This window comes from Acipenser ruthenus, chromosome 3 (genome assembly GCF_902713425.1).
Source record: "Acipenser ruthenus chromosome 3, fAciRut3.2 maternal haplotype, whole genome shotgun sequence".
Lineage (NCBI taxonomy): Eukaryota > Metazoa > Chordata > Actinopteri > Acipenseriformes > Acipenseridae > Acipenser > Acipenser ruthenus.
In genome coordinates this window covers 60,602,406-60,657,222 of record NC_081191.1, presented here as the reverse complement: position 1 = coordinate 60,657,222, position 54,817 = coordinate 60,602,406, and the positions used below count along the sequence as shown (strand labels likewise).

At 40.3% G+C, this 54,817-nt stretch overlaps 1 protein-coding gene across 1 annotated transcript; it reads left to right on the top strand.

The window, feature by feature from the left end:
- The first annotated feature begins 37,940 nt into the window (after positions 1-37,940).
- On the top strand, positions 37,941-42,646 carry LOC117435747 (C-C chemokine receptor type 9-like). Its single transcript, XM_034059159.3, has 3 exons — positions 37,941-38,036; positions 39,699-39,780; positions 40,863-42,646. The coding sequence occupies exons 2-3, from the start codon at positions 39,769-39,771 to the stop codon at positions 41,922-41,924; spliced, it is 1,074 nt and encodes a 357-aa protein (XP_033915050.1). The 5' UTR covers positions 37,941-38,036; positions 39,699-39,768; the 3' UTR covers positions 41,925-42,646.
- Positions 42,647-54,817: the final 12,171 nt, after the last annotated feature.

The window sequence follows — 54,817 nt, the reverse complement described above, 5'->3', positions numbered from 1 at the left end:
TTCTTACATGATGTAATGGTGTTCTATATATTGTGACATCATTTTTACTTCTATATTTGAATCTGTATTAATTCTAATTAATATTACTTTACATAAACTTATATTTTTATTATATCATGCAATGCTGGCTCTGAGGATCAGTCTTGATTTGGCCCCCCCAGCGCATCAGCATGCACAACTTTTGAATGAATTTAGTTTATTTATTTAAATGTTATATATTTATTGAAGTTAATTAGTTCATTCTTTTCTGTTGAGTCCCGCTGGCATAATCGTGTTCAGTCTATTTATCCATTTACTTTCTTTTATTCTTCTATATGCCGCATTGTCTAACTTTAGCTGTTCTAATACTACAAACTTTACATCATTTATGTCATGTCCTTGTCTTGTGAAGTGCTGCACTATTGGTTCATTCATTTTTTTATTTCTAATTAATGAAAGGTGGTTAATAGGGCCTCTTCAGTGAGTTACAGGAAAATAATTCCATCTCGGGTTTCTGTGACAGTTTATAAATTACTTGACCTTCAGTCTCGTAAATTATGATGTCACAGAAACCCTAGATGAAATTATTTTCCTGCAACTCACTGAAGTCCATCTATTATTATTCTCTCTCTCTCTCTCTCTCTCTCTCTCTCTCTCTCTCTCTCTCTCTCTCTCTCTCTCTCTCTCTCTCTCTCTCTCTCTCTCTCTCTCTCTCTCTCTCTCTCTCTCTCTCTCTCTCTCTCTCTCTCTCTCTCTCTCTCGTGGAGGATTGTGGGATCGCTGGAGCCTGTGAGGGGTTTGAGGAAGCATAGGGTAGGAGTGTCATTTGGTTTTGCGTTTTTTTTTGCTTTTTGTTTTACTTTAGTTTAACTTTAACGTTTGGTTGTTTAAATTAATTTGTTGTGTGAGCGTGAGTGAGTGTGTGCGTGCGTATGTGTGAGAGTGAGTGCGTGTGTGCTGGGGTTTGTGCTGACACCTAGTCAGCTGAGCCCCAGCGATGAGCTCTCATTCCCAGGGAATGAGAGATTTGACCCGCCGGCACGGCTGTCGCTGTGTCCCTGACAGCGCGGTGTCGGTGGAAGATTGCTTGCTTGCAGTATGCAAGGTAGTTGAGGGGGACAGGATCGTCTCTGCGTCCCGGATGAATGAAGGGCTTGTAATCTTTTTTAAAGATACGCAGGATGTGGATAAACTTGTGCAGGAAGGTTTTGTAGTGCAAGGGAGTTTAGTGCACGTATCGCCCCTTGCAACACCCTTTGCAAAAGTGATTTTATCAAATGTCCCCCCATTTTTAAAGAATGAATTGCTGGAAAGCGAGCTGAGTAGGTATGGGAAAATCTGCTCCCCAATAAAGTCTATTCCCCTGGGGTGTAAAAATTCACAATTAAATCATATCATGTCTTTTAGGAGACAAGTGTATATTTTATTAAACAACCCCGGTTTTGAAAAATGTTGCCTGGACTTTCACAGTAGAAGGAACAGCTGTGTGGTTTTTGCAAGCACTGACACCATGCGCTGCTTCAAGTGCGGAGTCTAGGGGCATCAGAGGAAAAATTGCCCGATGAGAGAAGGTGTGACAGGGCAGGAGAAACAGAGTGAGGCTGACATGGGTCAGGGAGCACAGGAGGAAGAGCCACAGCAGGAAAGGGAGAACAATGAGCCTGGAGCCCCGGTAAATGAGGAAGACAGTGAAGATAATGAGTTCACTGTGGTAAATAGGGGGAAAAGGAAAAAGAAAGAAATGGAAACAAAGAGGAAAAAAAGAGACATAGAGCTCCAGATCACAGGCTCTCTCTGCCCGCCCGCCCTGAATGAGCGAGTGGTGCTGAGATTAAGGCTGCTGGAGAACTGGGGTCTGGGAGTGGGGGCTGTAGTACAACGGGGGAGAAGTCCCCTGCTGCAGAAGCTCCCAACTCGGACTCTGGGGGGAGAGACTCCGACTCTGGGTCTCAGCCTGGAGCGGCGGTCCCCCTCTTCTCGGAGGAGGTGGAGCACAGCGCCGAGTCGCAGCTCGACGCTGTTGCGATACCCTCTCCCCCAGACTCACAAGAAAACGCTGCAGAGGAGCTGGGTGTAGCGGTGGAGAAAATAAAAAAAACGTCAAAATAAATGTGAAAGTGAGGAAGAGAATGAGATGGATGACTCCTCGTGCTTTCCGAGATCCTTGACAGTCATACCCCAAAGGAAAAACTATATTCTGTAGAAGAAATAAATAGCTTTTTAAACACGACCAAGGGAAAACGTAATGTTGATATAAAGCAATTCTTTCCCAGTCTTAAACTGTTTCTGTACTCTGCTAGTGTGGCTTTTAGAAAAGCCACTTTAAGAGAAATCGACCAGCCAAAGCGGTACAGACTCAAAAAATATGTACAAGTAGTCAGGAAAATGATCAATACAACAACTAAGAAGGTTTAAAATGGCCCAGTTTTACTGCAATTTTATACTTTTTGTTGTCGGGTTTGTAATAGTTTTAAATAATTTTACCATTATGAAGAGGTTCAATTTTATCTCTCAGACAGGGTTTTAAAAGAGCGCAGGTCTTTGAGTTTTTAGAACAGAAGAGGGCGGGGATCGGGGATCGTTTTTTTACAAGAAACACATACAGATAAAGGGAATGCTGCTGAATGGGAGGTGAAATGGGGAGGGCAGTGTGTGATGAGCCATGCCTCTAATAACAGCGCTGGGGTGGCTGTGCTTTTTAGATCGGGGTTAGGAGCAGCTATTTTAGAAGTAAGAGAGATTATTAAAGGAAGGCTTTTAATAGTAAGAGCTAAGGTGAGGGAGGCTACTTTTAACTTAATAAATGTTTATTCCCCTAATATAGGGAGAGATAGGATGGTGTTTTTAAACATTTTAAAACAGACTTAACAGTTAATGATGAAGACTTTTTATTAGTGGGGGTGATTTTAATTGCACAGTGAATTTTAATATAGACAGAAACAGTATAGAACCGCATCCTCCTTCTGCGATGGAATTAGCTGCAATTTTAAAGTTCAGTGGCTTGGTTGACATTTGGAGGCGTTTGCATCCCACCACTCGCCAGTACACATGGTCAAATCAGATTTCACAGTACATAGTTAGAGCACAATTAGACAGGATCTATACATTTAAACATCAACTTAATATATTCACAAAAGCCAGTATAATACCAACCAGCCTGTCAGACCATCACTGTGTGCAGAATACTGTTACACTACCTAAGGAAACACATACCGCACCATTTTGGCATTTTAGTACTAAACTATTACAAGATTTCACATTTGTGCAACAATTTAGAGATTTCTGGAAAATTTGGAGAACACAAAAAGTTCAGTACAGAGATCTGAGGCAGTGGTGGGATATTGGTAAGGTACAAATCAAAGTTTTTTGTCAAAAGTATACCTCTGGTGCAACCAAGTCACTGAACGCAGCTGTGAGAGAGCTGGAGAGAGAGATTCTTAAAATTAAAAGCCAGGCTGAACAGAGCACAGTGGCACAGGAGACCTTGCGGGAGCAGAGACAAGCCTTGGGCAGCTTGCTGGAGGAGAAGGTGCGGGGGGCACAGGTGCGATCAAGATTTATCGAGCTAAGGGACATGGATGCCCCCACCAGCTTCTTCTTCAGCCTGGAGAAGAAGAAAGCAAGCAGCAATCAGATGCACTGTGTCCAGCTGCCCTATGGGAGAGAGCTGCTGGAGCAGGAGCAGATCAAAGAGGCGGCGGTGCAGTTTTATACTGGACTGTTTTCCAGTGAGCCATGCAGTCAAAATGACAGGGACTCAATGCTGCAGGGCTTGCCACCCTGAGCGAGGAGGAGAAGGGGAGTCTGGAAGGCAATATCACTCTCCAGGAACTGACCACGGCAGTTAAGCAGATGGCCAGCAGGAAGGCCCCAGGGATTGATGGTCTACAAGCGGAGTTTTTCCAATACTTTTGGAAGGAACTGGGACCAGATCTGCTGCTGGTGCTGCAGGAGAGTTTGAGAGATGGAGAGCTGCTGCTTAGCTGCCGCAGAGCTGTACTGACTATGCTGCCTAAGAAAGGAGACCTGTGCCAACTAAAAAACTGAAGACCAGTGTGACAGTCTGGCTCGCAGTGGTGTGGTGGATGACGTCACGGACCAGGAAGTAACTGACTCCAAAACAGTGGATGGGCGGGTGAAACCGAGTGCACAAGCACTAAGCGTATTTAATAATAAACAAACAAAAGATTTAAACAAAATACAAACAAAAGGGCACGAGGGCCAAACGAATAAATAAACAAACAAGTAAGTGCCGTGCTGGATAATCCAGCACGTATTAGCAATTGTTTTTTAAATGTTATTCCTTCTCTCCGCTCCCCGTACTCTCTACTCCAACACCCCAACCCCAAATGCAGAGAGCTGCAGGTTTATATACTCTGGCCGAGGGATTAACTAGTTGGTAATTATCTTATTATCCCCCGGCCAGAGTCTGCACGCGTTTGGTAAGGATGCATGACTGTCAGCTATTTAAATAATCAGTAGCTGATCAGCCATGCATCCTCACGGGGTTTTTAAATAATAATAAAAGACGCGGCGCTTTTACCCGCGCCGCAAACAAAAATACAAATAATAATAAATAGGGGCGGGACACTCCGCCACACATGCCCCCCCTTGTGCGCAGCACACATGGCCCCAACGGCCACCTCCCCCCTCAGTCTTAAAGTCCCGGAAGAGGGGGAAGCAAGTTACTTCTGGGGGGTGGCCATGGTGGAATCTCTGGCACCCCCCCATTCTTCGTGGCCGGCAGCTCCCTCTTCCGGGGCTCCCGCCACACTCTATCCTGCCGCGAAAGTGCGGCTGGGGGAGCTGGTCTCCTGACCTCTCCCCCCTTCTTCATGGCCGGCAGTTCCTCTCCGTGGGGCTCCGACCACATGATCTCCAGCCGCGAAAGTGCGGCTGGGGGAGCTGGTCTCCTGACCTCCCCCCCTTTCTTCATTTCTGGCAGCTCCCTTTCATGGAGCTCCGGCCATCGTGTAGCGACCCCAGGCGAAGCAGGATCCCTGGCGACCCCAGGTGAAGCCGGACCCTCGACGACCCCCGGCGAAGCAGGATCCCTGGCGACCCCAGGCAAAGCAGGATCCCCGGTGACCCTAGGTGAAGCCGGACCCTCGACGACCCCAGGCGAAGCAGGATCCCTGGCGACCCCAGGCGACGGCAGCAGCAGCGGACCCTCGGAAGGCGACGGCAGCAGCAGCGGACCCTCGGAAGGCGACGGCAGCAGCAGCGGACCCTCGGAAGGCGACGGCAGCGGACCCTCGGAAGGCGACGGCAGCAGCAGCGGACCCTCGGAAGGCGACGGCAGCAGCAGCGGACCCTCGGAAGGCGACGGCAGCAGCAGCGGACCCTCGGAAGGCGACGGCAGCAGCAGCGGACCCTCGGAAGGCGACGGCAGCAGCAGCGGACCCTCGGAAGGCGACGGCAGCAGCAGCGGACCCTCGGAAGGCGACGGCAGCCGCAGTGGACCCTCGGGAGGCGAACTCGGGAGGGGAGCCCCTGGCCATGGAGGCGGCAGCGGGAGCTCCACTTCTCCCTCGTACCCTGTGTCCTGTAGAGAACAAAAGGCAGCCCCAGGCGATGCAGAACAGCCATCCCCAGGCAATGGCAATGGTGGGAGGGGAAAGCAGTCCTCCCACAGCGGCTGAGACGGAACCAGCAGGTATTCACCCTCTGCTGGTGGAGCTGGGAGTGGCAAGCAGTCCTCCCACGGCGGCTGAGGCGGAACCAGCAGGTATTCACCCTCTGCTGGTGGAGGTGGGAGGGGCAAGCAGTCCTCCCACGACGGTTGAGGCAGAACCAGCAGGCATTCACCCTCTGCTGGTGGAGGTGGGAGGGGCAAGCAGTCCTCCCACGACGGTGGATGTGGAACCAGCAGGCATTCACCCTCTGCTGGTGGAGGTGGCGGAGGCAGAGGCAGCTCTTGCTGCTCTGCTCCTGGTGATGGTGGAGACAGAAGCAGCTCCTGCTGCTCTGCTCCTGGTGGTGGTGGAGACAGAGGCAGCTCCTGCTGCTCTGCTCCTGGTGGTGGTGGAGGCAGAGGCGATGGGGCGGATGCTGGCCACTCAGAGGGAGGCTGTGGCGGTGCTGGCTCCCTCTGCTGTGGCGGCTGGGCTGGTGTGTGCCGTGCTCCCTTCAGCAGCATAAATAGAGGCTGCTGGGGAACACCAGCATCCTGCCCTTCTCCCCCCCAGAAAAATTCAGGGGGTTGAGCCTGTAACTCCTCCCCTTCTGGCTCTTGGGACTGCAGCTTGGGTCCTAAGGCTGTGGAAGCGCAGACTTCCACCTCTTGGGCTATGGACGCACCGACTCCCCCCTCTTTGGGCTGTGGACGCACCGACTCCTCCCTCTTGGGCTGTGGACGCACCGACTCCTCCCTCTTGGGCTGTGGACGCACCGACTCCCCCCTCTCGGGCGTAGGACGTTCGGGCTCCCCCCCCTCGGGCGTAGGACGTTCGGGCTCCCCCCACTCGGGCGTAGGACGTTCGGGCTCCTCCCACTCGGGCGTAGGACGTTCGGGCTCCTCCCACTCGGGCGTAGGACGTTCGGGCTCCTCCCACTCAGGCGTAGGACGTTTGGGCTCCTCCTCCTCAGGCTGTGGAGGCGAAACCAGCAGGCATTCTCCCTCTGCTGGTGGAGACGGTAGCGATGGCTCCTCTCCCTCTGATGCTGGAGACGGTAGCGATGGCTCCTCTCCCTCTGCTGGTGGAGACGGTAGCGATGGCTCCTCTCCCTCTAATGCTGGAGACGGCAGCCATGGCTCCTCTCCCTCTGGCGCTGGAGACGGCAGCGATGGCTCCTCTCCCTCTGGCGCTGGAGACGGCAGCGATGGCTCCTCTCCCTCTGGCGCTGGAGACGGCAGCGATGGCTCCTCTCCCTCTGGCGCTGGAGACGGCAGCGATGGCTCCTCTCCCTCTGGCGCTGGAGACGGCAGCGATGGCTCCTCTCCCTCTGGCGCTGGAGACGGCAGCGATGGCTCCTCTCCCTCTGGCGCTGGAGACGGTAGCGATGGCTCCTCTCCCTCTGCTGGTGGAGACGGTAGCGATGGCTCCCCTCCCTCTGCTGGTGGAGACGGTAGCGATGGCTCCTCTCCCTTTGGTGCTGGAGATGGCAGCAGCAGGGTCTCTCCCATATCCGCAGCCAGGTAGTTGAGCACCATGGCTGCGATGTCTGGGAGGGATGCTGGGTGGTGTTGCTGTTCCCAGGCCTCCCAGCGCTCCCCATCTCTTGCCCACAGGAGGTTGATCACTGCAGGGAGGGCTTCCTCATAATCCCTCCCCGGCTCCACCAGCCAGTCCCAGACTCCCTCAGAGGAGAGTGCATTCGTCCTCTTTGGAGGATGCAGGTCCTCCCTCACTGGACACACTGGCTCCTCTTTCTCCTGCCATGGAGGGGGTTGGTCGGGTGCTATGTGACCCACCTCCCCAACAGCGAAGCACCACTCCTCACCTTTCAAGCAGGTGGGGCAGACGTCCAGCATGGTTGAGCTACAGTGGGACCTGCGACCGGCCCCACGCTGCTGTAGCTGCTGCTTCCTCCGTCCGCTTCTTCCCATATTTTCTTTTTTTTTTTTTTTCCCCCAAAAAAACACACAAAAAACACTTTGGAAAAAAAAACGAACAAAAAAAACGAGCTTTTCTTTCCTGGTCCGGCTATTGGAGGCGTTTGTTTTGTCCCACGCAGGACACCATATGTGACAGTCTGGCTCGCAGTGGTGTGGTGGATGACGTCACGGACCAGGAAGTAACTGACTCCAAAACAGTGGATGGGCGGGTGAAACTGAGTGCACAAGCACTCAGCGTATTTAATAATAAACAAACAAAAGATTTAAACAAAATACAAACAAAAGGGCACGAGGGCCAAACGAATAAATAAACAAACAAGTAAGTGCCGTGCTGGATAATCCAGCACGTATTAGCAATTGTTTTTTAAATGTTATTCCTTCTCTCCGCTCCCCGTACTCTCTACTCCAACACCCCAACCCCAAATGCAGAGAGCTGCAGGTTTATATACTCTGGCCGAGGGATTAACTAGTTGGTAATTATCTTATTATCCCCCGGCCAGAGTCTGCACGCGTTTGGTAAGGATGCATGACTGTCAGCTATTTAAATAATCAGTAGCTGATCAGCCATGCATCCTCACGGGGTTTTTAAATAATAATAAAAGACGCGGCGCTTTTACCCGCGCCGCAAACAAAAATACAAATAATAATAAATAGGGGCGGGACACTCCGCCACAACCAGTCTCAATTTTATGTGCCGATTTAAAAATATTTTCAAAATGTCTGGCGATAATACTGAGAGAAGTATTGAATAGTATAATACACCCGGACCAGACTTACTGTGTGCCAGGACGGTCAGTATTTGAAAATATATTTTTAATTAGAGATTTTTTAACTTGTACTCAGATGGGTGAATTTAATGTGGGACTGGTCTCCTTAGACCAGGAGAAAGCTTTCGATCGGGTTGACCACCATTACCTGTTTACAACACTGGAGGCCTTTGGGTTTGGCCCCAGGTTCATTAACTGTTAAAATTTTGTACAGTAATGTTTTTAGTATTTTAAAAATTAATGGGGGTCTGAGTCGGCCTTTCCCGGTGCGCAGGGGCATCAGACAGGGCTGCTCCCTGTCTGGCATGCTGTACTCCCTCTCCATTAAGCCCCTGCTGGCTCTGCTGAGGAGCAGGCTGTCGGGATGGGCGGTGCCTTGTTCTGCCCCTTCTGTGGTACTAAAGGTGTCCGCTTATGCTGATGACATTAATGTGTTTATTTGCAGCAACCAAGATGTCCAGCTATTACATCAGAGCCTAGAGACATTCCAAGGGGCTTCATCAGCAAAAATAGACTGGGCAAAGTGTGACACGTTCTTGTCAGGTAGCTGGAAGGAGGGGGGTCCACCTGTTCTGCCACAGACATTGAGGTGGGAGAGAACAGGACTAAAAATATTAGGTGTCTTTCTGAGAACTAAAACATACATGGATATGAACTGGGAAAGTCTTGTGGACAAGGTGAGAGGGCGGCTTCAGTGTTGGCGGGGGCTGCTCTCTCGGTTGTCCTTTAGGGGGAGGGTTCTTGTAATTAATAACCTGGCTGCCTCTATGTTTTGACATAGGCTTATGTGCCTGGACCCTCCCCAAGGCCTGATTAATGAAATCCAAAAGATATTTGTAGGGTTCTTCTGGGGTGGGAGGCACTGGCTGAAGCCAGCCATGTTGTACCTCCCTCGAGATGAGGGGGGGCAAGGGCTGGTCAGCATTGCCAGCAGGGTAGCGGCTTTCAGGCGATGACAGTTCAGAGGCTCCTGTATGCCGGGGAGGAGGCTCATTGGAGGAAAGTGGCCATTTTTTTCATCAATAAAGTGGGGGGCCTAGGGTTAGGGAAATATCTGTTTTTAACTGACCATGACATCCTGAACAGTTCTGGTCTGCCTGCTTTTTATCTTAATATTTTTAAAATGTGAAAGACTCTTAAAGTGAAAAGGGAAGAGGAGGATTTGAGAGGGCAGAAACTGAGGCAGGAACCTCTTTTCTTCAACTCTCTGTTCCCGGCACCATGTCTCAGGTCAGAGACATTGTGTGCCAGGTTTGCAAGGGCAGGGGTGACCAGACTGGCCCATTTAATGTTACCTGGGAATTTTTGCTGGCTCAGTGCTGCTGAACTGGGTGGCAGGCTGGGCTGGCGAAGAGAGAGACAGATTGAAAAGCTATTGGATAGTGTCAGGGGCTGTCTCTCTCCAGGGCTCAGAGAGGTCCTGGTGGAGGAGATGGCAAAAGGACAAGAGGAGGATCAGGACTCTGACTTCCCAGTGCTGCTTGTGTCTCCCCAAGTAGGTGAGGAAGAAGAGGAGGAACAGCAGGAGTATGGCAAGCTGTTAAAAATTGACAAAGTTATTAACAGAGTCTTCCACTGCCTAGAAAGCAAAGAGCTTTATTTTTTTAGTGTTAAAAATATTTTTTATAAAGAACTAAAAGGAATGGTGGACTCCAAGTGGAGGGACAGTCTCTCTGTGAAAGAGGAGACAGCCCCAGTGAGGAGAGTTCTGTATAAGCCGCCACTTGACAAGAGAACTGGGGACTTGCAGTGGAGGCTTCTCCACTGCATTTTAGCAACGGGGAGGTTCTTGCACAGAGCAGATCCGAATAACAGCTCTGTGTGCAGTTTCTGTGGGCAGGAGGAGACAGTGGTTCACACGTATAGTGAGTGTGAGAGACTGCGGCCGCTGTTTCAACTCCTCACAGAGCTGCTGCAGGGGCTAGGAGTCGCTTTTAGTAAACAGCTTTTTATTTTTGGAACTCCTTATAGTTTTAAAGAAAAGGAAAAGTTTGAATTAATTTTATTACAGGCCAGGCTAAACTGGCCATTTTCAAAATTAGGAAAAGTAGGCTGTCGGGAGCAGGGATAGCTGATGTAGTCAAGCTGTTCAGGGTGCTGGTGGTCAGCAGATTAAAGGTGGATTTCACCTATTTTAGCCTGGTTAATGATCTCTGGGGCTTTCAGAAGAGGTGGTGTGTGGGAGATATACTGTGCTCTGTAGATGAGGAGGGAGAGCTCGCTGTGCTGCTGTAAAACAATTTTTTGTTTTAACAAGAGTACAGTGTATTGTGTTTTTATGTTATTTATTTATTTTTAGATGCTGAGTTAGTTTTATCGAACCCACACTCGGCACAATTATACATTTATAAATTTGTACTTTTGTTTTTTTGTAATTATTACATAGAATAAAGGACTTTTAAAAGTCTCTCTCTCTCTCTCTCTCTCTCTCTCTCTCTCTCTCTCTCTCTCTCTCTCTCTCTCTCTCTCTCTCTCTCTCTCTCTCTCTCTCTCTCTCTCAATTCAATTCAATTCAATAAGCTTTATTGGCATGACAGGAATAAACAAGTTTTGCCAAAGCAAAATAAACATACAAACAGACAGGTACAGTGTATAAACAGACACAATAAAAAGACAATTTTCAGTGCAGGTTAATTTTTTTCTCTTAGACTGTGGCAGGCAGTCACATATTCTGCAGCTAGTGCACATGTTATCCCCACCTCTCCTAAAATATTTGTAATTTTTCAGTTTCTGTGAGGTGGGTGAAGTCACTTATGTGACTCATGAATTTGGGTATGAATGTGTCCCTGAGCAGCTTGTATTTGGGGCAGTGCAGTAGGAAGTGGAGCTCTGTCTCTATGTGGTCTAACTCACAGTGCGCACACAGTCTCCTCTCTCTGGGTCTCCACGTGGCTCTGTGTCGACCCTTTTCGATTGCTAAAGTGTGGTCGCTCAATCTGTATTTGGTCAGTAGTTGTTTTTGTTTTTGGTCTTTAACTGACCAAATATTCTGCCAGAGCGTATGGTCTGATTAAGCTCTGGTAGCATTCTAATTTATACTGTGATTTTACTTGTTGTTGTTGTTTTTATTATTATTACTACTGTTTTTTCTGATAATTGTAAATGTATACTCTCCAGAGGTTTTCTGATCTTGATATTCAAAGGTTAATGTCAGAAAATGACTGGGAGTTGATGTATTCACACTTGTACATGCTCATACACACACCTTATAGACACATTAGCTAGTCCATTGCTCACCCTTGTTGCAGCCTATGCTGTCAGTAATCTGGAGCAGATCATGTGTAGGAGTTGCTTGATGTCACTCAGTTCGGATGTCGTTGAGTCAGCTGGACCTGAAGCTGCTGCTGCGTAGCTCTTCTGGTGGCATCTGGGGGTGGCACTGGGACTGTTCCTGAGGACTGGAGGTGGGGGGGTCTGGGGGGCCGGGGGTGTGCTGCTCCTGGTGAATCCATGTGCAGACAGTGTGGGTTCTTGGGGGCCTCTCCTTCCAAGCTCTCTGTATCTCTTTGTGTGGCTGGCTGGCATTGGCTCTCTGCTGGTCCTGGCTGGGTCTCGGCCAAGGGTGACGTCCTTGATGGTTTTTGCAAAGATTTTCATCCCTTGTTGGTTGAGGTGGACTTCGTCATACAGGTGTCTGTGCTGGAGTGCGTGATGATGAGCTACGTGCACACTGGGGAGGCGAGCGCAGCTGTTTGAGATCTTCCTGTTAATCTCATGAATACTGTGTTCTGGCATATCTTTTCTCAGCAGCAATGTGGAGAGAATGATTTTGGCCGCGGGAAATTGCAGTGTGGCCAGTTTGACCAGTTGTTTCAGTGATTTGGGCAGATCGTCTGAATGTTGCGGCAGATCATTTGTCCCAGTGTGGATTATGATGTATTTTGGGGCTACAAACTGTGGCTTTGCTATAATCTGGAAGGCTCTCTCTGTATTGGGGCATCTGATTTTAGTGATTCGTTTTCCCGGAAATAGACGCCTTTCGTCAAGGTAGCGCCCGTTGGAGTCTATGAGAATCACCACGTCAGGCTGGGGGTGTTTGTTGCTGGTTTGGGAGTTTGAAGGTTGAGTCTGTTCTTCAGGGGATGGGGTTGGTGTCTCGTACTCTGCATTGTCTATGTCTGTGTTGGTGTTGGTTGTTGTGTTTCTTCTCTGTTGTTGTGAGGGGTTCACAGCGCTGTTGAGAACGCCCCCTTCTGAGGGCTGGAATTGCGACTTCCCCTTTTGTTTCTCTACAGCAGCCAATGCTGTCTCTGCTTTTTCAATCTGAGGCTGAATCTGATTCTCACTCCTGGTTGGCGCTGTCGTGCTGCGTGTGTCTGTTTGTGCCAGCTTTTCTTTCAGACTCTGCAGTTCTCTGTGGAGGCTCCTTGTCTCACTGAGCTGTGTCTTCTTCTGGAGCTCCTCTCTTACCTTCTTCATGTCGATCTTCAGACGATCGTTCTCTAACTGCAGCTCAGTTGCTTGTGCTTTCAGTTCAGCCACCACTACTTTATGTTCATTTTTTTAATTTATTGATTTCATCTTTTAGCTGTTCTATACTTTCCCCTTGTTATAGTTTGGCTGTGATGGATTCTCTGAATTTAGTAAACCCCCTCTCCATGTCTGACAGGCAGTCTTTGATGGCTTTCACATGGCTGAGTATCTTTGGTGACAGACTGGGGGTGAGCTGGGCAGTGTTCCTGGCAGGCTCTGTGCTGGGTGTGGCATCTGCAGCACTACAGTCCGCACCCTGTCTCAGGGCCGCCGTCAGGGGGGGACAACCCTGACAGTTGCCCCGGGGGAGATGGGGGGGGGACAGGCCCGGGATTTTTTTTTTTTAATTGTATTGCCAAAACACATTTTATTAAATCCTAGAAATATTGTACTAATTTGTATGCCAAGATGTTTTGCTTTTAAATAATACCATTAGATTTAAATATTGTTGTTGTCATCGTCGCCCCCCGCTTTTGAAAATAAGGTTTGCTTAAAACAGTTTAGCTCATGAGTGCGCAACAGCCATCACGTGCCATCATCACGCACACGTTATGCTCGTGCTCACTCAGTGCTTAACAATTACATTTGATTTAAACATGTACCACCATAAATCGGGCTCGCAAAAGAGAAAGAGAAAAAGGAGAAAGAAAAAAGAATCAGAGCTGAGAAGCAAGTACCCTATTTCAAAGTATTTCGTAAATAAAAAGGAAGGCAACAAGCTTTCAGAGGAAGGAGAACGTGAAGATGAGTCAGAGCCTGGGCCTAGTACCACCTACCACGCGGACATAAACACGTTGGAATCTGACACTGCTCAATCACCGCAAGAAAAAGAAAAATACTCACCCCCAGACAACAGCGACTGACCTGTTTTACACAGATAACCCATGTATGTGGCCAGAGAGAATAACTGATATTGAGAGGCAGTATATCATCAGGTGTTGTCAAACAAGCCAGGCTGACCTTATGGAATTAGCTAAATATATGCCATTAGTGGGGGCTCCCAGTTTAATTAGTGGCGCATCCAGTAAAGGCGCTCCACGTGAGTGCAGGATGCGCTCTATAGCCTGCAAGTCGCGAGTTCGAATCCAGGCTATTCCTTTGCCGATCGAGGACGAGAGCTTTCAAGGGGCGGCGCACAATTGGCCGAGCGTCGCCCGGGGGGAGGGAGGGTTAGGTCGGTCAGGGTGTTCTCGGCTCACCGCGCACCAGCGACCCCTGTAGTCTGGCCGGGCACCTGCGGGCTTGCCTGTAAGCTGCCCGAGAGCTGCGTTGTCCTCCGATGCTGTAGCTCTTGGGTGGCTGCATGGTGAGTCTGCAGTGTGAAAAAAAGTGGTCGGCTTGACGGCACACGCTTCGGAGGACAGCGTGTGTTCATCTGCTCCCTCCCGAGTCAGCGCAGGGGTGGTAGCGGTGAGCCAACCGTAATAAAATAATTGGCCATTCCAAAATTGGGAGAAAATAATAAAAAATAATTGGCAACGACTAAATTTAAATATATATATATATATATATATATATATATATATATATATATATATATATATATATATATGCCATTAGATTCTAATGGTCGGTCATTCCCCGAGTATCAAAATCGCCGAATGGCCGAGAGAAGGTAAAGAGAGATTGGTTAGCGTTGAGCAAGATTAAAGGAGCCGTTTTTTGCATCCCTTGTTTGCTGTTTTTAATGAGCTGGAACAAAAATTGTCTAGCGCACTGTGCAGAAAAAAAGGGTTCAATGCAGCAACTGGAAAGTGGCTCAAATTATACGACAAACTTCCCGAGCATGAGAGGAGTGGGCAGCACCAGCATTGTTACTGGAAATGGAGAAACTTGCAGCAGGCTTTGCAAGGTAGAGGGATCGATAGCCAGCTTCAGAAGAAAATACAATCACAAGTAGAAAAGAACAGAGCTTTACTAGAGAGATTTTTGGATGTAACGTTGTTTCTAGCATCTAGAAATTTGTCATTTCGAGGAAGCAGTTCCACAAGTAACGATGTTCACAATGGCAATTTCTTGAGTGTACTTGAACTAATGAACTAATATGACCCCGTTATGCATGATCACTTACATAAGGTAAAACAAAGTCAAGAAAAGGGAGAGAAAATGCAAGCTCATTATCTATCCTGGGAAAGTCAGAACGAATTGAGATCCTCCCAGTAGTACTCAAAGAAATGAAAGAAGTTATTTACAAACCGCTAACCAAGTCTCTTGACACAGGGGTTGTACCAATAGACTGGAGAATTGCAAATGTAATACCAATCCACAAAAAGGGAGACAAAACCGAACCAGGTAACTACAGACCAATAAGCCTGACTCCTATTATATGTAAACTTATGGAAACTATAATAAGATCCAAAAAAATTACGGTATGGTAACAGTATCCTGGGAGACAGTCAGCATGGTTTTAGGAAAGGGAGATGTCTAACTAACCTGCTTGATTTTTTTGAGGATGCAGCTTCGACAATGGATAATTGCTGCTGTACCCTTGAGCAAGGTACTTTACCTAGATTGTTCCACTAAAAACCCAACTGTATAAATGGGTAATTGTATGTAAAAAATAATGTGATGTCTTTTAACAATTGTAAGTCGCCCTGGATAAGGGCGTCTGCTAAAAAAATTAATAATAATAATAATAATAATAATAATAATAATAATAATAATAATAATAATAATAATAATAATAATAATAATAATACCCACAGCATACCGTGTAGTGGTGTTGAAGTTAGTGCACAATCAGTTATTTGGAGTACATCTGGGTAGTGAAAAAACTTTTTTGTTTGTTTATTTGGTTGGGGATTACCAAAACCGACCACAATTGAGAGCTCCCCTCAAATCCATGCCCATAATAGAGGTGCCTCTTGAAAGGGTGGCCATGGATTTGATGGGACCACTTAATAAATCGAGGACATGAATACGTCCTTGCTATACTTGATTATATCACTAGGTATACTGAAGTCATTCCCTTACGGCACACAGCTTCTAAAACCATTGCTAAGGAACTTATTCAGGTGTTTTCCAGGGTGGGGATCCCCAAGGAGATCCTGACAGACCAAGGGACTCCCTTTGTGAGCAAGTTAATGAAGGAACTGGAAAATAAAAAAATAAAAGCAATTAGAATGTCCATTTACCATCCACAGACGGACGGTTTAGTCGAACATTTTAATAAGACCTTGAAATCAATGTTTCAAGAAGTAATTTCTAAAGATGGCAAAGATTGGGATACCCTTTTGTCATATTTAATGTTTGCTGTTCGGGAAGTACCCCAATCTTCCACAGGGTTCTCCCTGTTCGAGTTACTATACAGATGTCAGCCGCAGGGAATTCTGGACATTGCCAGATAAACATGGGAGGAACAGGATAACTCCGGTAAGAACATAATAGATCACGTTATCCAAATGCAGGACAGAATAGATAAGGTCACCCCCATAGTTACCAATCACCTTAAACAAGCACAAGTACGTCAGGCCAGACAATGTAATAAATCAGCCAAATTATGACAGTTTAATCCAGGAGATCGGGTTATGGTGTTGCTGCCAACACCGGAAAGTAAACTTTTCACCCATTGGTAGGTGATTTATTTGCACTGTGCAGAACAATACTGTATTGGTATAAGAACAGTGTGTTTTTAAAAAAGTAATTTCAGCTTTTCAATCACTTAAAATATGCTGATGATAATGTAAACAACACCAATCTACAGACAGCGAGTCCCACGCTTTAAACGTGTTACTGTTTATAGATAAGAACTCAACTTTATTATGAATATTGTGTTACTATGTTTTAAGCAACATACTATGATAGTGTTCATTATGGTAATTGTTTGTTTATTAGTTTTAAAACGTGACCTATTGTTTGACCTCGTTAGTATAACTGGTCCCCTTTGCTAATTACATCTTTAGTCAGGGTCGTAACCAAGTATAAATCTCTACATTTTTGTAAAATGACTTTACGCTTACTTCTAAAGATGCAACGTGTTTCAGTAAATTAAAACGATAAACTTTGCATCCGGCCCAGAGGGAGAACACAAACATAAAACAACATTAAGTGGGGTTGGCATTGAAAGGGAGATGAACGGATATTTCACAGTTCCAATCGAGTGACAGTTTGAAGCATTATTTGTGAATGCTTATTCACCATTGCTACACCCCGTTAGAAAATTGACTTTGTTGCATTTTTTAAAATTATTCATCAATTTACAAGATTCAATACGCTACTATACCTCCTGGGCACTGCCAATAGGGTCACACGACTGTGATAAGTTAGTATCTCTGGGTTCTGAGGTTTTTTTTCTGGCAAGAGGGCATCATCTTCCTGTTTGCTGTGAAACAGTACTACATGAGTAAACAGCTTCATTGGCATACATTACATTTCTCTCATGACTATACTGGTATTCTGGATTTTTTTACAGTTTCTGTTGAACTGATAAACTGTGAAGTGCGCGGTACTATTTCAGCCATAAATATGTTCTAGTTCCTCATAAGATTTTGATTCAGTGTTTTGGGTGAGGTACAGCAAAACTGTGTGGTTTATCCAACCCCTGTTAACTATGTTAAAGATCAATACTGGAATTCAAACCTTTTTAAATATTGTTGACTCATGTCATCTAAATATAGTAAAAGTCTTGTTCTGCCTTGAAACGTTTTACTTCTCCACTCAAGCATCAAGAATGAGCCTCTTAAAAGGAAACGTGGTTGATCAAACAGATACAAAATCTGATAACAATCCAGTGAAATACCTATTTTACTACCAGCAAAGGGACTGAAAAGCTATACTGATGAGAACTGTACTAATGTAGTGTTCTATTGCAGTGTCCAAACAGAAGCAATAGTTATTTGACTATTGACTGCCAAAGTGATTATTGAGTAGGTTTTTGAGGGCAATAGCACACACTATTTAAGGTCATGTGTTGCTGTATTTACTAATAGGGCTGCAACAGTACAATATAGTAAACTACTGTGTTTTGAAAACTGCTATACTATTTTTTGATATGGGTGTACAATTGCGTTATATTTAATTTATTTTAGTACACTGTAGCATAATATTCAAACCCTACTCAATAAACCAAAAAGTATATTTAAATTACTTTGATGGAAAGTTAATTTCTTCAATTTATTTCAAATTGAATGGTGCTCATTGTTGTCTATTTTAGTGATTTCTTATTTAGCAACATTTTGAAATAGATTTTGTTTTTTAAAATTGAACTTTTGCTGTCTAATAAAAGAGGATGGTGTTCACTTGGCCCTCACTTATACATACTACCACATTGTTTTCTAGAATTCCTTGTTGGAACAAAGCCTGGCAGCAGCACACGCACAGTGTCGGGGTGGCTGAATTCCAAGCTCAAATCACAAGCCTGGAGTTAGCCATGGGCAGCAGTGTGGAGTAGTGGTCAGGGCTCTGGACTCATGACCGGAGGGTCTTGGGTTCAATCCCCAGTGGGGGCACTGCTGCTGTACCCTTGAGCAAGGTACTTTACCTAGATTGCTCCAGTAAAAACCCAACTGTATAAATGGGTAATTGTATGTAAAAATAATGTGATATCTTGTAACAATTGTAAGTTGCCCTGGATAAGGGCGTCTGCTAAGAAATAAATAATAATAATAATAAAAGTAGCAAAGGTGGACCTCCACAGACAGATCCTGTCCTACCAGGAGCTTCTTGATGTCAAATTGGCTCTCGATGGAGAGATATTCACATACAGGAAGCTGTTGGAAGGAGATGACTTGAAGTGAGTTCTTATTCTTTATAACATTTTTTTTACCATGGAAATAAATAATGCCAAACTGTATTTTGAGCGATTAGTACAGTTTAGCCATGGTACCATTCATTGTTCATAGTTTACCATATTTGTTACGGTAAACTGCACATGTAGTTATCCCAGCTTAGCGTGCTATGGGTGACAGCAATGATTTGCAGTGTAGTTATTGAAAAACATAAGTAAATATAATACATCATATGAGCATGTGTCTTCATTAGACTCAAATATTTTACCTAGAAAGAAAGCCTTTGAGAGAAATCATCCTTTACAATGATGAAGAACAACTTAAACACTATAGGATTATAGGAAGACAAACGTCTGTGCATGAGGGAATATCGATGCAAGTAGAAGTGGTATATTTGTTTTCAATTCATGACCATCCTTTATTTAGTACATTGAGATTTTCATCAATAAGCGGGAAAAGGTTGATGAGGAGAATACCGTTACGTGGCTGAATCGTTTTAAATTGACTTTGCAGTTGAATTTAATTCCAAGAGTTGATGCTGGTATTTCTTTTTTTAAGCAGGTGATGTCAACTGTAATAATAGAGAATAAATAATGGTAATTCATTATAGAATATGGTGCCATATCTAAATCAGTGTGCAACAGTATATTTCTTTCTAATAATCATTTTGCTACTTTCATCTGGTCAATACACTGGTTATTCCACTGGTCATTTTTCAGTTTTCATTAATATACTTAATGTCAAATATTTTATTCACAGATGTCCAGACAATTAAGTTTACTGGGGAAACTACAGTTTTTCAGGTAAGCACACCAAAACATTGAAAATGTTGAAAAAGACAACGTTCAGATCATGAGAAGTATATTTAATAGTCAGTTTTCCTCAAGTGAAGATAATTGCTGTTTTAATATTAATACAGTAATAACATAATGTTTCAGGCACTCTCGCTTGCAGTGTTATTTCGAGCATTTTGCCGTATTAAACAGCCTCATAGTGTACACTCCAATATTTTACACTGTAAAGCTTTCACATGTTGTTCAATATGAATGCACATTTTAGTAAGTTAGAAGTGTATGTAGGTGAAAGTAAATAAAAAATTACAAAGCTCAACACTCAGATTGAATTAATATATTCCAATCTTAAAATAGCCACCCTCAATTGAGGTGAGACTGACACTGTCAGAAGTCAACCAAGGCCTGGGGGATGGAACATTGACCTCCCAGGAAAGGAGATGCCCCTGCAAGGGAGGGGAGGAGAGAGAAAGAACTTCAAGACTTTTTGAGAGTAAGCATGCACTGTATTTAAGCAGTAGTTTAACAAATGATGGCATCGAAGCAAGATTGTAGTCTCGCCCATAGAATCACATACATTCAATGATGAAGCTTATTATTTCAATTCAAGTTTTGAGGCGTCCTTGTCATAGCCAGATATGGAATAAGTCTGGGCAGTAATAACCATAATAGCTAAACAAAATGTGTGTTGCTACTGTCTGTGTAGTGGCTGATGCCATTCTCTCGCAGTGAATTCATATTCAGATTAAGAGACTGAACCTGATTTGCTGTAAGCCTTGGGGACTTACTGGTGGAAAGTGCTCAGTCAGTGTGGTGCTCTTATGAAAGCTTTTCCCTCTCCCAGAATGGGATGCCCCTCACCTCTGCAACACTCACCAGCACTCCCCTGAAAAGACAAAATAAATACCAGCCAAGGCAAGTCATTATGAGTACTTACAGTATTTATGACAAAATAGACATTACTTTAAATAGCAACTTGGTATGGGTATGAAATGTCAGAGTTAACAAATGTATTCTTGTTGTTTAGATGCATTTTGTATCATTCTGTTTCAGTGACTACATTCTGCAGGCTTTTTGAAACTCAGAAATTTAAAGCAATCCTGTGGGAAAAGCTCTCAGAATCATGTCTAGTAACCATTAACACCCACACTCCTCAGTGGATGTAAGAACCACCACAATTTTCAATGTGGTATGTCTTACTGGTGTATTTCTTTCATCCACTAGAGGCAGAAGGTTACAGGGGGTTAATGGTTAAACTGCTGTTTAACCATTAATGACTTTCCCCTGCTTATTCGTACTCAAGTACTGTACAATATGTCTGGTCAATCCTATAAATATAATGTATTTTGTATTTGTTTGTTTTTTGTAGTAGCCACTGGTGGACTGCAAAAGAAAGACATTTCAATCACAGCAGGTAAAATACTTTCAACAGTCATTTTAAAATCAATATACCTTGGGTAATAATAATAAAAAAAACAAGCTCCTCTTTACTTTACAGATCTTAGACTCAAATGAAATTTATAAAGCGCATCAGGGTCCCTAAAAGACTAGTTAGTCTTTAAAACATAGTTTGATACACTCCTGTTGGATAGTGTAAGTATTTAAAATGAAGCATATTTGTGGTGGTGGGTTGTTTTCAAAGAAAAGACTGAATGCTGGTTGCAATTTTTCAAAAGTGGTAATAGTGAAATAGTGAAACCGGGCTCCCGAGTGGCGCATCCAGTAAAGGCGCTCCACACGGAGTGCAGTATGCGCCCTATAGCCTGGAGATCGCAGGTTCGAATCCAGGCTATGTCACAGCCGATCGTGATCGGGAGTTCCTAGGGGGCGGCGCACAATTGGCCGAGCGCTGCCCGGGTAGGGAGGGCTTAGGTCGGCAGGGGAATCCACGGCTCACCGCGCATCAGCGATCCCTGTGGCCGATAGGGCGCCTGTGGTTCTGCAGTGGAGCTGCCAGTTCTGTGTTGTCCTCCAGGACTATAGGTCTGGTCGCAGTGCGAAAAATGACGGCTTGGCAGGAACACGTTTCGGAGGACGCGTGCTCCAGCCTCCGTTTCCCGAGTCGGCGGGGGGGGGGTTGCGAGCGGTGGGCCAAGGATACAAATAATGATTGGGCACGCTAAATTGTGGAGAAAACTGGGGGTAAAAAATTGGCGACTACTAGATTTAAAAAAAAAAAAAAAAAAAAAAAAAAAAGCATAATGAAACCATGGCAAACAAAAGTCAAGAGAGGATTTGTAAAGCGTGATGTAAACTATGATAAATACATAGGATAAAAATGGAAAAAGTGCTAAATTACAGTGCAAATTATGCCACCATGGTAAGGTGGCATCCACTTTTGTAATCTGTTTTTTTTTTGCTTGGTTTTGTTTTTTTTTCTTGTTTTTAGAAGGCACGGAGACTTCTTCAATTCCTTAAAATCAACTAATCAAGCTTCCTCTTCACAATGCATTGACAGGTGCCTTGAGTCTGTCACGTTACAATGCCCTAAGACTTATGTATCCCTTAATAAAATACTCAGTCTTGCATTACAAAAGCCTGTGTCTTTGTCACTGTACTTTTTCATATTATCACCTGTGAATCAAAAGAAATGAACACCATAGCTGACTTATACTGCACATTGTAAGACAGCTCTGGTACCCTGAGTCATTAATGAACTGGAGACATTGCAATGAAAGTCATTTCATTACTACATCTGTCTTCCCAGATCTACTTTGGCATACAATTGAACATCATACTGCATATTTTTGTCAAAATAAAAGTCCCTATAAATGACTGATATTTTTGAGAGAGCATTTGTATTTTAAAGGGACTTTTGATTGAGGTGCATCTCATTATCATGTTGAGATGGGAAACAGAAATAGTAAGTAGTAATAAAGATGTTAACAGTACACTGGTACTTCAGATGTAAAGGTTGAAAACCACTGCTCTACTTTAAATAAGAAACTTCAAATTATACAAATTGCAATAATATATCAATCTTATTTTTTTTTTTTTTTAGAAAACTTTGCTAATCTGTTTTTATTACTATACTGTAACTGTACTATACTATACTGTATTATCAGAACAAGCACGGAGCACCCTTAATACTTTCGACATGCTACCCTAAACTTATCTTCCCTTAAAAATGGTCATCAGTGGAAAATCATTTGGCACAACAATGGTAATATGACAGTTCTGTACTGTGCAATAGTAGCTCAAGGACAGCTACAATTAAGACAATGTATTCATTGTTTGTCATACTAATTTTATGAACTATAATGGTAACCTACTGCAATATCTGGTCCACGTTGCAATATATGTTCCAAATGCATTGCTGATAGTCTGTTAGTGGTACTGCTAAAAGTTTTGATATAACAACTGTGTTGAGTGATGCACTGCCAAAATGATTGTCCATCACCTGTATATGACCTTTAAATCCCTTGTTTCTGGGTGTTTTTTTTAGAGATTCTATGAGAGATTTTTTTTTTTTTGTGATACAAGAATGATGCTTTTAATTTTGACATTTGTGGCCATTAGATTTAGTGCTGTGTGTTACATTTTAAGATGTGAAACTTCCAGAAGACAAGCTCAGCATGTGGCCACCTGGTATAAGACAAGCAGACCAAGAGCATGTGAAACCTGCTGAACACGGTCTATTTCTAGTATGGTTTCTCACTATGATTTGTGCTTTTTCTTCCTCCGTTATTCTGAACTTGTGGGAAGCTTTCTGATGCTGCAGAGGACACAGAGGAAATACTTGTTGAATGATATTTATTGTTTTTCTCATCTTAGTGTTTCAAAAAGCAGCTAAATAACGAATTGCCTGAATCTTGTTTGTTTTAATGTAAGTATGGGATTGCAGCAGATGCAAATATTTATTAAGCTGCATATGTTAAAATGTAGCATTTTTTTAAAGAGCTCACACAGCCCTAGCAACCAATTTTAGACTATGCTACAGTAGACTCTCACCAATCCTAACCAGTTGGTAATGAACCAGGTTCGTGTTTTGGTGACTTTTTAAAAACCCCTTGACCTCAGTAGAACACTCATGTCTGATCTCTAAGCACCACACCAGTGTATAAATAACTCTGCCCCCAGTGGATGGAAATAGTACATTTGTACTAAGGTTTTAAAATAATGATAAAGAACACATACCGGTAATAGTGTTGTCTAAAACAAACTGGTATAGCACCAGCATAGGGCAGCGTGGCTGACCACAAGTGTACCAGCTTGTATTTAGTAACCTATTGCCTCTATGAAGTGCATATAATGAAGTCAGTCATACGTCACAGTTCACATTTTTTGGCATTGACATTATTTTGGATAAGTTATTTAGAATATTAGATTCTGAAGATACAGGGAGGTGTCCATTCATCCACCTGTCTTTATTACATACTTAGATTTTGGTATATATTTAGAGAAAAGCTTATCCAACTGTCATGAAACTTGTAACTTAATATGAAATGTGTGACATGATTTGGTGTCTGTGAGGTAAAACTACTGTATATGAAAGTAGATTGCACACTGGTTTGTTAATATATAAATCAAAGGGTCAGTTAAGTCACATCTGTACGCTTTTGTTGTTCAGATGCTTTTCAATGTGTTCGACCACTTCTTATAGGGTAGTTCAAGTGGTTGTGGTACCTTTAATAGCTTCCAGAGGTTTTGTTTGGTTACTACACTAGCACCGTTTTTTGTTGTTCTTGGCCTGCACACTTGTTTTGGTTTGTTTGTCTGGTTGTGGTTATGTTGGCATTTCCTGTCTGGTCTCCCTCAAGGCTGCCCTAAGACAGGTTGCTGCAGATTCTGGCTCGATATGTTGTTGTTAGAAAGTACTTTTGTTTTAAGTTTCCTGCTAGTTAACCTTAAATAGTGCCACTTCTAAGCTTTTCTATGCAGTCAGTCATTTTAATATGCTGTTTCCCATGGAAATAAAAAATCTAAAGTACAAAAGTAAATTATGATACTGCAGGGAATGAACTTAAAATCAGAAATGCATATTCATGTATGAATTGCAGATACATCTTGAAAACACTGGCCCCAGTTATTATATTTGAATTTCTTTAATTGTTTACTGCATTAAGTGCTGTGGTTTATGTAAGGGTGTTATACACATTGTTTTTATTTAAATTGTGGTTAAATATCATAAAAAAACTTTTTATTTACCAGCATTTGAGTTTTTCTTTCTCTTTCCGGCACCTACATAGCCACCATAGATTACTGTGGGATTTTTTTTAGGAGTCTTTTTTTATGCAATTTTGATTTGCTTTGGTTCAGTTCAAGTTTGTGTTTAATACTTCCTATTATTATTAACAATGTGTCCAAATGTCACAATGACGTGGGAAAGTACTTATGTCATCTCAAAATGTACACTACTTTGCCTCAGACTGTAATCATAATCCAGTTAGTTCATTTTGGAGTATGGTTGGACCTAGTTTTTGAATGTGGCACATACAGAACAGAAACAAACTCTAAATACTGTAACTAGTGTCTTAAACAAAAAAATAATAATTACTTACAGGGACATTTGACACACTTTCCAGTTGTGTTAAAAAGTATTTAGGTTCTCAATGTATCACTTGATGGTTCTAAAATAGTACTTTACAATTACCACCAGGGGATTCGCCAGGGCCCTGTGATTTTTTTGTAACATTATTATTTGTTGTGTTCTTGTTGCATCCAGTAGTTTGCTTATAGATTTTAATCTGTGACTTTAAGCAACAATGAATACAAGAACCACACCTCCTATATTGCTGTAGTATAAATAATGACATGAAAAATGTGTACACGTGAACTCATTCTTCATTCAATTATATTCTTCCTTTCAAGCTATTCTGATTTTTATTAGACAGCTGATGGAATGTAAAAGAAACTGGAGTATTTTATCTGAAGCATACAGATGCCTGTTACATGTACAGTAAGTTACATGAGGTGAACTGTGAATCAGAGTCACAAGACATTTCTTAACAGCTCGAACCACTCAATGCCCCTATCTAGCATGCTGTGAAAGTCATATACTGTTAAGAAAAGCAAGGATAGTTTCTGTGATGTTTTATCACATTGATACTTGTGGTCAGCATACTCATGCAACTTTATACTTAATGTATGTCACAATACACAAGAAAAAGTAGTAGGTAAATATAGCAACAACCTAGGAAAAAAGGAAACTGCATAGATGTTTTGTTTCTCTTTCCTAAGCATGGTGTATCTGTTTTAATACTTCTGATAGCACCCCATTAACATCAATGTTGAGAAAACAAACACATTTAAAAATGTTCCTTGTAAAATATTTATGAATACATTTTTTACCACTGGCAGTTCTTCTGAGGATCACTTTCATGTGCTCTATCAAACTGTATTTTTTATAAAAACAGATTTTGAAAAAACATTCTTTAAATGAGTCACAGCTTGGTGAATAGAGTTCATGAATATATTGGCAGTATCTCTTTTGTCATTAAAAATGGTGCCCTGTTACCAACCCTTGATGATTGGATTTGTGTTGGATTTAAGCTGTCCTTGGTTTAGTAAAACATTACAGTATAATGTTGTGTATTGCTCTATACATGCACAAGCAGAATGTGTATTTGTCTTTAGTCCTGACCTGTGTGTCAGTTATAATCACTGTTACAGCAGAATTGTTTGCTGAAATTGCAATTAATTAGAATGCTATTTTGTTCAATTAGTTACAGTTGTGCTGCACTAATTGTAATTATATTACAATTATACTAAAATAACATAAATAGCTCCACACATTAACCTGTTTATTCTACCAAGCTGTAATCACAGGTACAAATATAGAAACCTACTAATGTTTTTTTCAAACAAATGGACTCACCTAAATTTGGTTGAAAATATGAGAAGAATGTTCAATGTAAAACACAAGGAACTGAATGAGTAAGCATGGAAAGGTGTGTAATTAATCAATTATATCGTAATTACAACTATGCAGGTGTGCCAAGGTTCAATTACAATTACATCGTAATTGCAATTAATTACAAACGACACAAATACAATTGGAATTGAGCCCAGGTCTGCGTTCGCCATTCTTCTAGATAAAGTTGCTCGAGAACGTGGTAGCAGGACAGGGGTTGTGTGCATGCAGTTTTAGGGATTTTGTGCTGAATCAATCCTATGCCTCAAAAGCAGACTGACCAAATACCAATTTTGAGGAAAGTTGTAAAAGATAATTCCTCATTCATCATTTTAATTCAGTTTTCTTAAAACGTTTAAATGTGCTATGTGTTATTTAGAAAATAATATTGTTTATTACTCTGGAGTATTGGTTCACATTGTTCAGAAACCATACTGCAAGCAGGTAACTACGCAACAGGCACAGCAACACAGTGCAGGTCCAGTAGTAAGAGTAAGATTTACATTGACAATTTACATTGACATTAACCATAACTTAAAAACTATAGTAATAATAATAATAATAATAATAATAATAATAATAATAATAATAATAATAATAATAAACTTTATTTTGTATAGCACCCTTAAAAGCAATCATCTCAGTACAGCAATAAATAAACAGATTATACATAAGAAAGCACAAGGAAATAAAACAATCATAAAAATCATAAAAACGCCTTTCTAAAAAAGTAAGTCTTTTAAAAATAGAGTTCCATAATTTGGTGGCATAGCAACAGACGGCCCTGTCGCCCATAGAGCGCAGGCGAGCAGGCGGGACACACAGCAGTCTGAGATCAGCAGAGCGGAGGTTGTGAGTGGGAGTGTAAAAAGATAAAAGATCTGACAGATAAGTCGGAGCTAGCCCATGAAGAGCATTATATGTCAGCATTAAAATTTTAAAATCAATTCTGAACCTGATAGGCAGCCAGTGCAAGGCCTCCAAGACAGGAGTGATGTTATCTCTTGAGCGGGACCAAGACAAAATTCTGGCTGCAGAGTTTTGAACAAATTGAATTTTAGTGAGGATGCGAGCAGGGCATTACAGTAATCGATCCTGGAGAAAACAAAGGCATGAACCAGTTTTTCAGCTGCAGGTATAGAAAGCATGGGACGCAGTCTGGTAATATTTCTAAGGTGAAAAAATGAAACCTTGACAGTATTCAGCACATGTGATTCAAAAGTTAACTCAGGATCGAAAATCACACCCAAATTTTAATCTTAGATTTGAACTCAAGCATGGTTCCATCAACAGACAGATTTAAAGCATTGGTTTTACCTAGCTGGTGGGGAGTACCTAACAGCATTACCTCAGTCTTGTCACAATTAAGGTGTAAAAAATTTTGTGACATCCAATTTTTTATATCAGAGATACAGGCAGTTAGGGCAGAGGCAGCAACATTGATATTAGGTTTAGAATTAATATAGATTTGAATGTCGTCTGCATAAAAATAAAAAAAAGGAAAAAGTGTATGCCATGAGACCTTAAAATGTGGCCGAGGGGAAACATATTAATACTAAATAACAGGGGACACCAGAAGTTACTGGCCCAACCTCAAAACCAAACCCACCCAGGGAGATAAATTGTTGAAGTTCTGTTAGATATGATCTAAACCAGTTCAGGGCAGTGCCAGAGATGCCAAATAAACAATCTATCAAGTAGGATCTCTTGATGTACAGTGTCAAATGCCGCACTAAGATCCAAGAGGATTAAAATTGATAATGCACCCGAGTCAGCAGCCATTAACAGATCATTAGTGACTTTGACCAGGGCAGTCTCAGTGCTATGAAGATGCTGAAAGGCAGATTGAAAGGGTTCAAAAAGATTGTTAGCAGTGAGATGCCAGTTTAATTGCCTAGTGACAGCTCGTTCTAGTAGTTTGGCTAGAAAGGGCAAATTTGAAATGGGGCGAAAATTCTTAAGATTTTCCAAGGCCATATGAGGTTTTTTAGGCACAGGCGTGACTGCAGAATTTGTTTATATATATATATATATATATATTGTAAGGCAGCAGGAATGTGAGACAGCAGGGAGGGGGTTAAAACCTCCCTGAAAAGAAAAAAAATGCACCTTTTTGTATTGTTCTTTTGTTTAATTGTTTAATTTAGCTGTTTTATTATTTAATTATCCCCTGCACCTGGGCAGTAATTAAGAATTGGGACCAGGTGCAGGGTATTTAAGAGGAGCAGTCAGTCTGCTCAAGGCTGCTGAGTAGAAGGAGGCAGAAGAGGTGCTCTGTCTCCGAGTAGCCAGAGTTAAAGAAGTAAGTGCTGTATCAAACCTGTGTTTTTGTAAGGACGGGGAAACAGCTTAGCTGTCCCATGGTAGACAGGGTGTTCCTGAAAGTTGAGTTAGTGCTTCAAAAGAGCTAGGTGTTTATTTTGTGTTTTGTTGTGTTTGTTTATTTTGTGTTTATTTAAAATAGCGCAACCGCGCAAGAAAATCCATTTCAGTGTCCTGGGTCGTGTTTTTAAAGGGGCAACGAACCCGTGTGAGCTACGGATCTTTCACTATATATATATATATATATATATAGTAATAAAATCGCACTCACTTCGGTTTGTTGCCCCTTTAAAAACACTGACCCAACACACGGAAATGGATTTTTTTAAAGCGCGGTTGCGCTATTTTTAATGAAACACAAAAATAAACAAAACAAACACCTAGCTCTTGAGCAATAACTAAAACAAAACAGGAACCTAAACTAAACAACAGGACAGCTAAGCTGTTTACCTGTACAAAAACAAAAGAAACAAAACAGCACACACACAAAAAGGCTTCACTCTACCTTTTTTTTTCCCAAATTACGGCTGTACCCACACACCAGCACAGTCGGGCTTCTACCCTCTTCAGCAGCCGCCCAGAGCAGACTGACTGCTCTCTTTTTAAACCCTGCACCTGGCTCCAATTTTCAATAGTAGCCAGGTGCAGGTAATGATTAATAAAACAATTAACAAAAACAATTAAACAATTAAACAAAACAATTAACAAACCAAAAGTGTGCCTTCCACACATGTTTTTTCAGCAGAGAGGTTTTAACCCCCTCCCTGCCATCTCACACATCCCCCCCATGTCTTTTCAAGACACCGGCCATACAACGGCCACCTCCCTCCACCCTTAAAAGACCACCCACCCTCAAGTCCACAAATGTCAATTTTCGCCCTCTTCCACGGGCGGGCTTGAGGGTGGGTTGGTCCCTCCGGCGTTTCCAGGGAGGGACCCAGGACCGGCGAGGAGGGACCCAGACGGCTTGTCCAGGGCGACCATAGCGCGGACCGGTGACCGGGAGCCAGGACTGACAGGCAGAGGCGTGCACCTGTGGACCTGCGCAGCGACCTCTGGAATTCCAGGTGGAGCGCAGCACGATGCAAGGGGAGCGGAGCAATCAGCAGGGGGAACGCTAGTGACCTCTGCCCCTTGCGTAGCGATGTCTGCCTCTTGCGCAGCGACGTCTGGGATTCCAGGGGGAGTGGAGTAAGGGACCAGGTAAGCGACTGTGCCTGGCAGTGCTGCGACCTGGGAGCAAGGTCCAGCGCAGGGAGGTCTGGGCATTCCGGCCAGGTGTCCACGATGACGGGACTGGGGACCTCCCTCGGCAAAACCGGACTCCCTTGCATGGATGATGGTTCTGGAAGAGGCGACTCCTCCTCTCTGGGCTCTGGTAAGAGCAGCTCCACCCCCTCTGGCTCTCGGGACGGTAGCTCCACCCCCTCTGGCTCTCGGGACGGCAGCTCTACCCCCTCTGGCTCTCGGGACGGCAACTCCACCCCCTCTGGCTCTCGGGACGGCAGCTCCACCCCCTCTGGCTCTCGGGATGGCAGCTCCACCCCCTCTGGCTCTCGGGACGGCAGCTCCACCCCCTCTGGCTCTCGGGACGGCAGCTCCACCCCCTCTGGCTCTCGGGACGGCAGCTCCACCCCCTCTGGCTCTCGGGACGGCAGCTCCACCCCCTCTGGCTCTCGGGACGGCAGCTCCCACCTTTGTAACAGCAGCTCCAGTTCGGTTGGCTCCCGCTCTGGTATTATCAACGGGGCCACGCCCAGCTCCTGTCTCTGCCTCTCCATCTTCCTTGTCTGCTCCTCCTGAGCAGCGGTGTTCTTATTAAACCTCTCAATCAAATCTTTAAAATCCATTTTTGGGTCTCCAGGGGCACCCACACTCGCTGCCACCATATGTGAAAGACTCACACTTCTCACGTTCGTTGCCCCTTTAAAAACACTGACCCAACACACGGAAATTGATTTTTTTAAAGCGCGGTTGCGCTATTTTTAATGAAACACAAAAACAAAAATAAACAAAACAAACACCTAGCTCTTCTTTGAGCAATAACTAAAACAAAACAGGAACCTAAACTAAACAACAGGACAGCTAAGCTGTTTACCTGTACAAAAACAAAAGAAACAAAACAGCACACACACAAAAAGGCTTCACTCTACCTTTTTTTTCCCCCCAAATTACGGCTGTACCCACACACCAGCACAGTCAGGCTTCTACCCTCTTCAGCAGCCGCCCAGAGCAGACTGACTGCTCTCTTTTTAAACCCTGCACCTGGCTCCAATTTTCAATAGTAGCCAGGTGCAGGTAATGATTAATAAAACAGTTAACAAAAACAATTAAACAATTAAACAAAACAATTAACAAACCAAAAGTGTGCCTTCCGCACATGTTTTTTCAGCAGAGAGGTTTTAACCCCCTCCCTGCCATCTCACAATATATAAATTACAGATGCTATATCATGTGTTAGAAAGGTTTAGAACTGTAAACTGTAATAAGTTGCCGCCTTTCTGGTAATGTTGGAATTTGTTTAGCAAAAGTAACAACAATAACCAACAACAGCAGAAGCTAATCTTAAAATATAAACCCACTTTGAGGCTACAGATTACATGGAAATGGGTGTCAGAGATACAAATAAAGAGTAAACAAACCGTTGCATGCCGCAGCCCCCTATTGAAAGACATAGAGAAGCTGAACATGAAAACCACAAAGACGCTAAAGCATGTGGTTAAACTCACAGAATGAGACTGAAAGAGCTACAGCCTACAAAGACAGGTGTCACAAAACCAAAACTGCAAATGTCAAGAGATACCATACATGTTTTCTAGCTTTTTCAACACATTAGACCTGTATGCAGATCTGGCAAAGACAACTCCACTGAAAATAGTGTTTATATACAGTACATGCCCCTTTTATTCACTGGAAAGTTATTTAGTAATCTATTCTTCCTTTAAAGTTTATTTGTGTTTTAAAGGCTGGTTCATACTTCAATCGTGCAACCATCACGTAGGGCAATATGTAGTCTGTCTACTGGTAAGACTGTCTGCCAATCCAGGGAGACTAGTCATATGACCGTCGTATGACCGTCTTGCTGTATGAGCCAGGTTTAACAGAGTCAAACATAATGAATGAAATGAGGCATAGTACTCTGGGCCAGTTTAATCAAACTTACTTGAAGTGAGGCTCATCTGACAACCTAAATCAGTCAATATTACACTAATAACTCACTAACTGTGTAATGTCTTTCTTGTTCCAACTATTAAAAATGGAATAAAGCAAATATATAATTTTCTTTCATCCATTAAAATGGATATGCTGCAAGATTACACTCAAGAACATCTTGCCGTGTTGGTCAAGTTATGTTTCATCATTCTAAGCCTATATTATAATTGTTTGCAATTCTTGTAAAATATACACAGTTTAAAAAATGTACTACTGCCTATTGTTAAAGTGAAATAAGTGGGACCAGTTTTGAAATTACTTTAAACTGACAATCCTGTTAGCCCTGCGTAGGCCCCTCATCTCAACCACAAAAGCTCATCCACGAAATTCATACTTCTATAGATAACAATACATACATTGGGGTATACTTTAATTATCTAAACATCAACATTCAGTACTTAGTTTGTTGCAGACTTCTTGCCACTCTATTTATTGTCTTTAGTGATGTAAGCAATGAAGAAAACATCAGTAGGATATATACCTATGTTTGAGTTTAAGATTATTTATTTTATTATTTAGTCAACGCTTTACAGAGACTTGGGGGTGAACTATGCATCACAACTGCTACTGCAGAGTCACTTACAATAGGACCTCAGTTTTAGTCTCATCTGTAGGACGGAGCACAAAGAGGTTAAATGACTTCCTCAGGGTCACACACAGTGAGTCAGTGGCTGAGCTGGGATTGAACCTGGAACCTCGTTGTAACAAGCCCCAAACCACTGGACCACCCAGATGTATTAAGATTAACTGCTTATTAAAAGGTGCCTGACCTGGTGGACCATATCTATTTGGAAAGGCAATAGTGGAAGTGAGGGTGCTAACAAATATTTTAGACATATATATATATATATATATATATATATATATATATATATATATATATATATACAGCCAGTTGTAAATTAGGTGTTTTGTCTGTACCATAGGCAGACCCTGCCGCAGGGCCTATACAAACACGCAGCCAGTGTACCCTAAATATTTGTTCATATGTATCATATGAAGTGAAAAACTGAATCTAGAAGTTTTGTGTTGAGTCTGTCACGTCTGTTAGTTACTGTGTGTGTAGACCTAATTTAAATGTGAGCTGTATTTACAGATACAAATGTAACTAATAATGCGAATCTTAAAAAGCCAAATGCAAATGTATCAAAAGAAAGTAAAACATTAGTTGAGGACCCAAACAAAAGTGAAACTGAGATAAGCAGTGAACCGGGTGAAACTGCAAAACAAGCGAAAGAGATGCAACAGACATGGTCACCCTCATCCAGAACTTCTAAAAATATAAACACTGGATTAGTTCAATCACTAAGGAGTACAGCTGTACCCTTTTTTTAAAAAAAAAATAAGCACTTGGTTAAAACAGGTAAACATGGTCATGATATGTGAAATTGTAATATTCCTTTGTGAATCCAAATGAACTGCTATTCAGGGTTAATGTCTATTCCAGACAACACTCTGGGCACATAAATAGGAAGCTGCTTCTGTTTGGGGAAATTGGGTAATCTGTTTTGATGATGGACTTGGCAAGCAGTTTTCAATAAACTCAGTATGCCCTACTTTTGTGTTTGTTGTTCATACTCATAGACACAGTGACATACAAATACTAACCTTGGTTCTGTTACTTCCCTTTTGATAGGGCTGTAAAAGTGTCAGAGCCTTCATGGGGAACTCCACAAGCTGGCTAGTGATGCCTCAAATCTTATTTACTTATCTCGGTTTCTATCGCTTCTGGGATGTGCCTGTGATTGTATTGTACCTATGTTTGTATTTTAATTTGTTGTTCCCTTCTGGATTATTATTTTTGTTTGTTTTTTTATGCCACTGGGAAAAATGTTGGTTGTAAAGATTTTTTAATATTTTGAAAAGAAAAATGTACATGGTCAGAAAAAATGAACACTCACCAGATATATGGAAGTAGTGTTCTACAATCTGTTGTGCCGTCAATGTAAAATTGTAGTGTGCTACACCACACTACAGCTGAATGACAAACTATCTTGGATTCTTGGGTTTTTGAATGACATCAAAGGAAAGATACCATCCAGTCCTGGTAATTCCACCATATCCACAAACCACATACATATTCATAGATTTGCTCTGAAAACCTTTGCAACAAAATGGAATTGACTTTTAAGTAAGCTGAGTTAATTGAAAGTGAAATGGAATTGGTTACAAATTACAACATGATGTGTGTGAGTAACATAGTGTACATGGCTGGTCCAATTGACACTTTTATTGTCAAACTACAACCTGTTTTTTTAAAAAGCAATTGGATTTGAGAATACAGTGTACTACACACTGGATGCTACTAACAGTTCATTGTGTTTTCAGAACTGCTCCGGACATGAAAAATGTTTTTGGGCAGTACTGAAAAAAATAAGGGGGGGGGGGGGGGCTGCTTTATACCTGTATAAAAGGTATTAACACACCCCTTTCACTAATATTAATTTTTCTACCAGTTGAAACATTCAAATTGCTCTGGCCACATTTGCTAAGTAACACAACATATAGTGCAGTTAACATTTTTTTGGACAGTGTTTTTGACTTACACATTTCAAAATGATTCCCTGCAGGGTAGTGTTGTGAAAGTTAACAGTAGCCTAAAACACTACCATAGTAAGGTACTTTTAAAACAAGTGGCAGGGTTGGAAAGGGTAGTGTTTGAAATGTCCTATTCCGGTGAGATAGAAAAGAGCATAAAGTACAATAAACACCGTAAAACTGAAATTAAATACAACTGCTAAAGACCCAGAACCATTCAGAATGATTGCAAACACCATAGAATTGTAAAAAAGCTACTTACTCTTTAATAAGCAATACAATTGCTTCCTGTAACAAGGCTTAGTGGTAGTTAAGGGGGGGGGGGGGGGGGGCTTATTCATTTGTATTGGCATAATCTTACAGGTAAACCAATGACTATGACTTCCTATGTGAAAGGAAACAGACTTCGCTACAAACCTTATGGAAAGAGCATTGGTTGTTCAGAAACCAAAAAGTGAGCATTAGGAAACAGTCCAGTTGTAGGCGATTGTCTACATCCAGTAGCTCAAGAGCAGATGTTGTTGCTACCAGTCCTGCAGGGTACTGTTCTTAATCTTTTTTGGGGGTTTTTAATAAACATACTGCCATAGTGTTTTGCAAGGAGTTCATCTGGTCAGCGGATTGACCCCCCCACCCCCCCCCCCCCCCCAAAAAACAAAAAACAAAAAAAATAACACACAACAGGGCTGCTGTAGCACAACCTAAAGAAAACCTTTTGAAAATAAATACATCAGCAGGAAAATTGGAATCGGTCCAAAACTATATTTTTCAACAAAACATATTCTAACATTATTTTAAGATAACTGTGAACAAGACACTAATCAATCAAGTAACAGTATATCCAACATTTTAATAAATCAATTATGTAACAAGATTAATCAATTTGATTAATAACTCAATTTATTTAATATTGAAACATATTAATAGCTTCATATTAGTCACAAAATGTATTAATCATAGGCATCAATTGAATTTTTAAATTAATGTTATCAAGTACAAAAGTTAGTATGTTTCTATAAAGAAAACACCTGTGCATGTCAAAGCCTAGCCCACAGTAGAAATGCATTCGTTACAACTCATAAGCGAAAACATAATTCTATGAACACACTTAACAAAGTAATACCCCAAAAGCATGTATTTTATTTTAAATACTGAATTTTTACCACCTGTTAGTTAAGAAATAATAATAATAATAATAATAATAATAATAATAATAATAATAATAATAATAATAATAATAAGGATATTTTAGTTAGATCTGCTGCTGTTTAGATCAGCTGAATAAGCAAATGTGCCTTTGCTAATAGGGCCTGTTAGTTTGGTCTCTATATTTTTTGCTTCACAGATTTAGTATGCCATTTAAATCTGACAAATTGACATTTCACAAGATATCCATATAAAATATTATCATTGAAAATTCCATGTACAGTATTTTGTAACATACTATTCTGAATGAAGCTGGTTTGTAGGGAAAGTATATGTCCAAGGAGCTGAATCTGTTTTTGGTGTGCCACATTATGTGCTTCTGCTATATTTGCATATATTGCCTTGTAGTCTGCCTACTGATCTAAGATTGTACCTATATAAAGGAAAAGATAAAAATACTAAAGCAGTGTAAAAACATTATGAAGAAACTGTTTAATAAAGAAAAAAAAGCTCAGAGCTTGATAATTCCCCAATTTCATCTGGGAAAGTTTTATTAACTGATAAACAAAACTTTGAAAATACCCTTTTTTTACCACAAATGGACACAATATGAAAACAATGCTATACTGGCAGTACAGCATTGTGACAAAATATTTTTTTCTTGTTAAAAATTGACTCAGTCCTATTTCAAAAGAAAAGGGCATTGCATTGTACTTATCTCTGTCTTCTGGTTGTCTTTAATGCTAAAAGGAGAGAGACTGGGGATCTTACATGGAATGTTTCTCCTGTGAGTTAGGGAGGCAAGTTGCTGATCGTTGTATTCGTGCTCCAGCTGTGTTATAAGAACATAAGAAAGGTTACAAACGAGAGGAGGCCTTCAGCATCAACAACATTACTGGGAGTTGGTTCCATACCCTCACAATTCTCTGTACAAAAAAGTGCCTCCTATTTTCTGTTCTGAATGCCCCTTTATCTAATCTCCATTTGTGACCCCTGGTCCTTGTTTCTTTTTTCAGGTCAAACAAGTCCCCTGGGTCGACATTGTCTATACCTTTTAGGATTTTGAACGCTTGAATCAGATCACCGCGTAGTCTTCTTTGTTCAAGACTGAATAGATTCAATTATTTTAGCCTGTCTGCATACGACATGCCTTTTAAACCCGGGATAATTCTGGTCGCTCTTCTTTGCACTCTTTCTAGAGCAGCAATATCCTTTTTGTAGCGGGGTGACCAGAACTGAACACAATATTCTAGATGAGGTCTTACTAATGCATTGTAAAGTTTTAACATTACTTCCCTTGATTTAAATTCAATATTTTTCACTATATATCAGAACATTTTGTTGGCCTTTTTTTTTAGAACTTCCCCACATTGTCTAGATGAAGACATTTATGAGTCAACATATACGCCTAGATCTTTTTAATAGATTTCTTCTTCAATTTCAGTATCTCCCATATGGTATTTATAATGGAGCTATTTATTGCCTGCGTGCAGAACCTTACACTTTTCTCTATTAAATGTCATTTGCCATGTGTCTGCCCAGTTCTGAATGCTGTCTAGATCATTTTGAATGACCTTTGCTGCTGCAACAGTGTTTGCCACTACTGTTTTTGTGTTGTCTGCAAATTTAACAAGTTTGCTTACTATACCAGAATCTAAGTCATTAGATTAGGAAGAGCGGAGGAGCTAATACTGATCCCTGTGGTACTCCACTGGTTACCTTGCTCCATTTTGAGGTTTCCCCTCTAATCAGTACTTTCTGTTTCTTACATGTTAACCACTCACTAATCTAGGTGACTGGTGATTGGCTTTACAGTGGGAATGGTCTTTAGTCCGCCTGATTGGTAAGCTTAAAAATACTATGCACTACATATAGTCCAGCTCAATATACAGGGCTAGAATACAATTGCTTGGGGTATATCTAGATATGGTTTGGTTATCTACATGACACAGAGTGCTGAATTGACATAGATTACACAGAACATACAGTACCATGGAGAAAATGTAAGAAATATATGCCCATAAACACTGTATATATACACATCATTTTACACTCAATAAAGGGAGTGAGTCTGCAAAGCAGAGGCATTTCATTTATATATTTTGTTATAGTTAGGGACAACAACTATCAGTGTGTATAAAACAATGTATGGAAAACAAAATCGCTGATAGTTTTATTTCCCTTTGAAAGCGAGAAATTATTCAGCATTGGGGTACCCTGATAAAGTAAGCAACCAAAAGGAATGTCTTTAGATTGCACATCTTTTTTTTAAAGAACAAAAATACCAGAGTATTAATACAGTAGTGAATTGTACATCGTATTGCTATACTATCACCACTGCACTATATTTTTTTATAACGTAAAGGTACGTCACATCTGCAGTCAGACTTAAAAAAAAAAAAAAAAAAAAAAGTACCTCTTGTGTAGTTTATCCATCACAAGACCACGGCGGGACCTAATTTGCGTATATTGTACATATAGTACTTGTGGCTCAACTGTACTTCTGATCGTGGCACGTCATGTGGTTAACCCTAAGCACATATATAAGGCGGGTTACACGAGACAAGCGAGGACATTTGAATTGCCTACTACTATAAGCTCACTTCAGCTTTCATACTCTGCACTGAGGAGACCTAAACGTGCATTTACCATTTCAAAGTTCTGAACGCTGTAAGTATTAACTTTTACAAGTTCGTTTAGATATTTATAAATATGTTTTTACCAGCTCATATTAAAAAAAAAAAAAAAAAAAGTTTATTGTGGCATTCTCTTTTTAAAAGAGTCTTGCATTGCCCCCTTTGGGAATTATTATTGTGATCTTTTTTTTTTTTATTCAATAGTTTGTTTTTTTAATTTGTTTTTTTAAAATAAGATTTAGCCTGGTGCAATAATAATAATAAAAAAAACATTTAGAAAAAAATACACGTACAGTATGCTGTTACCTGTGCACCTGTCATGACTGAACACTTTATGCTGTGCTGTGGTATTTGAATACAAGTTTGTTATAATATAACAAAAAAGTCTAATAATCCAGTTTGTTTGGGAAGATGCAATACTGTAAGGTGCAGTGATGTAGACGCGATATTATAGGTAAAAGAATAAACGCTCAATAAAAGAATTAGGAATGACCAAGCATCCAAAAAGCACCTAACTCTCCAGTTTTTGTTACGTGACAAAGAATGGGACAAGAGCCCACGTAGTCATTTAGATAATTTACCACAGTTAGATCTCATCGCATAAACTTCTCCTTGTGGTTTAACGGTTCTTTATAGCAGCCTGCCGTCTATATATATATATATATATATATATATATATATATATATATATATATATATATATATATATATATAAAACAATACACGAAATACAAACTTAGTTTCGTCACTGTGAGTTTTCTGTTTTACGCAAAGTAAGTCTACCATAAGTCTACACATCATTTAATTCTGCAATGTCCCACAATCGCGATACAGACATATAATTACTTGGTGTTTCTTTATTACCACTACTTTCTTTCATAGGCTTCTGTGTATTATCAGACATATACCTTTTTGACCAAACACCAGGTTACAAGGTTGTTTTGGCTGTAGGTAAAGAGGTTGCAAAAGCTTACCACAAATTAACTCTGCAAATAGGTCGTGATTATTTCTATGCGTTTAGAAAGTAAAACATAAATAAAGGGGTCACCTATTTTCCCAAATAATGTTTTTTGTTATAAAGGTACTAACTAAGATTCACAGATACTTCTTAAAAGGTATATGACCCTGATATTTTCCAAGGTGGGCAAACAAGATAAATGTCAGATACCAATGTCTAAATTGTGCAGGTGCCACCAGGAACCTGCTAGCTCTCTCTACCATTGCCAGTATTAAAGAACAATACTTTCTGTCGTTGCAGCTATGAAGTGGATGTAAAATACTTCCAAGTGCACTAAGGTGTTGTGGAACTAGTTTATATTCTGGTTGACTGAATGCCTTGCAGTTCCTTTTTGCCAGTGCTGCATAGATCAGAAATCTAGAGTGGTAACCTGGTATGAGGACTGTTTTAAAAGGAGAGTACAGATCCAGTTTCTAGGTTTATAACTGCCTCAAAAAAAGGTCTGTAAAACATGATTTAAAAAACTCTTTTAGGAAAAACTAGTAAGAAACAAATTCTGCATTGTAGGATCCTTAACTCTAGTTAAGCCCAATAAGGACTAAAAAAAGGCAGTTACTCAATTGTCTTAATCTTTGTGAAAGAATTTGTTTTATGAACACAATTAGACTACTTTAGTTTCTCTGTGAATTAGTGTCGTTTCTAAAATGTGTTTTTTTTTTTTTTTTTTGTTTTTTTTAGGATTGGTTGTATTTATCTTGACAAGAAGAGATACGTTTGGACTTAAGTGGGGGGAAAAAAGAACTTCCTCATGGAAACCACGGTAAGCGGGCATAAATTATTTTGTCTTTTGTAGGAGTCCTATGCTAGTAAGGTCTTTAACAGGTCATTGCCATTCCTGATTTAATGAATTATGGCAGTAACAATCACTGCCAAAATAGTTTATAAGGGCACATGTTTTCAAAGTATAGGATTATGACTTGATATAGTTGTCAAAATTCGTGAGTGACCTTGGCTCAAGATTAACATATCTGCATGCAAAAAACATCTCTTCGTTCTGGTATGCAACATCATCAGTAAACATCAAATATGTAAAAAAAAGAAATGCTAAAAAAAACACCAAGGCAGTCAATATAACATATTGTAGGTTTCTTATTTACTACCAACGTTCAGTGGTTGTCATGCTCTTTAGTGATGAGAAAACACTGTCTCAAAAAACATGAAAAAGCAGGATTTGGTTAACAGGTTGGTTTTCTTTCTCAAGCACTGCACCTGAGTGAGGAACAACCTGCACGTGCATGATGTTACATGTTAGGCATATTGCAGTTCACTATAGGAGGCCAGAACCACTTAGATGTGGGTGTATTGCATATGTGAAAAATTCCATTACCAAATAGATTAAATTCATATCTAGTACAGACTTTGCTTTTCAGTTTTATTTCTTCGTAACATTAAACAAGTTTACTCCAACAATTTTTAGTTTTTCATTCTCGGATACAAGAATAAATTTAGCCATTTTGGCTTTTACCTTGCAGTCGTCTGCTGTAGCCTCCACAGTTGCTGTAGTAGGCTAGTTCCATTTCATAAACATCATCCATAACTATAAAACACTTAATGGTGGTATATTTAGTAATACGAAAATAAACTTGTAAAATTCAGTGATAAGCATTTTATAAACTACTGTAATCAGAAACTGCAGTTTATAGTGACATGATCTACTGCAAAGGAGCAATGTTTTGATGGTGTTGAATTCACAATAATCATTGTACTGTATATTAAAAGACTTTTTGCTACTAATCATATGCATTAGATTAATGAGATAAATCGGGTCCCATTTAGGATTAACTGGATAATTTTGTTCCCTGCTACTGTCTGATAAATGCAATGCTGTTTTTTGTGTTACAGAGATTTGACTCCGTCACTGAGGATTATGATTATAGTACTGGTATAGATTCTGACATTGGCAACACTGGTTTTTGTGACAAGACAACCGTCAGAACGTTCCGCCAGTACTATGTCCCAGTCTTGTACTGGGTTGTCTGTATTCTTGGGGCGTTGGGAAACCTGTTGGTGGTGGGAATTTACGCCCCCTTCAGAAACAGGTTGAAGACTATGACAGACGTGTATCTTTTGAACCTGACCATTGCAGATCTGCTTTTCCTTTTCACTTTGCCTTTCTGGGCAGTCAGTGCATCCGAAGGTTGGATTTTTGGGTTGATCATGTGCAAACTAGTAACTTCAATATACAAGATCAATTTCTTTAGCTGCATGCTGTTGCTCACTTGCATCAGTGTTGATAGATACATTGCCATTGTCCAAGCAACAAAGGCCCAGAAGTTTAAAGTCAAACGACTTCTATACAGCAAGTTGGTTTGTGTCTGTGTTTGGATGCTTGCAATACTTTTGTCTTTGCCAGAGCTGATTTATGCTGATTTAAAAACAGATGATAATGAAGATATTACATGTGATATGAGCTATCCAACAGATAGTAAAACCTTAAAGATTTTTGTTTCTGCCATTCAAGTTAGTGTAGGCTTTTGCCTTCCTTTAGCTGTAATGCTATTCTGTTACTCAGTGATAGTCAAAACCCTGCTGCAGGCTCAAAATTTTGAAAAACACAAGGCACTGAAGGTTATAATTGCAGTAGTAACTGTTTTTGTCTTAACCCAATTGCCATACAATGGCTTTTTAATAGTAAGGACCATAGATGCAGCCAATGCTACCATTACTAACTGTGAAGTTGCTAAGAAGGTAGACATTGCAACTCAAGTAATGCAGAGCTTAGCCTACATGCACTGCTGCCTCAATCCATTCCTATATGCTTTTATTGGGGTGCGCTTCAGAAAAGATCTCATCAGAATTTGGAGGTCATTAGGCTGTGTTAATTTGAAAAAGGTAAACAAATTCCAATCTGGCGCCAGTAGGTCATCTGCAGCGTCTGAAACCGAACTTTCTGGGGCACTGTGATTATAAACCAGTATTTGGTCAAAATATGTTGCTGTATGAGGAATACAGTTCACATTACTAGGCTACTGTGATTTTACTGACTACGTGGGGCGAAGGATAAGCTGTAGTGATTTAATGACATAACCGGCTAAAAAAAGGTTACCTGATGTCTGCATACATAGACAATGGCAATAGTATTAATGATGATTCCCAGCTTAACTGGTCTGGAATTGTGGGAGTAGTCATATGTAAACATTTATGATCTTAGCTGTCAATGTTAAAACTGGGTACAAACCTCTTAGCCCGTCATTGAAAGTAATCTTAGAAAATGCAAAAGATGCAAAAGTCTGTGTGGAGGCAATCATTTCTACTACAGCACATTTGTCATTAACATAGTTATTAATTGATATTGTATATACATATTATATTAACAATATATTTAGACATGCATTGAGGAAATAATATCACAATGACTGTTTGCTGTCTATCTTAGTGCTGTGTTATCTGATATAACTTTCTTCAGTATTTTGCCAATGTATATTATCCTTGTAAAGTTGTATTGTACAGTTTATTAACCCTTCAATATAATTAATTCTGTTACCTGTTTATTTCTCTGTGTTGTGTAAGTGCCATGTCCTGGAACCTATGTCATTGCTGTTTAGCTTTCAGATGCATATCAATGAACTTCCCAGTGCAAATGCGTGTAAATACCATACCAATAAAGATGCATATAACTTTGTAAATCTGTAGTCTTGTTTGGATCAAGTACCTTTGAGCTTCGAGAAAAAGCATTACAGCATTATAAATGCTATCCATTTCTCATGTTCCACCTTATTGCTTTTTATATTAGTTAATATATTAATACCAGTATACTATATATAGCTGAACCTGTAATATATGACATAAGAGTTTCAACATTCTACACTGTTCCACAGTGTAATACAAATATATGAATCATCATTCCACAGGAAGGTCACCCTTCTTTAAAAATCATCCTATCATGGTGAGAATACACTCATTTTACAGGAAATTTGGTCGACTTTTAGGATTTATAAAGCATTACCAAAGAAATGTTTGGATTATAGGTAAAAACCTACATTTTTTGTCGGTAGTCTATTCGCCAGTTACAAAACTTGATGGGATATGGATGGAATAATTACATTTTTTTCATGTGATTAAAGAATAATACATTAATTGTAATATTTCTTTCTAAAGCAGACTTTTTGAGCTTAATAAGGACAAGCTGCTAATTTCATCATCACTCAATTTTGTTAAATTAATAGTGTTTACAACGACACTTACTCTCAGTACGTCCGACACCGAAATTTCAGATTCTTTTAGTTTGCTCCTGCTTTGAGTTTTGAAATTATTTCATACTGTAGGTTTAATGTACAAATGGTACCCTCAACATATTTACCATATTGATTGCTCATCACAATCTCTAGTTTAGCAGAAATTCTGGTGTCGGATGTACATTTTTTTGTACGTCCGACACCCATACATCTGACACCATATTTTAAGTGTTAATCACTGCCACCTGTTGTTCACGTGCAATCATATCATTTTCAACTTCCTGGTATGAGCACATGGTTGAACAGATGGTGTGATGATCCACATTCATCCAAGAATACAGCACACACTAAGGTAAGATAACATCATTAATAGGAAATACTAGTATGTCAACATTAATCTGATGGAAAATGTTTTTATTTTTTTATATTTATTGTTCAGAAAGGTTCTTAGTATAACTTATATATTATACCAAACATATTAATCATAAAAGAGCATGTAAACAAAAATAGGTCAAGTAGCAAAGACATTAATGATTCATTACAATAGCCCAAAAATAACTAAGCAAAATGTACTCATTACAGTATCAGGCTTTCTGTAATTACATACACCTTCATGATCCATATCCTTGAATCACTGAAGAACAAATACCCTGCAATCGAAGATGTTAAGATCTTTTCAGATGGGGCTAGCTCACAATTCAAACAGCGGTTCCTCTTCTCAAATCTGTATTTGTGGGAGGAGAAGTTCAACTTCAAAGTTAGCTGGCATTTTTTCACATCTCATGGCAAAGGGGTTGTTGATGGGATTGGAGGAACAGTGAAAAGATCAGTTTGGGGCTATGTTTGTAGTGGAATGGGTCAAACAACAACACCATTTGCCTTCTAAAGAGCAGCTAAGGAATAAATATTCTGTACATCTCAAGAGAGCAAATTGAAAAGGAGAGGAATATGCTTGAGTCTCACTGGGAAGGAACCATGGTAATTCCAAATAGGGAAAGTATACTTTGGTTGTAGCTGAACATTTCACGGAGGTGCCAATTAAGGACAAAGATCTGGATGAGACCCTCGATGAGTCCAGCAGTCAACCAAATCAAGAAGAGTATATCTCTTGCAAAGAAGTCTTCTTGGTAGGGGACTGGGTTCTAGTGAAGTACGATGGCAACATATTTCCAGGAGTTGTCACCGAGCTGAGTAAAGAGGATGGTCAACACATCTACAAAGTCAATGCCATGTACCCATCGGGAACAAAATGGAATTGGCCAGGTACTCCTGACCACATGATATACTTCCAAAAGGATGTAATTAGGAAGATCGAAGCTCCAGTAGGAAACATGGGACAGTTCACTTTCTCTACCCAATTCTAGGCTCTAGGTTAGCCTATGTAGGTTGCATTAAGGTTCCATACTGTAGTTTTGTATTTGATTTAGATTAGCTCTAATAGTTACAGGAAATAGGGGAAAGTTCACTTCCACTACCTCATTCTAGGCTCTAGATCAGCAGGTCAGGGTGTACTGCACGTCAGATTACATCAGGTTACTATACTGTTCATGTATCCTGCATGTAATATACTGTATGTCAGAATAAAAGTTATTTGGGGCATTTAAATACATCTTGTGAGTTTTACTTTCTAGCTACACATTGCTTTAGTTGTTACACCTCATTTCAAACTGTGAAATTAAGTAAATAAGGCCTATTACTGTATTACTAGCATTTATCAATACAGAGTATCTACTGTAGCTGCACAAAAGGCTTAATATATAGAATCACTTGACATATTTTTAAAAGGTAACCCTTCCATTGACAGCTTAGGAAAATGTATGATATTTGGATTTCTTTTTTTTGTTTTTAATTAAAATAGTATTTGCACGTCTGATACTTTCAGAAATGTACATCTGACACTGAAGAAAAACATTCCTATTTCAGAACTAATGCTTGTCATTTGAAATACTTAATATACAATTCATTACTTTAAGTCTTACGTAAAAGATAAACATATCAGAGTTTATTATCAGTGTCTTCCTAATTCAGAGTGATCTGAATGTTTCTGTACCCATGCTGGAAAAATACATTACGTCCGACACCGAGTGTTTTTAGGCCCCCCTGGATTGGATATTTATTATTTGACAATTTTGATGAAACAACTAAACTAATAGGGGCATCTATCATACCATAAAAGAAACCCAGCAAGTTGTGTCAGTGTAGATGCTACAGGTCTGCAAAGTGTCCAAAACGTACGTCTGACACCGTGGACTTGCCCATTTGTGAATGTTTTTTGTGAACACATTATATTTTAATACACTTAATGAACAATTCCTCTACAATGTGCTTTGTTAAACAAGCTATGTATAACCCCTCAGGGGCACCAATACTGCTTGTGATGTACTATATTTTGAGTGATTTGCACCACCTTTGAAGACAACTTGCAATGGAAAAGTTAACTTTTATCCATAATTTACATTATAACTTTTTAAAAAATAATTTAAGGTAAAAGGAAAGCATGAAATATGACGTATACATATAATTTGATTCCACCAAAAAAAAAACAAAAAAAAAAACGAAACACTTTAAAGTTATAAGTGTAAAAAGGATGTCAACAATGAAAAGAAAAATTACAGATACACTATTTAAACAGCTATAGCAACACAAGAGGACATATACTCTATATTTTTTGGAACCCTGCTACTTATTCTTTAAGAAATCATCGCTTCCTTAAAGAGTCTTTATCGCTGTATTTGAAACCTAAGACGCAGAACAAACTGTAAGGTGCTGTGACAGAGAGAAAAGGAATTTGAACTGTACATCTCCCTCCTGACCACAAATGGTGCTCTGTAAGGTTGGTGGTAAGCTTTCTCCTAGACGGGCTAACTCGCTGGTAGGACTAAACTGGAAATCGGCCATCTTGGGAGAAGCGTGTAGCTCCAAGTGCCCTGAGCGACTCCATTGCAATCAGCTGCGAGGCAGACATCGATTGGAGCAACCATTGCGACGGGCTGATTGCGGGGAGGAGTTTGGGTAGTACAAAGGGGATGCGGCTACGTGAGTATGGCCCTTTACTGCTGATGAATAACCAAGCCGGAGTGCCATTGTTTGTTTTTGTTTTGTCATTGTATGTGCAGAGGATTGAGAGCGAGGGAGCTGCAGCCACGGAGCCAGCACAAACACCCAGAGGACTAACGCACTGCACAGCACAGCACGAAACAAACAGAGGGACACCGAGCACTTTTCCGTGCACATTGTGGATTATAAATTGTTTTGTAGTATTATTTGGGGACTGAAACCCGCCGTGTTGCACCGGATACCATAGTTGGTAGAGGGTTGCTTTATTATTTAGTTTTTGTTTAAATAAACACGGATCATTTTGGGAAGGAACTTTACTGTGTGGACCTTGATTATTCACCTGCACCACTTGCACTCTGACAGGCACAGAACACCAACATCCTTTGTTGCCTGGGTGTGGTCCCAGCTGCTATCAAGATAATACAGAATCAACCTGGTTAGCAGAAGAAAAAACTGCATTCAGCTTAGTAACCTTTTTTTCATCTTATCAAGGACAGTGTTCCTAGTGTATGTGAAGTGTTGCTGACAATGGTTTTCTCACTCGTGCTTAAGGAAGTAGCCTAAAAGAGTTTGAGCAGTAGACTAAAAAGGGGTAATTTTTTATCCAAGGCGACTAGGTTGTGTGAACTATGCATCAGCTGCAGAGTCACTTGCATAACGTCTAACCCGAAAAAAAGGAGCACAAGGAGGTTAAGTGATTTGCTCAGGGTCAGACAGTGAGTTAATGGCATTTGAACCAGGGACCTTCTAGTTATAAGCCCTTTTCTTTAACCACTGGACCACACAACCTCCAAATACAGGCTGAATCCCAGCAACAGGAGAGAGAGCTGCCCCAACTGGGAGTTACTTCTATAACAGCGGGCAGGACAAGGGCCCATTCCCTGGAACTGACTAGACCAATTAAGGTTTGGTGTAAGTAGATATGAGATGAGCATGGGCTGAATATTCAATTTTTTAAACTCCATAGCTTTCTTTAAATCCCTCATCAGTGTTGCCTTTCATTTTGTATGCCACTGACATCAGATGACTTACAAATGATACAGATGATATTTTAAGTATCAATCTATGTTAAACGTAAGGGTTTTTTATTAACTATTCCGTGTTGCCAAGGCGCTGATTCTCCGTGGACATCACTGTCCCTCCGGTCCGTCCGCGTTGGTGTTGTCGGAGTCTCCCTCCGAGTTTGACCCTTCTGATTCGGAGGCATACGACTCGAATTTATACGGGAGACAATCCCTGTTTTCTCTCTCTACATCAGCTCCATCACTACATGATTCACATTCATAAGAGGTGTCTGAAACTGATAAAATTAGGCTACTCTCACTTTCACCGTCGCTGTCAGCCACACTGGCTGATGCAAGTAGTCTGTGGGTATCTCCCTCTGTGACGTCACAGTCTCCAGGCCCCAAACCATGAAATGGAGATCGCCCTCTGTGTATTTCTGGGTATTATTTGATTAATTGTAGCGCGATTAAACATAAGGGCTTTTCACACTAGCCATTTCGACCTGATTATATTGTAGCAAACCCCAGGTCCCGCAGACAGGTGCATCACACAGGACGAGGCAATCCACACACAGGCGGAGGGCGGGCACGAACCCGGGACCTCTTGCACTAAAGCATAGCACCGATACCGCTGTACAAAAGAGCCGGCTCCTTTGCAAGGAGCATATATTGGGCTTATGTCTCTGTGTGTGATTACGTCACCTACCAGCCCTACTGCTGCCTTCCCCCATGCATGTTACACTATGTTCAAGTGAGACCAGTTAATATTATTTTGTATGTTTCTGGTAAAAGTCAAATTCCATGTCATAGGCTCTTTAATGAATTTAAAAAGCAAAAAAACACTCTTCCTGTCTGCTGGTGGCAGAGTAGTCCTGTTCCTTCCCATTCCCGGAAGCTTAAATCCCGTTCTTGCCCGTCCTGAGAGGTTTATTTTTTTTTATTTCCCGGTCCCGTCTGTTCCCGTGAGCTTCACTCCTGTACCATCCTATCCCTCAAAATTTAACACAATTTTTTTCCCGTATCGTGGGAATCCTATGGTTCACGTCTTCATGTCACTCTCTAGTCTGTGCTCTTTCACAGCTGAAGCCACATTGAATTGAAGACCTCATCTCTTCTGCTCTTGTAGGTTTTCCAGAAGGGACAAAGGAATGCACCCTTAGTCTATGCAGATGTTTATATATATATAGATATATAATTTTGCAAAGATGTGTCAATTTGCAACACAGTATAATGACAAATAATAGCAAACCAATAGTTCATTTTTATAGCCGTGAAATTAATGAACCAGGTACAAGGCTGAAAATATTTGTTGGAGAAATAAGCATGTTTACAAAACCTAGGGAGCCCCAACGAGCGACTTTCGACTTTGCTCCTTTTGTATTATTATTATGTGTATACTGTTAGTTAAATGGTCCGATTGCGGCAGTTGTATGTGTGACATGCTATATAAATGTATTGTGGTTTGTTCATTTTTTCTGCTATGTTCTGTACAGTGCTTTGCGATAAATAATATATAACCCATTTAGAACTGTTGTATACTGTGTGATGTAAATAGCTTTATTTAATACATTTTATATTTTGTTAACCTGATATGTAGAAAATGTCTTTAAATGTATGTCTTTTCTGTTACTGAGCTCCAAGATGTAGTCCCTAAATTAATTGGTCTTATGTCGAAGTCTGGTCGCTTAATAAAAAGTTGAACACAGTTAAAGTCTGTCCCCTCTTGAATGGAAACAACAAATTATTTATACGAAGTGGAGATTGTTTTGCCAATTTCTCCTCACTCAGACACCTTACTTACTAAATACATTGATGTCTCTGAATAGATAATCGTCTTCACTTTAAAACTATGCAAAATATTTTAGTGAGCACTTAATCTCACAAGTATAATAGTACCCCAAAATGTTCTCCTTTTTCTTGATAAGCAGTAAAACTGGGGATGGGGAAAGACAGTTATATATTCACGGATACCAAAATATTTAAAATAGTGAGAAAGTAGTGAGTGAGGTTATTAGGCAACAAACTCAGTTGTACTGTTTTCCTAAAAAAATAATATTTTGGGCTACCATTCTACTTGTGATTGTCTTGCTCATTAAAATATGTTGCACAGTTTTAAAGAGGAGATCATAATCTATTCAGGGATACCAAGATATTTAGTAAGTAAAGGGTCTAAGTGAGAAAAAAATGGGCAATACGTTCGCCACCACCGGTCATTCTGTAAACCATTTGTGTTGCTACTGTACATTTAAAGCAACTGTAATTCCCAGGAATAAGAACACACATTTCACAACTGAGGAAATATTTTATTTTACCAGTGTGACATATTTAAGAATAGCCATTGAAGTGGTCTCGAAATCAGTTTCAAGTTTTTTGATATTCAAAGGGTTTAGTCAATGTAGTGATTGGAAGACCACAAAGTATTTGTGGCGTCCTATGAAAGGCTGCATATGACTTGAAGGGTATTTTGTTGTTATTATGTTTGATGTTTTAGGATTCTCATAGATAGGTGATTTCCAATGAACTGTCAGACAAGACCCTGAAGTAAATTAAAGGAAATTACGCTGGATTCTGCTGTCTAATACTCACTATACACTTGCTCTGAATCCACAGTAAGCTGTACTCATTGTTGGCTCTTAATTCACTGAACTCAGTACTGGTCCTTAATTCACTCAGCTCAATACTGAACGCTGTTGGCTTCCTCTTTGGAAATGGAAAGCAGCTGGAATTTCCTGAGGACCTGTTCTGTGATGCTTTAAACATTACATCAGAATGTGACCACAAAAGGTTATTAAAACTTTCTAATACCAAACAATAACAATATAATTAAGGTATTCCATTATACTTGTGTAATGTTCTATACAAACAGATACCACAATATAACTACATATAAAAAAATAAAAAGTTGCACTGACAGAATCTTGTTGTTGAACACAGAACGATTAATGAATGAGTCGTCCTTCAGTAATAACAAACAAGGATCTGGTACCGACTATGATCTAATCAACTTGGAAAACACAAGAGCTACATATCTAAAAACAGCAATTATATAGCATTCCAGGACATAATGGTGCCAGGTGAGCCAAGTTAATAGTTTGAAACAATTTTCTTGTGGCAAAGTGGTTTGCAGTGCTCAGTAATAACAACCCAACAACAGTTCAATGGTGAAAAACAAAGCTTTATTATTTGCTTAAATAATAATAATGGCTATACACAGTGATGTAGAGCCTGTCTACCTAGTATAAAGGCAATATCTGCAAGAGTTAGGTCTTTACAATCCGGAAACCAAAAATTCACATGACCCCAATATGGCATCTTATCTGTGACATTTTTTGAATCCGTTGCTCACTTGTTTGGGCCAAGAATGCCACCTCACTGCCCATAAGCCATACTATGCCCTCAAAAACTGGCATTTTTGCTAAATTAACAGTAGTGGGTATGACAGTGGCAGGTTGACAGACTCATGCAAGCCTGCCTTACAGGAATTATTAATAACCTTACCTTTTTTTCCCCCCAGTGAAAAGTAGACAGCTCCAGTCAACACAGGAGCTATTTACATGTAGAGTTCTTACCTCAGACTAACTTTTTTCCCCCCTCTGCCTACTTTATATAGCAGGGGTATCCAACCCTGGTCCTGGAGAGCCCCATATCCAGCAGGTCTTATAGGTGTCTTTACATCATCAGTGGCTAAAGATTTGGAACACCTGTTAATCTTGACTAATTCAGCCAAATAATTGGTTCAATTAAGTAACAGAGATTGGTTGAAACAAAAACCAGCAGCCACAGTAGCTCTCCAGGACTAGGGTTGGAGACCCCTGCTATATAGCAACCCTGAAACCGTCATTTCCTAACTGCCATTCACAGGACCCTTTAATGTATTATATACATTAAACATTATCAATGCCCACATCAACAATGTCTGGAAAGCAAAGCAAGAACAAAGGATATGAAATAGAACAAAAATACAAATATATATGTATAGTATGAAGGTCCTCTATTATTTGTTTTATATTGTCAAATTAAACAAACAACAAAAAACAAAAAGAATATCACTTCTAGTATGTTTCAGTAATTTTTACATACCAGTTATATTTTCAAGTTGAAAGTCTGAAAATGTCTTCTTTACTGCAAAGCAGTAAATCTCTGAAATTCACTGTGAAACAGGAAATCCGTTGCCCTGTTCACCTTTCAGTAACACCACACCACTAAGCTTGACTTGTAGTGCCAGCACTGAACGGTTATTAACATTGTCTGAGATTTTGCTTGTCAACCTCACCTAGCGGATGTGGAGTAATAGTGAAAGTTCTGTGTAAAGTGAGAGACTAGTTTCTCACAGAACAACTAGCTACTCACCACTGTTTATACGTTATATACATGTAGGGTTGCTAATAACTATATTTCTCATTGCCAAAAAGATTTACTCTGAAATACATCAGTCAAACCCGTTTGTTGACCTTAATTGACATAACAAACCAAACTGAAATAGACTATCCAGCTGCTGAGTACCACTGTTACCACTTTTACAAAATGAGCCCAAACAGTGGTAAAAGAAATAAAGTGAGCAAATCAAATTCCACAACATTTACTCCAACAGTACAAACCAGAATGTTAACAAGAACACACTCCCATCATCTATGATCCAGATCTTATGCGAAAAATTGCAAGAAAATTACAACCCATTCTACCAAATGATCAAAAACTACAGCAGGTGTTTACACAACATTCTATCTTTGCCAAATCTCCAAAAAAATATTAGTTCCCTACAAACTTCACAACAGCTCTACACCTCAATATGAGAACAACTCTAGATGTAAAACCATACAAAAAAAGGCAGAAATGTGCTTAGTTACTCATTGGAAAAATTGGAATTCTCAAACATTAATTTTAAAAATAGATTTTCAAACCTTTTTTTTATTTTTTTTATAAAAAGCAGACCCAGTTGAGCCCTCTGTAAACAACGGGTGAAACTGCACTAGTTTATAGACCGTGTAAGAGTGGGTGTTACTTCCTATTGTGTTCCATCTGGCAGGTCAAGCAAAAATCTCACAGCATACCGATAATTGTTATGTGAGAATTTATTTATTTCAAGTCTTTCCAAATACAAATGCTTGTGACCAGCTCTGTCGACTCACATCTGTTCCACAATGAAGTATAGAAGCAGAGGGAGTCAACAGGGTTGAAATGCAAGTCGTCTATTATTATTATTATTATTATTATAATAATTATTAATTTATATCTTAGTAGACACCCTTATCCAGCTCGACTTACAATTGTTACAAGATATCATTATTTTTTACATATTATTTTTTTTTACATACAATTACCCATTTATACAGTTGGGTTTTTACTGGAGCAATCTAGGTAAAGTACCTTGCTCAAGGGTACAGCAGCAGTGTCCCCCACCTGGGATTGAACCCACAACCCTCTGGTCAAGAGTCCAGAGCCCTAACCACTACTCCACACTGCTGCCGCCATGTAACCTAGACACAATCATGCCTTTTGAAATAATAGTTTCTGGTGTGCATGTTTAAACATAATATACCATATAGGGTAACTGAAGAATTACTGGTGTACTTGAGCCATATCAAAAATCAATATGGTGGTCGACCTGTTGAATTTAGTTGTGAAAAGATAGTATTTTCAGTCAAACACTGATGAAAGAATTGTATTCAGCCCAGACCACTCAAAGATACTGTAGCACGTCAGACAGTGCTTTGTTCCTTGCTGTTGTCCTTGCTTCATTGTTGAACTGGCAGATAGAGTCTTTTTAAAGATTGCTATACTGGTGACAGAGGTGGGATGCAAGACGCCCAGTACATCTTCATGCCCATTCCATACTGATGAAGGGGAAGGCAACGAAGATGGTGATTTGGGACCTGGCAGCAGAGCTCGTCCACCTTAGCTGGAACCTGGAAGTCTGTGCTGCCAGGGGGAGCCAACACATTTTGTATTTTCACAAGTGGTTGCTTTAACAGTTTAACTTTGTTATGGAAACTAAATTGTTGTTTCATATCAAAATTATTTTCAGTTTGTCATCGCTCCCACTTGCATGGAAGTATTCTTGAGTCTGACAGTGACAGTTTTAAACCTCATTGCAGCCACTGAACTACCCAGGTGATGGAAACTTCTCAGGGGATGAGAAAGCACACAGAGAGGAAGTATACAAAAAAACAAGCTGTGAATAAAAAAGAAAGATGAAATGCACCAAAAAAAACAGCAAATATGAAGTGGAAAATAACCTAAAAAATATTAACAGTAAATCTTACCTAATACATATTACCATCCTTTCATAGTTCTCACATTTTTCCTTATATTATTATTATAAATTTCTTAGCAGACTCCCTTATCCAGGACGACTTACAATTGTTACAAGATATCACATTATTTTTACATACAATTACCCATTTATACAGTTGGGTTTTTACTGGAGCAATCTAGGTAAAGCACCTTGCTCAAGGGTACAGCAGCAGTGTCTTCCACATGGGATTGAACCCACAACCCTCAGGTCAAGAGTCCAAAGCCCTAACCACTACCCCACACTGCTGCCATAAAGACAAACACATCATGGTATTTTATAGGAACTTATTTTCAAAACTACTTATGAACTACAGTACAGTAAATGTACCGATTGCTCCTTACAGATATTTTAATGCTCCACTTCTGCTGAGTTTTCGCATCCTACTTCAATATGGTACATGAAGGAACACAGAGAGATTGAAAACAAGTGAATCACCGGAATAGCAGCTACTGTATTGGTTAATATTAAGCTGTGGTAAAACAAGACATTTGTGTTTTTGTTATCAAAAACAAAGTGTCCTAGGGAAATTATTTATAAATTTAAAGTGTCATTGTTAGTGGCTGTAAAGTGGATGCAGTAATACATGAAATAAGTAGCTTTACAGTTTATGAAATATATCAGGTTAAGGTTTGTTTGCATTGGACAATGTCAATAATGAAAGATAACTGAGAAAATCATAGAACACCGCTGTGTATCAAATTTAAAGGCAATGGCTCCTATTGGCACTTTCAGTGCTGATTTATTTGAAGAATGTTTATTATGAATAAAAAGATTAATATTAATGAAACGATTTGTTGATGGTTAATACTTACAAAACCCATAAATAACTGGCTTGTGAATAGGGTCCAATATCTCAAATAATGTTTTCTCTGTCATGCACATGACCAGACTTGTCCATATACATTTTTTTAATGGATGTTTCCATAATCAGACTTGAGCGAGGAGAACGTTAAAATAAAAACAGTGAGAATATCAAAAAAAAGGATATCAAAACGTGAAGTTTTTTTTTTTTTTTTTTTTTTTTTTTTTAAAGATTTCGTCTTTCATTTTAATTTGGAGAATCAGTTAATAAATCAATAATTGGTCAGAGATTATAGCCTAGATTATAAAACATTTTATATTAATTGAATAAACATTTATCAAGTTATGGGCAAAACTGACTAATATGTGCCTAAGTATAACCCTGCAGGAAAATAAATCTTGTATTAACATTTCTTCATGTTATTATTTACTACAATTTCCAGAAAATAGTCACCTGCCCTGTAA